Source organism: Canis lupus, chromosome 15, assembly GCF_011100685.1.
Source record: "Canis lupus familiaris isolate Mischka breed German Shepherd chromosome 15, alternate assembly UU_Cfam_GSD_1.0, whole genome shotgun sequence".
Taxonomy (NCBI): Eukaryota; Metazoa; Chordata; class Mammalia; order Carnivora; family Canidae; genus Canis; species Canis lupus.
The window spans coordinates 18,232,655-18,285,020 of NC_049236.1; the positions used below are offsets into that span (position 1 = coordinate 18,232,655).

The 52,366-nt window shown below is 54.2% G+C and overlaps 3 protein-coding genes across 11 annotated transcripts; 1 reads left to right on the forward strand and 2 right to left on the reverse strand.

The window, feature by feature from the left end:
* Positions 1–811: 811 nt before the first annotated feature.
* On the reverse strand, positions 812–8,508 carry NDRG2 (NDRG family member 2). The gene is given in 18 exon segments (XM_038558427.1): positions 812–941; positions 943–1,082; positions 1,249–1,300; positions 1,456–1,491; positions 1,928–1,975; positions 2,242–2,293; positions 2,592–2,636; positions 3,056–3,159; positions 3,321–3,377; positions 3,570–3,656; positions 3,866–3,926; positions 5,062–5,124; positions 5,302–5,422; positions 5,646–5,751; positions 6,147–6,188; positions 6,544–6,624; positions 7,324–7,385; positions 8,432–8,508. Coding segments are annotated over 16 exon segments (1,116 nt in total). The 5' UTR covers positions 6,619–6,624; positions 7,324–7,385; positions 8,432–8,508; the 3' UTR covers positions 812–914.
* Positions 8,509–11,844: 3,336 nt separating this feature from the next.
* TPPP2 (tubulin polymerization promoting protein family member 2) lies at positions 11,845–20,014 on the forward strand. Of its 8 annotated transcripts, none has more exons than XM_038558431.1 (6): positions 11,845–12,354; positions 13,310–13,488; positions 13,716–13,869; positions 14,613–14,750; positions 17,777–17,919; positions 19,631–20,014. In XM_038558431.1, the coding sequence occupies exons 2-6, from the start codon at positions 13,316–13,318 to the stop codon at positions 19,689–19,691; spliced, it is 669 nt and encodes a 222-aa protein (XP_038414359.1). In that variant the 5' UTR covers positions 11,845–12,354; positions 13,310–13,315; the 3' UTR covers positions 19,692–20,014. The 8 variants fall into 8 exon arrangements, 7 of the variants coding, with proteins under 7 accessions (XP_038414359.1, XP_038414358.1, XP_038414363.1 ...); XM_038558430.1 differs by lacking the exon at positions 11,845–12,354 and adding an exon at positions 12,930–13,036 and having other exon boundaries at positions 13,243–13,488; XR_005370349.1 differs by lacking the exons at positions 11,845–12,354; positions 17,777–17,919 and adding an exon at positions 15,013–15,120 and having other exon boundaries at positions 13,265–13,488.
* LOC119877025 (probable inactive ribonuclease-like protein 13) lies at positions 15,548–23,109 on the reverse strand. Of its 2 annotated transcripts, none has more exons than XM_038558437.1 (2): positions 18,881–19,486; positions 15,548–17,827 (listed from the first exon to the last, which is right to left on the reverse strand). In XM_038558437.1, the coding sequence occupies exon 2, from the start codon at positions 17,061–17,063 to the stop codon at positions 16,602–16,604; it is 462 nt and encodes a 153-aa protein (XP_038414365.1). In that variant the 5' UTR covers positions 17,064–17,827; positions 18,881–19,486; the 3' UTR covers positions 15,548–16,601. The 2 variants fall into 2 exon arrangements, 1 of the variants encoding a protein (XP_038414365.1); XR_005370350.1 differs by lacking the exon at positions 18,881–19,486 and adding an exon at positions 22,170–23,109 and having other exon boundaries at positions 17,079–17,827.
* Between the last annotated feature and the right edge of the window lie 29,257 nt (positions 23,110–52,366).

The window sequence follows — 52,366 nt, forward strand, 5'->3', positions numbered from 1 at the left end:
AGGAGTGGGGCGGGGGGCGGGTGGAGTTGGGGAAAGGGCGTGATGCAGGCATACTCAGGCAAGGAATGGTGGTCAGTTCCTCTACAGTTTATTGTTACAGCAGAAGTTGTGGGACACAGGAGGGCACCCTCCGCACACGACACAGTGTGGGCAGAGCCCCAAGGCAGCCCTTCCCACCCCTACGCCAAGCCCCAAGCAGCCCTGTCCCAGCTGAGCTCCCTCCCCCTCCCACTGTAGACACACACTGTCTACACAGCTACCAAAGTTAGTGCAGCCAATGGCCCCAGGCCCCTTCCTATTGCCCCAGCTCTGATCCTTCCCTCAGACTTGTTCACAGCCCACCATTCCGACTTCCGTTTCACACACTGGATGTCTCTACCCCACCCTGAGGACCACTAACCCACCAGCAAGCCTTCTCTGACACACATTCATTTAGGCCCATACTCTTCAGAGATCTGAAGGGTTAATGAGAAGCCATATCAGCTTTGGTGAATGGAGTCCCAGCCCCAAGTCCCCTCCCCTTGCAGTGGGGTAAGCAGGGAGAGTCTGGTGGGGGCACCATGGGACGACTACCACAACCTCTTATCCCTTATCTATGGACACCTAGATTAGGGAGAGGGGACACGTGCCCTCTCCACCTTAACACCAGAATGAAGGAGAGGGATAATTTAGGGGTCTGGGTCCCTAAGAGATATTAGGACATCTGTCCTAATATCTAGATATTAGGGCATCTCTCAGGAGCTGAGGGGAATCACAGGTTAGAGGTCAAGGTTAGGGTAGCAATCAAAGATCAAGGTCATCTCCCCACATGATCCACCCGTCCTCCCTTACTCTGGCCCAGCGCCCTAGGACCTCCCAGGTTAGTGCAGGCGGAGGTGAGGGCTGGGTCCGGTGAGCAGGGCAACCGAGGCCATTCAGCAGGAGACCTCCATGGTATGCCCCTGGCGGCCCTGAAGGGAGAGTCCCAGACTCGCTGCCCTGCGACAGGGTGCGGGAGCGGGACCGGTTGCCATCAATGGACGCCGCACTGGTCAGCGAGGCCGTGCGCGATCGCGACAGGCGAGTCATGCAGGACGAGGCCACTGTGGAGGCAGAAGCAGAGCAGACGGGAGGTGGGAAGGAGAGCCTGGCACTGGGATGGAACCGGGTCACGCATGGCGGGGCGATGGTTTCACAGCCAGGCTAAGTCCCAGAACTAGCCCTCGGTGCCCACCCCCTCCACGACAGCCCCGGGCCCCCAGTACTCACTGTAGCCCATGCCTTGCAGGAAGTACTTGAAGGCCTCGGTCAGCTTGCCTGGCTGCGAAGGGGGACGAGGGGGGGCGGCGGGGGGGTCAGAGCCCAGCCGGGGCAGGGCCGGGGCCGGGGCGGGCTGGGCAAGGGGCGCGCGGCAGCGGCGTGTGTACAGGGCTCGGGGCCAGCCGCAGCCGCTTCCCGGAGGGCAGGGGCGCTCACCTGCGTCAGCTGGGGCTGACCTCCAGAGTCGGCCATCTGTGCGGGGGCGGGAGGGGGGACCGCCGTTGAGAGGAAGAGCCACAGACCGAGACAAAAGGAGCCAGGCCAAGAGGTGGAAGGGTTCTCTCCCCAGCTTCCCAGCCTCCCTGCAGGCCCTGCGAGCTCGCTCGCTCTTTCTCTCTTTCTTTCTTTCAAGATTTTATTTATTTGTTCATGAGAGACACAGAGAGAGAGGCAGAGACACAGGCCGAGGGAGAAGCGGGCTCCTCACGGGGAGCCCCCAGGACCCCGGGACCACGACCTGAGCCGCAGGCAGATGCTCAACCCCTGAAACCACTGACCACCCAGGCATCTTGAGAGCTTATTTTCTTTATCTACCCCACTTGAGGGCCTAGAGGCTGAATGTGGAGAGGACCCATGGCTCCGGACAGGGGGTCAGGAGTCAGGCAGGGCCTGGGGCAGGGTTACTGACCTTGAGAAAAGAGGTCTGGGTGGGGTCCAGCTTTGAGTTACACTCCACCTGGAGCAAGCAGGAGGCTGAATGAATGAGGTCATATGCCCCGTGGCCTCTCCCATCCAAAGGACGTGGGGACCCAGGGACCCAGATACTGGTTCCCTTCCTAGCAGCCCCGTACCCATTTCATTCTTACCAAGAATCAACCTCGTAGGTCCCACAGCTGTTCTCCCAATTCCACACCAAATCCTCCCAAGAGGCAAGCTACCCCACTGACCCCACCCAAGGACTCCAGCCCTCCCTCACCTCCCCCCTCAAAGTTCTCTACTGACCACTGCATCTTCATGGGGTGCTTGGTCTCCCACCACCAGCATCACAGGGCACCTAGAATCATAGTGTCAGGGATAAGGGGGTGAGCCCCTGCCGTTCCCTCACCCACCTCCCAGGAGAGCAGCTGGAAAACGTCTGGCCCCAAAGAGGGAAGAGTCTTCTGCACCCCATGACCCTTCCCAGACGACCCAAAGGGGGAGGACAGACCTAGAGGGCGTGGGATATGCTCCACAGGGTGGGGTGGGAGATGACAAGACAATCCCCTGTTAAGAGATTCCCCGTCTTCTAAGGAACGTGAGCACCTGGGGAAGATCTGGGGAAAGGGGCAAAGCTCTCCCTCCTCACGTCTTACCTGAGGGTGACGGCACCGCCACGCTCCAGGTTCAGGTCTCGGCGACTAGGGAGGGGTTCAAAGGAGAGCAGGAACATTAGGCAGGCAGCGCTATCCATGTGGATGGAAGCCAACCCCTCCCTGAGGAAGCCGTCTTCCTCCCCAAATCACAGTTGAATACTAACAGTTGAAAGTGGGAGCCACAGGGGAAGATGGCTGGCAGGCCGAAAAGCCCTGCAGTCGCTTGTGCCCCAGGTGCCTGGCCAGAGGGCAGTGAAGGGGGCAAGGAGGGCAGCAGGACCAGAGGTGACCTCACTTCTGGGAATCCAAAAGTCCAAGGGAAGTAAACAGCAGGAAGGGAGGACCTGGCCTGCAGCTGCCCTAGGGGACCCGAAATCCTGCCCTGGGGGCACCACGGGGCCCGGCCTCCCTCTCGGGCCCTGGGCCTGCATCGCCTCTGTCCCACACGAGCGCCCCCCACTCACTTGTTGTAGCTGTTCCAGTACAGTTCAATGTTCTCCAGGTTGGGCGCATGTGTGATGATGTTTCTGTACTTCTGTATCAGCTCCGAGTTTCCAGACAGCTCCTCCTGAAGGAAAGAAAAGGAAGAAGCAGACAAATCAAGTTACCAGAGAAAAACGGTGAGCCTTCTTCCTGCCCCGGACCCCGTCCCCTCTAAGGAAGTCACCCCAGGCCTTCAAGCCCCTGCCGGTTCCCCTCTTACCGGCTCCCTCTTCCACAAGCACCCACCTGGCTGAAAAGATGTCCGAGGATCATCTCCGGAATGGAAGAGGTGAGACCTGTTAGCTATGAGGAAGGGCAGGTGGACAAGCTCAGGGCACGAGGAAGAGGAGGGAGCCAGACTCAACAGGGACACATCTTTCCTGCTCCACTCCCGCTCCCTCAAGTTCACAGGCCAACCAGCATGCTGGTGGAGCCTAACTGGACCCACACAACGGGGCCCCCACCCTCGACCTCAATACGCAGGTCCCTCCAAACCTTGTGGGCCGCCCAGTCCATCCAACCCTTGGCATTGGGATCAATGTTGATGAGGACAAGCCCCTCGACTGTATCCGGGTGGGTCAGCTGAGGAGGAGCAGAAAGTAGGACGATCAGAGGCAGGGCGGGGCCATACCCCCTTCCAGCTGAGCTCCGGCCGCTTACGCTCCCGTGGGGCCCACACCCTTGTACCCAAGTCCTCCCCGTACACACATGGGCACACAGGAGTCTCCTAATCAGTCGGCCGTGGGCCTTAAACCTGCCTTCCCCCGTCTGGGTTTTTTAAAATTTCTTACAGCATATCGTGACAGGATGTAGGCTCCAGCTCCAACACCAACTCCAATTATTGTGGAGAAACTGGGAAAGAGAAATGTATAGCCAACAGGCCCTGGTGTCCAAAACCTTTGGCCCTGCAAATCCCTCACCCTCCCTCCCAAGGTCACATGCACAAAGCATGGACCGCACCCTCCCCTTGAGGGCTGCTAAAAAAGAGGGGCACCAAGGAGCTAACAGCTGATACTGGCAGCCAGTGCAGGACCCTGAACCCGACTTCAGCCCTTTCTTGGGGAGCTAGTATCTTTTTTTTTTTTTAAGATTGTATTTATTTATTTGAAAGAGAGAAAGACAGAGACAGAGCATGGGGGCGGGGGGGGCGGGTGCAGAGAGAGGGAGGGAAAAGCAGGCTCCTGCTCTGCCCGAGACTGGGCACTCTGATCCCAGGACCCCGGGACCCCGACCTGAGCTGAAGGCAGCAGACGCTTAGCCTCCTGAGCCACCCATGCGCCCCGGGGAGCTGGTATCTTAAAAAGAAACACCCATCCGGCAACCAGACAGTGTTTTCCTACAGAGCTCTGTGTCCATTTTCAATTCTCCGGAGCTAGTTCAACTTGTTCTGTTTTAGTTCCTGGTTCCTTGTGAGGAACCGGGAAGAAAGGAGCTTGAAGCAGGATGGGGGAAAAAAAAAAGACACCACGTCGGCAAACAATAGGAAGAATGGGGAAATGGCCAACAACGTGGGGCTGCGCAGGGCCCGGGTGCCCAGGAAAAGCTGAGCCAGGGCCAGGCCCCAGGTGTCAGCACTGAGTGCACGGCCCCCAGGCTCCCCTGCTGCCCCTCCCGCCCCGGGCGGCCCCAGGTGTGCCCCAGGTGTGCGTCTGCAGGAGGGCGCTGGAGGGCAGAGGCGAGTCTATCTGGCTCCCTGGGACTGCGCCTCCTCTTCCTCTACCTTCCAGATCAGGACGCCCGTCCTCCTGTCTCTATCTGTTCTCCTGTCTCTATCCGTCTTCCTGTCTCTATCTGTCAGGACCACTCTGGGGATTCAAGTCCACTTCCAACCCCCCACTTCTTCTTAACAGTCAGGTGGAGACACAGAAAGGGGATCTAGCTGGGCCAGAGACCACAGCTTGCCCAGAAACCCCAGGCCACACAGCAGTCCCGAGGGCCGCCTGTGCCAGCCAGAGAGCTCCGCGTTGGGGGTTCCCCAGCCTCTCACTTCAGGTACTGCAGAATGCAAGGGATCATGTCCGCGAGCTGGTCCAGAGACGGGTACTGATACCTGCGGAAGAGAAGAACGTGAAGGGAAACGCCAGGCCGTCCCCCGCCACCCCAGCCTTCAGGGGTCGCCCTCTCCCAGAGTCTCCGCCGTCCTCCCTTCCCTCCTCCCCTGGTCCTCTTTCCCCGCCCCTGTCCTGTGCCCTGAAGCCCGGTGAGGAGAGAAGGAGCTGATTCTCACCCCAAAGGGAACACGGGAGCCCCCTCTTCCATTCCAGGGGCATCCACATGAACCCGCACGAAGTTCTGAATGATTTCCTGCATGTCCCCGAACTGAAAGAGCGGCTGGAAGCAAGACTTATCTAAAGAGAATCCCCGCCGCCCCAACAGTAGAATCAGCCAGGGGACAGCATCCCCGCGTCAGAGCCCGCCCTCTTGGCCATAGTCCGACCAGGACTGAATGCCTGCTGGACGCGCCACATGGCTCCCTTCCTGCCCGTACTGACCGAGCCCTTGCCTTGGGTCTTGACCCTTCCCACCAGCCTCTTCCAGAGGAGGAGCGGGAGGAGAAGCGCAGGTACTTACAGTTGAGTCCTACATCATGGTAGGTGAGTATCGCTGGGCGTTTGGGCTTGGGGGTCCCATAGACAGTAAAAGTGACAGAGCCATACGGTGTCTCCACAGAGTGAGTCTGCAGAAAAACAGGTTGTCATCAGGAGGCAGTTAGGCTGAGAAGAAAAAGAGGCAGGAGTAGGACACCCACAAAAGGCCCACAGAGTCGGGGAGTTGAGGTGGGGGGGGGCAAAGAGAGGAGTCCAGAGCAAAGAATTAGAAATAGGACTGACAGGAATTTGGTTTGGGTAAATAAAATAACAGAAGATGATTCTGAGGGTGGAAAAGAATCATGAAGGAGGAGAGAGCACCAAGGAACCCTGAGGAGGAGAAAGGAAGCAAAGGGAGAAATGGAGACGGGAAGAGACTGGAATGCAAGGGAAGAAAGCAGAGAGTAGGGGCCCTCTCCTTACTGGGGGAGAAGAGAACCCCTCCTCCCGCCCTGGGACAGCAGGGACCCCCCCAAGCTGTTACCTGTCCCCGGTCCAGGAGGATTCGGGCAGCTAACTCAGCCTCCTGGAGAGACACACACACACACACACACACACACACAAGAACAGATATGCACAGAGACACACAGCCGTGTAGTCACAGATGGAGAGACAGACACAGACAATGACAGGTGGGCAAAAAGACCAAGACAAGAGACAGAAAGAGATGACAAAGAGACATGAAGAGGATGAAGGTTAGTGCAGTGACGGGGCACAGGCCTGGACTCCCGTGGCGGCGGCGGGGAGAGAGACGTGGGTCCAGGTGGAGAAAACATGGGTGCGGATTAGAATGAGATTATGGATTTGGGGCGGCAGGAGGCGAGGGGATGCCTGCAGGTCTGGAACTCGGGCCTGGGAGTCGGTCAAGGGGGTCTCATAACCTTGGCCGTCTCGGGCGTCTGCCCTGGCAACAGCGGCTTCTCCTCTGTGATCTGCACCTCCTGCAGCTCCGCCATGGTGGCCTGGCAGGATGACGAAACACCAGGGTCGGGGAGGTGGCCTACGCCTGCTTCCTCTCTCAGCCCAGGCCGGTGCAGGGGCCAGGGGGCCCCAGAGCCGAAGACTGGACCGCGACCTGCCAGGGCCTCCCCGGCGCCCAGCCCCACATCCAGGCCCAGGCTGCTGGGATGGAGCGCTGGTGGCCGAGGACTCAGGACACCGTGTCTTTTCAGAAAGGCCATCCGCATCGCTGCCCCTCAACACCCACACCTCTGGACCCACCTCTGCCCTGGAAGGAAACCCTGGGGTAGGGCAGGAGCAGCTGGTTTCCCAGGCTATATTTAGGGGCCACCCCTGCCCCCCCGCCCCCAGCGAGGTAAGGATGCAACTAACCGCTAGTGACCGGGTACTCCAACGACACTGAGGGATGGACTAGTGAGAGTTCATAACTAACTGTGACCTTCAACTAAGCCTCAAGGTCAGCAGCTCCAAGGGAAAGGGGCTAAAAAGGATCCGAGAACCCTGACAAAGGGGGGGGGGGAGACAAGAAAAGGGCAAGGGGCACCCGTGCCCAAGTGACCCGGGCCTTCCCTTCCTCCCCACTGTCCCTCCCGACCCGACCCTGTGGATAAACTAGAGCAGGCTCAACCTCAGTGGGGCCTCCGAGGAGGAGCCGAGGAGCCGGGACACCTGTGCAGTGGCCTGGGGGTGGGGTCACTTACTGGGCTCCTATTGGCTGCGCGGCAGGGTCAGGGGTCAGTGTGCTCTCTGCGCGCTCTGGGGTCTGAGAAAACAAGGCAACGAGGTGAATGACACGGCCACGGACGCCGGGTCCTGTCGGGACAGAGAGCCTCGGCCAAGATCTGGACTATCTGGACTAACCACCTGTGACACCAGCGCCCCAGGTCACTAACCCTCCCTGGTCTCTACGCCCCGGTCCAATGAGCGCGTCTTCTCCGGGCTTCACCCCAATCGCTGCGGGTGGGGGCCTGGGGCGCCGCGGAGAGCGGGTATGGGGGGGCTGGGGGGCGGGGGCGCAGATGTGGCTCCTGGAACCGCGGATGCAGTCCCGGCTCTGCCGCTAAGGCCGTGACCTTGGCCAACTCGCTACTTCCTCGGCCTCAGTTTCCTATCTGCAAACTGGAAGTGGGGGCCGGGTGTGGGGGGTGGGGGGTGCTCAGGGTTGTGACGGCGCTCCGGTGGGCCCGGGCAGCTGAGCAGCTGAGCGCGGCTGTTTCCCATGTAAACGTTTAGAAACAGAAGGCAGCGAGCCTCGCGCCTCCGCGTGTGTCCGCCACGCGGGCTTGGGCTTGGTGGGTCCCGCGGCTGGAGAAGCGGAGCAGGGCGGCCTCCCCGACGGCCCGCAAGGACCGAGCGCCCAGGCAGGGCTGCGCAGCACGGAGCGGACCGCAGGGCCCAGCCCCCCGCACCCGCCCCGCCCCGTCCACGCCGTCCGCGCGCGTGGGGACCGACCCCCGGGCAGCCGGCGCGCAGCCCGCACCCGGCCCAAGCCCCGCGCACGCCCCCTGAGCCTCCGCCTTTGTGCGCGCAGCCCGCGCCCCTCCGTGCGCCCCCCGCGCTCAGCCCCGAGGGACCCCGACACCCCCCCCATCCCCGGGCCCGCGCCCCTCCGTGCGCCCCCCGGCCCCGGCCCGCGCCCCTCCGTGCGCCCCCTGCGCTCAGCCCCGAGGGACCCCGACCCCCTCCCCGGGCCTGGGCCCGCGCCCCTCCGTGCGCCCCCCGCGCCCAACCCCGAGGGACCCCGACCCCCCTCCCCCCGCCCGGCGGCCGCCCCCCGGGCTCGCGCCCCTCGCCCGCCCCTCCCCCGACCTGCTGCCGCCGCGGCCGCTTCCACCTTCACTTGCCTTTGACTGTGCGGGCCCGCCCGGCGAGGGCTCCCCGCGGACCCGCCCCGCCCCCCCCCCCCCCCCCGGCTCCCCGCAGCCCCGCCCGCCCGGGCGAGCACGCCCCCCTCGCCCCGCCCCGGCCATCGCCACTCCGGGCGGGGCTGCTCCAGCGAGGCCGACCGCGGGGAGCCTCCACGCCCCGCGCCCCCCGCCCCCCTGCACCGGGCGGCCGTGGGCTGCGGGGACCCTCCGTCCCGCGGGGAGCCCCGCGCCCGCCCTCGGCCCCGCCCCCCGTGACCGGGAACTGCCTATCGCACCGCGGTTCCTCCCTTCGCCCCCAGACTCCGGAGCGGGCCGGGCGGGGGGGTGGCCCCGGGGCGCTGACACCCCATCTCCACTCGCAGGGCAGGCGGGCGCCGCGGGGTGAGGCCGCGGGAGGGGCGGGGACCGCCGCCGCGGAGGCGGGGGTCTCGGCGGGAGGGGCAGGTGCGCCGGGGGCGGGGCGGGGGTCGCGGGGAGCGGGGTTCCCTCCCCGGGGTGCCCGGGGGCCGGTACCTCCTCGCCGCTGCGTCCCGACGCCTGCTCTCGGCGGCTCCCGGAGAAGTTGGAAAACAAGGCGGGGAGGGGGGGCGGGGAATGCGGGGGGCCGCTATAAATAGAGGAGCTCGCAGGAGGGGGGAGGATGGCCAACGGGGACTCCCGGGTCAAGGCCCCAGGGGGGGCGGGGAGGGGCCAGGGACCCCCAGGGGCTCCGACTCGAGGGTAAACAGGCGCGGGGGCGGAGTCAAGCCTGCGGGGGCGGCGCGGGGCTCGGGCAGGACGCGGTGTCCCGGGCTGGAACCCAGGAGACCCTGTGGCCTGGGCGCTCACCCCTCCTGGTCCCCGGAGCAGGAGGGGGAGACTGGCGCGGCCGGCGGTTCTCCCTGGGACTGCTGAGTCCTCTGAGGCTTGCGGTGGGTTTGCGGGCCTGTCCGCCCCCCCCCCCCCCCCCCCCCGCCGAGCTGCACCCTTCCTGTGCCCGAGAGGAAGGCCACCGGGAACGGGGTGCTTAGGCGGCCCAGGGGTGCCCAAGCCTCTCAGGCACAAGGAAGGCAGATGGAGTTTCTCCCCACCTGCACCCTCCCAGCGCCCCCTCCCCACCAGGGTCCCCACTCCGGGTTCCTTCAGCCTGGTTCCTGAGTTACCATTTCGGGGGCTGGGCGGCAGGCCAGTTGGGAACAATGGCCAATGGAACTGGAGCTGCCAACCGCAACACCAGCACAGACTGCCCCCCCAAGACCCCCAAACTGCCCTCCCGCCTCCTGCCTGGGAACCACCCCACCACCACCACCCTCACCACCCACAACCCCCTCCCATCCAAGGAACATCAATGCCCCTTTCATCCCCACTTGGCAGGGTCTGTTGGAAAGAAGGAGGGACCAAGAGGGAGGAGGTGACCCAGAGCAGGAGAACTGGTCAGGATCAAGCCCAGCTTTCGTCACATCTAAAGGACCCCCAAACCTTCTCGCAATTCCGAGCACCAGAGTTTTCCTCTGTTCCCTTCCCCCACTCCCTTCATAACAGTTTCCCTCAGAAACCGGCCCAGAAGCTGGGCACCCTGGCAGCTGGCCTAGTCCCCTCTTCCCTCTGGATGCCAGTTTAACACTCTCCTGGACGGGGAAAGGCTGTTGGCATTAGGACCACAGATAAAGCTGGGCAGGACGGGCAGAGCTGTCCCCAGCCCTCCCGGAGCTGGGGAAGAAAGCCAGCCCCAAGCAAGAGCTTCCTCCTGCCTGCCTGCCTGCCCCCATCTCTGATGTGTCTAAAGTAGTCTTACTCGGAGTGGGGGAGGGCAGGACCTGGAGGTTCCAGCATCTAAATTCGTCTCTGGGTCAGGATGACTCAGGGGGAACCTGATAAGGGGCCTACGCAGGGGCGTGTGGCAGAGGGAGGTGGGGAATTTCCACTGGGATCTATTTGCTTCAGGGACGGGGGTCTCAGCGATCCACAGGCCGAAAGGAGGCAGAGGCTCTAAGGTAGGGTTCTTCTCCGGCGGGCCAGGGGCCAGCGCAGCCCAGCTGTAAGTGACCCAACCAGGGCCATCCCTCTCTAACTTCCTTCCCTTGGGTCAGAAGCAGCTTCAAACTATGAATTCGATGAAGCAACAGTTTTAAGCACTTACTGTGTGCAAGCTGCTGTGTACATGCAATCCAAAGAAGTGTGAGGGATGGTCATGCTCTCTCTAGAAGCTTATGATGGAGTGGGTGGGAGAAGTGATAAATATAGAAAAAGTTAAGAAAAATAATGCTCGAATCAGATTAATTGTTTAGGGAGCAAATCCTACGGCAATCATTTCCCACTCTTCTCAAGTAGGAGATCAGAGATCTCCACTCCCACTTGATGGTTTTAGAATCCTCTGATGGAGACCAACCATGAGTTCAGCAATACTTTGAAATAAGTTTATAAAGAATTCTTCTTTTTTAAGATTTTAAGTATGATCTCTACACCCAGTGTGGGGCTCGATCTTACACCCCAAGATCAAGAGCCACGTACTCTCCTGACCGAGCCCACTAGGCATGACCGTTTGTATAGAATTCTGATAATCATGGTACCTATGTATATAATAATAATCTGCGTTGGCAAGGCATATTATTTATTCAGTTGATGATCAATGATCTGCCTACATGGAGATTCCAGGGGCCCGTGCAGTAATTCAGAAATCCTCTCCCCAGCAGACCACAGCCCACAAAGTAGGAACCATTGTCTTGGTATAATTCAGAAGAGGAAAGGGGTTTTGTTCCCATGATGTACCAGCCTGTGAGGAGTACAACTACAGAGTATTTGAGTGGGAGAGAGGGGCATTCTATCCACGGAGAATGAGAGCATGAGGGAAAGTTTGAGGGCAGAAATATGTTATTTTGGAAAATTGAATATTAGTTACTATGTGCAAGGTACTTCCTGTATATTTTCCTGCAATACTATTGTTGTCCTCCCAGTACAGGTGAGGAACTCAATGAAGCTCAGCGATTTCTGAAACAGAAGCTTTAGTGATCTGCCCAAGGTCAACCAACTAGTGCTGTAAAAGACAAATCTAGGACGCAAATCCCCACCCAGATTCATTCCACTCCAAGGCTATGCTCTTTCCCCTATGAGGTAACCTATCAAGCCATTATGGCCCCAGATGAAAAATAATACTGATGACAGGTGGGTGTTGTTTGGTCAGTGGGGACCTCATGTGAAAGTCCTTGAATGACAGGCAAAAGGCCTTGGCACTGAAGATCCTTGCAGTGTTCCTGAACGGGATTAATGGATAAAAAATAGTTTTGTGAAAATTAATGATGGGTGGGTGATAAAGATGGATTAATGCGGGGGGGGGGAAGCATTCCATTTAGAAAAGAGATTCTTCCTTTCTTTCAGGGTTGGGAAGAGGCACAGAGAGAGAGAATCTTGAGCTACGGCAGCCTCCATCCCACAACCCTGAGACCAGGACCTGAGCTGAAATCAAGAGTTGGACACTTAACCTACTGAGCCCCCTGGTCACCCCTAGAAGAGAGATCCTTTAGAAGCCAGAGAAACCCACTAGCTGCGAGATGACGAGGGCTTGATTAAGCATGAGAGCAATCGGAATGGAAAGAAAGGATTTGTTGCACAAGGAAGTGACAGGAAGGGAAGGGAAGGGAAGTCATCAATCTGGTTGCTTAGAGTCCCTGAAGTTCATCCATCTATATGGCTTCTGGCCAGAAAAAGCCTAAGAGAAATGCTGAGGAACATCCCTGATCTGCACAGAAACTTATCTGGAAGATCTTCAGAGTCTGAGACTCACCCACCCTGGCTTTGTTCACCTCGACCCATCCAGATCGGTTATACTCCAAGGCCTATGCTCTTGCCGTGTTGAGCCCAACATTGGAAGCCATTTAAAGATCTGAGGTTGGTGGCCAAAGCCACTGGGATTCTCCATCTCTTTTTTTTTTTTTAAGTTTTTTTTTTTTAATTTATTTATGATAGTCACAGAGAGAGAGCGAGAGAGGCAGAGACACAGGCAGAGGGAGAAGCAGGCTCCATGTACCGGGAGCCTGACGTGGGATTCGATCCCGGGTCTCCAGGATCGCGCCCTGGGCCAAAGGCAGGCGCTAAACTGCTGTGCCACCCAGGGATCCCTGGATTCTCCATCTTGATCACTGCCTTGAGCTTGAGACTAAAAAGGAGGACACTGTGGGGCTGATGCCAACCTGTTTTCATTAACCTCTTCCCTGGGCTCCTCTCAGCTTTGTGGGCAGAGCATAAGCCAATGTGACCAGGACCCGGGAGACCAGGTCAGGCTGGGCTGGAATGACGAGGGAGTTTGATCAGCTGGAGGGATCAGAAGGTTGGCAACTTGCTCAGCGTAGCATGCAAAGTGGGGAAATGAAAGGACCCCTCTCCCAAGACTAGGGCCATATCCGGGCCTGGAGGTGATGTCAAGTAAGCACTGCTGAGGTCATAGAAGCTTCCGTCTCCTCCCCTGTTTCCCCATTGTCACACGTGTCCCTAGTCAGCCAGCTCCCACATACCTGCACGCACTTAATAAAGGGAGACTGGGAAGGGTCAGACACCATCCGGGTACTCTCAGGTGCACAAGAGTGGTGGGGGGCGGTGGGGAGTGGGTGGCAGTGGTGATTACTCAGCAGGTAGGATCTACACCAGGACACCTGGTGCCAGGAGCAGTAGGTGGGATGGGAGTGAGGGGGAGAAGGAAAGAGAGGAACAGGGAGGAGGGGCTTTGTTCCTATTGTTGACCCTGATTTTATCTTGATCCTCATCGTGGTTGCTCTGCAGTCCTCCCCTCCCCTCCTCCCTCACCCCCGAGTCTCCCCCCCCCCATGCTGTCCTCCCCCACCTCCAGTTGATCATGGCATCAGAAGCAGGGAAAACGTTCCAGCGGTTTGCTGTCTTCGGAGAATCCTCGAGCAGCGGCACTGAAATGAACAACAAAAACTTCTCCAAGCTCTGCAGGGACTGTGGCATCATGGACGGCAAGACGGTCACCTCCACTGATGTGGACATCGTATTCAGCAAAGTCAAGTAAGGGACCAGAGAGGAGGTAGGGGTGGTGAGTAGACCGAGCAAGGCAGCGGGCTATGGAAGGGTTCGTGTGGCGAGCATGCATAATGGGTCCACTGGGCACCTGCTGGGCCCATGGCCCTGTGCTAGTCCCTGTCCCCAGGACACTCAGTGTCAAGAGGGGTGGACCTTGGAAGGGGAAGAGTTCATGTTCCAGAGCTCCTGGGTTTCTCTGTCCGACTGACCAGGGCCAAGAATGCCCGAACCATCACATTTCAGCAGTTCCAGGAGGCCATGAAAGAACTGGGCCAGAAGCGATTCAAGGACAAGAAGCCAGATGAAGCTCTGGAGAACATTTATAAGCTCATGGAGGGCAAGGATCCAGCTACCACTGGTGTTACCGTGAGTGGCAGTCTTCATCCCTCACCCTTGACCCTACTTCCCCAAAGTCCCTGCTGCTCCTGTCTCCCCTCCCACCATCCTTGTCCCTACCCTCTGCCCCTAGTAATTAATGCCCGAGGGAGACGAGGCCGAAAGCCTCCGGTGCCCCGTTGGTATTGGAGCAGACTTGGGAGATCATCTGGTAATTTCAGGGATGAGGAGCTTGTTGCCCAGAGAGGAGTCCACATCTACCTTAATGGTAAAACTGAGACTAGTTCCCAAGTGTCCGGACGGCAGTGGGGAAACCCTGAGCTCAGAGGGTTCCCTGCTCCTCATTCCTCTTCCTGCTCTCCTATAAGGTGCAACCTCTGACCACCTGCCTCTCACCCACCATCTCTTCCCTATTTGTTCCCTCTCTATTTTAAGTTCCTTCTAGTCTAGGTTTCAAATCAGCCTCTCCCAGGAGGAGGGACCTTGCATACTGGGGTTGAAGTCCTCTCTGGCTGCAGCCTGGTCAAAATAACTCCCTTGGAAGCAGAAAAATCCACACACACCCCATTCATTCCCACACACCAGACTCGTGCACTCCCATGAGTTCCCACCCGTGAGTACACGCTACACCTGGCCCCTAACAAAAGCAGCCCCATGCCCACGCCCATCGAGTACTAGCAGAGTCAAAGACCAGCTTTGGAGAAGGGCTGTGACAGTGAAGGGGAAGAGAGAGGGATCAGACTCCCCCCCCCCCCCCATCCTCTGGCTTGCAGAAAGCAACAACAGTGGGGGGGGTGAGCCGGCTGACAGACACCAGCAAGTACACGGGCAGCCACAAGGAGCGTTTCGACGAGAGTGGCAAGGGCAAAGGCATCGCAGGCCGGGAAGAGGCGACCGACAACTCAGGCTATGTGAGTGGCTACAAGGGTGCTGGCACCTATGATAAGAAGAACAGCAAATAAGGAGTAACCCCAACAGCTAGGGTCAATTAGCCATCAACCTGGCCTCTTAAATTCCAGGGAACCTAGGGAACAATAAACATCGGTGTGTGCAGCAGCCAACGAGCTGTGTCTTCCATCAGGATGAGGGATAGACGGGCCCACTGGTGCAGAGAGAGGCAAGAGAAGGCCCCAGGAGTCAGGCTTTCCAGCTCTGCACCCTTTCTCTACTTAGCCTCAGGCCTCCCAGCCAGAAGTTAGCGTTCCCTTCAATAACTGCTTCTGAGAACGGAGCTGAGGAATACATTTGGGGGTGAGAGAGAAACCAGATGTGGAGGCAAAGGTACTTGCTCCTCGCATTCATAGGTTACTGGTATCCACCGTCCTTATCTCCCGAAGAGGAATAGTAATTCCTGACCTGACGTCATCTAACCCGGACACCACCAGCTAGGCCCTTCCTTGCCCCTCTGCCTTCCTCATCTGTTGTAGTCCGGGCTTTGTTGGAGAACTGGAAGCCAGCTAGAATGGGCCAAGGACTTAGCTTGACTCCTGTTATGAGTTTGTGCTCGAGCTGGGGGGAAGAGAGAATCCGTTTTTAACACCTAGTCTGGAACTGAGTTTTACACCCCCACCACCTCCATGGTGGTACACGTGGAACAGGAGACCCCACTGACAGCTAAGCGTAGCCCAGGAAGACAGCCGGAGGTGCGTGGTCGCCAGGACTAGGAGTCCTGGCGGGCGCGCTGAGGGAAAAGGAGTGAAATCAGAGCTGATTCAGGATGTGTTTTTATATTTTTGTTTTGAAATGACTATAGAGTCACAGGAAGATGCAAAAAGTAGTACAGAGACGTCCCACCTACCCTTCATCCCCAGTTTCATCCAGTGGTTATAATCTTAACATAATTCAGATGTGGTTTTAAAACCTTCCATGACTACAACCCAGGTCACCTCACCCCGTCCTGTCAGCAGCAGATCCTGGAGTTTGGGTCGGGGGAAGAGGGGGTGTAACGAGGAGCTTGGGGAAGGAAAGGGATACCGTAGTAATCTTGGGGGCAACAGGTCGGAGAAGGTAAGTTGAGAGTCCAGTGAGCCACAGTAAGAAGGATGGAAGGAAAAAAGATCAGAGAAAGGAAGCCAGGGCGACAACAGAAGTTCCACCCTGGGCTCTGCGGTGGGAGGAGGGGAAAAAAAAGAACAGGTGATACGGAGAGAAGATCGGTGATTTCATAGAGAGGAACAGACTGGGAACTTGGTGGTTCTGGAGCAGTGAGGCTAGATTGAGTCTAAGGGTCTCAGGGAGGTCCCTCTAGCTCCCGGGGCTTGAATGGGTGAGTGGAGAGTCCTAAGGGAGCTGGGGAAGGCTGAGAGGAGGAGGGCAGTGGGATGGGGAGTTAAGACATGGAGCTGGGTGCCTGTTGCCATGGTGTGAGCCGAGGCTCCGGGCCTCCATCCAGGATTCAGGCTCTGGCCCAGCGGATGGACAGTCACTGCCAACTGGACACAGTCAGCTTCTTGGGTGGGTAAGATTGTCTGTGGGAGAGGGGGATATTGGGGGAAGAAAGGAGGTAAACAAGTTGGAAAGAGCCTGCGAGGCAGGATGACTTTGCATGGTGACTGAAGCTCTGGCCGTTTGTCCTGTCCTCCTGGTCTCTCTCTCTCTCTCTCTCTCTCTCTCTCTCTCTCTCTCTCTCTCTCGGATCCTGGCTGCTTTGAAGTCAGAGAGGATACCTTGTAGGGGGAGGTTTGGGCGTGTGTGGGGCAGGGATAGGCGGTGTGTGAGGGCGGTAGGGGTAGGAGGCGGTTCAGAATGAAAGCCTCCCTGTCCTAGTAGAGGCCAATGATACCTATCGGTTCAGCATCACGCTTTCCAGAACAGAGCAGATAGAGCCTTTGGTTGGTTAGGGTGTCGTTGTAGTTGCAGCTCGTGGGCGGCTGTTGAGAGGCCAGAGAGCAGATGGTGACAGGGAAGGAGTCCTCTGTGAGCGTACAGTATTCATTGTAATTCTCGCAGAAGCTGTCGCTGTACCTGCAGAACTTCTGGATCTCTCTCCAGGGGGCATGCACCATATAATGGGTTTGGGGGCAAAACCAGCTCTGCTTTTTGCCCCGCACGTAGCCCATGAGACCGTTACAATAGCCCTGGAAGCCCTCTGGGTAGTTAACCCTGGGATACTCGATGTGTAACATGCGGAATTTCTTGGTGGCAATCTGCACCCTGATGTCCACAACCAGAGTTGGCCCTAGAAGGAGCTGGAGAAACAGGAGCCGGGCCACAGCGTGTGCCATTCCTCCTGCTGGTAGGGTTGGGATGGTTCAGGCAGAGGCGCGCCCCGAGTGGCTCCCTGCCCCTGCCCAGGCCCTGCAGTGTTCCCCCAGCCTTGCCAGGTGCCCCCGTACCCTAAGAGCTGGGCGTACTTCAGAGCTCATCTGAGCCAAGTCCTCACGTCCCAGAGAGAGGAGACACTTGCCCAGGTTCACCCAGCTGGCCGGCCACCTCAACCACCCCCTGACTCCTTCGGTCCACCTCAGGGTCCCAGTGTCACGCGCTGTGAGCTGTAGCACTTATGGCACAGAAGGTCCAGCTGGCCCCTGGGTGAGCGACTCTTCCTGATGATCTCTGCCTTCGGTCAACCTCTCGGGGGGAGAATGCAAAGGGGACGGAAGGAACTGGCTGCGCTCCGATTCTCCGACGGCTCCGGAGAAGGACCAGGAGCTGGAGGACCAGCGGGGCGGGAGCAGAAATCCTTCTTGCCTCAGTTCTTCAGGCTGAAGCCAGCCCCAAGGGGAGAGGGGCCGGAGGGCTCTCCGGACACAGGCCAGTCTGGGAGGAGGGAGCGTCCCCGAGTCTGAGGAGCCCCTGTACTCGGGGGTGGACGTGGGAGGACAGACACGCTGCTGTCTGGCCTCCTCCTTTCGGCTGTCCCAGAACACTTGGTTCCGGCTCCTTGCCAGAGGCCCTAAGCTCCCGGACTCTCTTTGATGTTCCCTCTGCTCCGTAGGCAACGCTCCCCCTCCCCCGGATGGCGAGCAGGAAAAGCATTGTCATGTTTCTGAGGAACGAAGTGCTGCTTAGTCCTGACCCTCGGAGAACAGAGGGCCTGCCACCCGGCCCCTCAGCCCCAGCGGGAATCCGAGAGCTCAGGTGGCCCCAGGCCCCATCATCACCTCCACCCCGGCCCCAGGGCCCCGGTACACCATGAGCCAACTCCCTCCCCGCAGCCTGGGGGCTCCTGAGGCTGAGGCCCCAGCCCACTGGGGTGGGGGGAACCCTAAGTGTGGGCCCTGAGCCCAGAGGAGCGGAGTCCGACTGTGGTTTGTCATGTTGGGCAAAGGCCGGACTTTAACTCTCTTGGTCAACCCCTGCCACTCGGTTAGAGCAGAAGAGCCAGCTCCCGGCCCTGCCACGGCCTCCTCCCACGGCCTCCTCCCATGGTCTCCTCCCACGGGCCTCCCCACCGGACCTCCCCACTGGGCCTCCCCGCAGCTGTGGCGCCCTGGAAGGGACCCCCATCCTTGCCCTGGAGAGCGGGCCGGGGGTCAGGACACAGGCCCTCGGGTGTTCCCAGGCCCCGCGCAGCCGCAGCCGGGGTGATGAGAGTCCTGGAGGCATCCCGCCGAGCTGCTCACGCTGAGACCCTAGGCGCGCTCTTCCTGCGGGCCTGCAGTCCAGAACCGGCTCCCCCTGCCTGCTCCTCCGCCTGCGTGGTCTCCCGTTTCCTCAGTTACCTGGGCAAGGCATCCGTCCCCCGAGCCCTGCCTGGGGGGCAGAGGCTGCTGGGGCTTAGAGCAGGCCCTCCGAGTAAACCAGACGGGCCCCCCAGGGCCCCTGCCCCGCGGTCTGGAGGCCGTGCCACCACCCGGCTCAGTCCACCAGGACCCCACGAGCGCCAGTCCCCTCGTCTGTGGATGCGGGACCCCGGCCGCCCCGGGGCAGTACCGGCCTCCCGCCCAGTGCCTGGCACACGCGAGCCCTCGGGACGGCAGCCCTGTCGCTCCCCCGGCTCGGCTCTCTGCCCCCCAGGACAACTCTGGGCCTCGCAGGACAGAAGGCCCTCGCCCTGACCCCGGCCCGTCCCCCGTGCCGCCCCTGGCCCCGCTCTCACCCGTCACCCCCACACAGCTAGCTCACGCGAACACTCAGCCCACGGAGGCTGCTTGCACGACACTCCGGGGAGTGTGCAGCGCCAGGCAAGGTGAAGCCACACGCCGGTGGCTCGTCCGCATCCTGCAGGCCGTGTCTATGCCGAGTGGGGCCAGGCGGGGTGGGCCCGAGCTCCGCTGACCCAAGTCTTGGTTTTGAGGAAATCTGCTCCTGTCCCCCCGGCAGGGCGCCTTGGCCTCCCTGCTTGCACAAAGCTGCAGCTTCCCTGAGAAGAGGAGGCACTTTCGGAACTCCTGAGCTTCCTGTCCCTTCACTCGCTGCCTTTGGCCACCAGCCACCTCCGCACAGTTAGGGAGCGGACAGTGGTCGTAGAGGAAGCGTTCAGGGCCTGGTATCAGGTGACCTCCCGAATTTCCGCTTCCTCAATCTATAAAACGGGATTAATGCCTTCCTCGCCTCATGAGGCTGCAAGAAGAAGGCGAGATGATCAGCGTGGACGTGGCTTTCCACCGTCACACGGCGCATAACCAGCACGAAGCTGGATACGATCTCCCAGGTTCTGCACCAACTCGCTCTTTTCCCCAACCCAACATCGGCAAAGCTGCTCTTATTCCCCAGATGATCCAAGGGACCCCCCCAGCCCCGCTCTGCCCGCATGGAGCCCCCCTGACACCTAAAGTTCATCTTCATGAAGCTCTCTATGACTGGCCATGCCCTGTGTCTCATAACCTTTTTTTTTTTTTTTTTAAAGCTGTCCAGTACCATCTGGAAAGCACTCTGACGAATGGTGGGGGCGATGTAAAGGTAAATAAAAGAGCTCGAGCCTAGACTACAGGTGTGATTTGCCAGGAAAGACACACACAGAAGCACGTTACCAAAACCTGAGCAGAGGACCAGGAAGGCTGCTGAGTGTGCCACCGGCCTGGGGTTCTGCACTGCAATTCTAGTGGCTCGGTCTTTAAAATCCTATCTCCGAGGTACTGATCCGTAGCATTGCTTCTTCTGTGCTGACCCCCTTGTCATGGTTTTGTCTGCTCTCGAAACCTGAGATTTTTTGGAATTTGTTGCCTCATTACACTGGGCTTTACACACATGAGAATTACCCTAGAGATGAATAAACTAAGTTGGAGAGAGAGAGAGGAGTTTGGTCAAGGTCATATGTCTAATTTAGAAGTTCTCAGTGGGAGAGGGATGAGGGGCGCAGTGGGAGGCCATTTGGTCATGTCTGGGGACGGTTTTTGGTTGTTGCGAGTGGGAGGTGCCACTGGCATCTGGTGGGTAGAGGCCAGGGATGCCGTTAAACATCAGACATTGCACAAGACAGCTCCCACAACAGAAAATTATCTAGAGCAAATGTAAATAGTGCTGAGGTTGAGAAACCCTGGTCTGGGGCACCTGGCTGGCTCAGTCAGAGGAGCATGCGACTCTTGATCTCAGGGTCTTGAGTTCAAGACCCACATTGGGTGCAGAGATTACTGAAAAATAAATACACTTTAAAAAAAAAATAAACAAACCCTGCTCTCAGGAGTGAATCAAACTTCCTAACAAGGGCAGAACTACTTATGCCTTATATATTAAAAAGGGTTGGCGGGCAGCCCCGGTGGTGCAGCGGTTTAGCGCCGCCTGCAGCCCAGGGCGTGATCTGGAGACCCTGGATCAGGTCCCACGTCAGGCTCTCTGCATGGAGCCTGTTTCTCCCTCTGCCTGTGTCTCTGCCTCTCTCTCTCTCTCTCTCTCTCTGCATCTCTATGAATAAATAAATAAATAAATAAATAAGGGTTGGCAAATCTCCAGAACTTAGAAGTATTTTTGTCAAATTTTGCTTTTAGTAATGCTGGTTTTTCTACCAGCAAAAGGAGCACTGATAGTTTACCACTGAAACAACTTTGAGTTGTTTTTCCTCCAAAGGTGACCCTCTGCCCGTAGTCCTCCACACATGCTCTCCCCCCGCCCCGCCCCAGGGGTAAGCATTTCTAGAACAACTGGCTAGAGTGGCAGGTGCAGGGGTGATTCCCTATAAGGGGAACCCCCAGATTTTGCCCAGAGAGAGCTTACCACAGCCTCAGTGGTGTCACTTTTTGCCCTGTCCAACCCAAATCGATCCAATAAGCACATCATGCCACGGACAGTTCCTGAGTTGTCCTTGAACCCAAAGGATTGCTTCACGCCTCTCAACCCTCTTGTCATGACTTCACCTCAACCCCAGGGTTGAAGTCTAGGAGCTGCATTGTCGGTTCCCTCACTTGGGAACCGCTGCTGCAGGTTGCCAATGGCCCCACCTGGGACTGGGATCTTCGGGGGCAGACTAAAGGCCTCCTGACCCAGAAGTTAAACCAGTTAAGAGTCATTTATATGCAAGGCACTAAGCTATCCCCTTAGGAAGTGCGAAAGAAGTCTATTAGATGGTCCCGGTCTTCTGAGGATGGATAGTCTGAATTGGAGGAAAATGATAAATACAAATGAGGAAATAACCAACATTTCAAGGCAGAAAATTCTATGTCTTGAAGACACTGACTGTAGGAATTTAGAGGTGGAAAAGATCCCTCTGAATTGGGAGGACCAGAGCAAATTTTGTTTGTTTTTTGTTTTGTTTTGTTTTGTTGCAAATTTTCTTTGTGAGGGGCGGGTCGTTCTGGGACGTTGGGGTGGATCTCAAGGAATAGTTGAATAGAGATAAAGAGGATTATGACAGGTATGTTTAGGAAAATAGAGAAAACCAGCTTGGCTGGAATTGAGGCACTCGGTGCAAGAAGAGTCAGAGACAAAGTTCGAGAGACAGGTTTGCCAAATTGGGCAGGCTCTGGATATCAAGCTAAGGAATCTGAATTTTATTTTTTACTTTTTAAAAGATTGTATTTCTTCATGAGAGACACAGAGAGAGGCAGAGGCACAGGCAGAGGGAGAAGCAGGCTCCATGCAGGGAGCCCGATGTGGGACTCGATCCCAGGACCCCGGGGTCACGCCCTGGGCCCGAGGCAGATGCTCAACCGCTGAGCCCCCAGGGGCCCAGGAATCTGAATTTTCTTCTGTAGATAAAGGAGGAACGGACAGTGGCCTACAGTGAGCCGCGAGGCCCCTCGACCCCAGAGCGGTCCCTGTTCCTACAGCCCAGCCTGTCTCCAGGCACTGGTTTGGGAGCCAAGGGTTCCAACCTCTGTCCGTGCTGCCTCCTCCAGACCACAGCTGCTCCAGGAAAGGTCGTGAGAATTCAAAGACCCAAAGCGAGTCCCACATGTGACCCCGCCTGCTCTTGGTTTCACTTTCCCTGCCTACAAGAATGAGCCCATTACCTTTACTTGTCCTAGGAGCAGCGGCCGCCTCTGGCCCGGGCCTGGGGAGGGAAGCTCTCCTGGGCTTTCCGCAGTGCCCGGGGCTGCGTGGAGCTCCGGAGGGGGAGGCCGGCCCCGGGAGGTGGGCGCCCGTCCAGGCCGGAGGCAGCCAGCTCCCCACACCCCTCCGCGCAGGCCAGGCCGCAGGAAGCCGCAGCTGTCGGCCTGTGGGAAGACAGGCACGGGTCCACCTGGCGCTGCTCGGGGTCACGACGCCCACCCCAGTGACTTCAAACACGCGCACGCACACGTGTCCACGCATGTGCACGGCAGGGGCCTCGGAGGGGGTGACCATGGCCATAGGCCGAGGCGGGTGGAGGCGCCGGCTCCCCTCCCGTCTCCGGCCTCTGTCTTGCCCTCTTGCTCACGCCTTGCTCATCTCTCTCTCCTCCTGCCTGGCTCCCTGACCAGTGGCCTGAGGCCTGACCCCTTCTGCTCTCTCTGATTTTGTCCCCGCCTTCCTCTGTCTTTTCCTCTGGTCCCTTCCACGTGGTGAAGGAAAACCGGCAAAAGTATCCTACCAAGGGCAAAGCGAGGCAGATCCGGGAAGCCGGGGAGCTTGGGCAAATACATAAACGAGCAAACAAAATCCCCTGCTTCATCCAAATACAGAGACCACGCAAGGATGCCAGCCTAAGCGGCCAAGGGGGCAGCGCAGCTCTCCAACTTTGGTATGCAAACCGAAACCTTGCCTTCCTCAACCCCTCCTTCGGCCTGAGACTGCAGGGTGACTGCAGGTTCACTCTCCCGCAACACCCAGGCCGGCTCTGGAGAACTCGGGGTAATAGACTCGAGGAGCAAACTAGGATAATTGCAAGGACAGAAGAACACAAGAGCACAGGGCAGTGCAAGTCGTGGTTTGGAAACATCTCACTCTGGAATGATGAGAAGTGAGGAGTCCTGGCTGGGAATTCAAATGAGCTCTTGCCCCCCTCATCCCCCCACCCCCTAGCCGGGCCTCTGGCCTCTGGTCCTGGTCCGGGGCTGGACAGGCCTGTGCTGATCCGCATTCTGTCCACAGTCTGCTTTTAAACCATGGATTTTAGTTCCAAAGATTTGCATTTCTACAGCAGGAGAGGCATAATTCTCTATCCAGAAGTTCAAACTGCGAAGATTCAGGCCCCTAACAAAGCAGCGAATGCTGTTCCCACAGCCAAGGCCTCACTGTGGGCGACGCCAGGGAGCCAGAGGCCTGCGTGAACTTGCGCCTGGTTCTCTGTCCCCATCTAGCGGTGCTTCCCATCTCCAACACCACCTTTTCTTCCAAAAATCATCCTGGGCAGCCCCTCTACTCAACTGGTGACCCCCGGCCTCAAAGCAAACACCTTCTGTTCCCGAGTCAAGCTCCTGACATCTGGACAAGGACACACACCTTACAATCAAGACCATTGATGTGGCCTTGCTGTAACTACAAGCCACACGACGGCCTTTCACTCCTCTGCTTACGACCACCCCCCACACACAGCCTCCCTGCGGGGTGCAGAGTAAAAGCCGCAGCACTTACTGATCTCAGAGGCTTTCCATGATCTGACCTCTGCTTCCTTTCTGACCCCGTCATCCATCACCTGCTCCAGCCACCCTGGACTCCTTGCTCCTCCAACACCCAGGCCATCTGTTTCTTTAGGGCTTTCGCAGCGCTCTTCTCCGTGGACCTTTCTCCCCTCACAAGCACAAGTTCACTTTCTCATCTTCGGGTCTTTGTCCCAGAGTCGCCTACTTTAATGTCTCTCTAAATCACTGCTTCCAGGCCGCCAGGGTGGCTTGATCCGTTAAGCACCTGCCTTCGGCTCAGGTCACGATCCTGGGGTCCTGGGATCGAGCCCCAAGGTGGGCTCCCTACTTAGCAGAGAATCTGCTTCTTGCTCTCCTTCTGCCCCTTCCCTGCCACTCATGCTTTCTTTCCCTCAAGTGGATAAATAAAATCCAAAATAAAATAAAATAAAATAAAATAAAATAAAATAAAGGAAAACCACTGGCTGCTGACCTCCCTCTTGTTCCACCTTTTACCTTAGCAGTTATCACTTCAAGCAAAGGGCATCTTTATTTTTTTTTTTAAGATTTTATTTATTTATTCATGAAAGACACAGAGAAAGAGAGACAGAGATGCAGGCAGAGGGAGAAGCAGGCTCCATGCAGGGAGCCCGACGTGGGACTCGATCCTGGGACTCCAGGACCAGGCCCTGGGCCGAAGGCAGGCGCTGAACCGCTGAGCCACCCAAGGATCCCCAACACCTTTATTTTTTACCATCTTTCTCCCAATGGAATGTAAGCTCCACAAAGGTAGGGCTTTTTGTTTCCTTCGCTCACTGATCTGTCCCAAGAACCTCAGCTCATCGTAGGTGTCGAGAAGTGTCTGTTTACTGCCTACATGGACCTAAACGTCGTGTCCCAAGATCACCTACTACTTACAGGTGAATCCTCAAAATGACTGCTCGCCTCAGTTTCCCAGGCCTTCCCACCCCAGACAGTGACGCTTCTATCCCTGTGTGCTGTTCTCCTGAGGGCCGGGCGCCAGGCTCCCTAGAGCCGCCAGTGCTGTCCCTCCCGGGCTCTCCTCACACCCGGAGCCACCACGAGGAGCAGCGCATGCAAGAGAAAGGCCGAAGGCAGGTGAAGCAACCACCCCACCGACAGCATGTTCAAATTTGGACAATGTTTAAATTTTGCCAATCTCAATAAAGTAGGGAGGGAAAGAGTGAAGGATGAAAGGTGTTGGGTGCCTTCGCCAGGTACAGCTCGGTGGGTGGCCCTGGTCAGCACCCGCAGAGAGGGGCCCAGCGGAGCGAATCCCTGCAGAAAGCTGAGCCAGGATGGTGTTGGCCATCGTGACCAGGATGATTCATCTGCTTCCCTGTCCCTTCCATCTCCTCCAAAAGACGAGCAGAAGTCCTGATGACAAGAAATCATACAAAGCAATATTCTAGGCTTTTCTCTCTGTATCTCAGGTTAGAGAAAAAGCTGTTCATGGCACCACCATCGTGGGCTCATCCCAGAATCATGAACCAGAGATGTATGTACACAGGAGCTAAAGGGCAGCTCCCCCTGACATTCATCCGGGTATGACCCGGGTCAGGGCTTTATCGGAGTCGTGAAAACCACGTGGCCAGCAGTCCCATCTACTCTTGGAGTGTGAGGACCGAAGCTTCTTCGTTGCTGAACCTGTTTAGGCAGGTACACTAGCTCCATAGGTATCCACGTCTCTGGGACGTGTAGGTGGAAAGGCACGTACACTTGCTTCACTTCCCCAAGCCAGACGGCGCCCCAGCCCACCCTTAACACAGCAACGGAGCTCTCATGCCAGCAGAGCAGGAGACTCGGTGAGGGGTGCGGGGTCGGGCCATGGAGCCACCTGGTTGGGGAGAGAGGAGAGAAAGGCTCTGATGCAGGTGAGCGGCACCCAGACAGAGAAGGAGGGGATAAGGGAAGGCGGGATGCGAGGTGCTGGGGTCACAGTGGGCGAGGAGGGGCACGGAGTGGGGACCAGGGAGGACAGAGACAGTAGGGGAGGGTACCGGGCATGAGCTGGGAGCCCACACCCAAAGGCTAATTCCTCAGCTCCTGCTGCCCTCCACCGCGACTGCTCCCTGAGGCCAGAGGGCAGCAGCCAGGCGGGGACCCCCCCCCCCGCAACCCCACAGGCTCCCACCCCTAGGGCTGTGGACGGCTGGTCCCCTGCAGGACCCAGTCCTAGAACAGGACTTAGTGCGCAGCCCGGGCCCCAGGGGGGGCAACCCTGTGACAGGCAACCCCCCGATGGGCAACCCCATCATGGGCAACCCCCTGATGGGCAACCCCGCTACGAGCAACTCCCCATTGGGCAACCCCGTGATGGACAACCCTGTGATGGGCAACCCCACTATGGGCAACCCCGCCACAGGTAACCCCTCGATGGGCAACCCCACAACGGGCAACCCCGCTACGGGCAATCCCGTGATGAGTAACCCCACCATGGGCAACCCCACGATGCGCAACCCCCCGACGGGCAACCCCACCATGGGCAACCCCACCATGGGCAACCCTGCAATGGGCAACTCCGCTACGGGCAACCCCGTGATGGACAACCCTGCGACGGGCAACGCCCCAATGGGCAACCCCGTGATGGGCAACCCCGCCATGGGCAACCCCGTGATGGGCAACTCCACCATGGGCAACCCCGCCATGGGCAACCCCATGACGGGCAACCCCGTGATGGGCAAGGTCAGCACGTACAGAAAGCCCCGAAAACCCCTCAAGGCCTTCGCGCGGGGATCTCTCTGCAGCGTGGCCACCACCTGTCACCGCCACGGCGCCTGCAGGGATGGTCCTGAGAACTGCCACCCGAACCCAGCGCCTGGGAGACCACCTCAGGGAAGCACCCGCGCTGCAAGTACAAGAAGCCAAAGGTTGCTTCTTCCGGTGTGGCCTGTGGCCCCGAGAAAGGGGGCTCGGGAAGTTCAAGCTGCTCCCTGCACCCTTGGACACAGCCCTTCAGCCTTCGGGCCTCCCTCTGTCGCGGTGCGACTCCTCGATGCCACAGGTTACCCCCCTCTGCTGTCTCAGGGCCCTTCCTCGGGCAGGGAGGAGCGCTGAGCTCTGGGAGAGCCGGCCCTGCATCTTCCTGTGGCCATCCCCTCGGGACCTCGGAGTCCTGCCTCTTCCTGGGGCCGTCGTCCCCAACCTCGGGGTCCTGCATCTTCCTGGGGCTGTCCTCCCCAACCTCGGGGTCCTGCATCTTCCTGGGGCTGTCCTCCCCAACCTCGGGGTCCTGCATCTTCCTGGGGCTGTCCTCCCCGACCTCAGCCTGGGGGAGCTAGGAGTATGGGTTCCCCCCAGGGCCTCGTAACCTCCCCCCCCACCCCGCCGCCGCATCTTTTCACGGAGGAAAGAAAAGGACAAGGAGGGTAAAGGGTTCACGGGCAGAGCTGTTCCCGTGCGTGAGCCGGAGCCTCCGTGGCCCAAGGCGGAGCGGCGCCCGGGGGGAAGAAAGCAGAGGCCCTGAGGCTGGTGACGGTGCAGGTGCGGCCACGGGAGCCCGTGTGAGACAGACCCCGGGGCTTGGGCCTTCCCTGGGGAGGGCACTGAGCTTCCAGAAGGCCTTAAGTAATAAAAGAGCTGGTTAAGCAAGTTGGTAGCAGGGCTGGCCCTGCACCTGGGTCTCCCTCTTCTAAATACAGTACACTTTGTACTTGCCCCTTGGGCCAGAGAGGAGAGCCCCTGCCAGGGGGAGACGTGGCCAAGAGGTCAGCCATGAGGCCGGAGCCCGAGAGCCCTGAGGAGCCAGCTCTGCATCAAGGTCACGACTGGCCGCCAAGCTCCGGGACGCCGGGGACTTGCTTCCCTCTGGGGGGGCCCCCAGCCCATTGCTCCGCGACCTGGGCCGGGCTGCCTTGGGCTACATCCCGTTGGCCTGGAGGCGCGGGGTCAGGGCAGCGTCCCGCTCGGTCCCCTGCTCCGGATCACATTTCCCTTGACCTGCAGGGACTTCCGTGGCCCAGAGCCTGCTGGTCACAAACAGGCTGGTGGCAGCTGCCAGAGCTTCCTTCCTCTGATAACGATCTCTCCTGCCCTAGTGCTTCCCTGGCTCCCCAGGCTGGCAGTGCGCCCAGCTGCAGGGCTCCAGACGTGGAAGTGCCACCTCCCTGGCCCCGCGACAGCCGCAGACACCCTCTCTGGCTCTCTAGTGGGCAGGACTGAGAAGTGCGGCCTCACCCGGCTCTGCTCTGATGGCGCCCACCACCCCAGCACCCCCAGAACCCCAGCACCCCCAGCCCCCCAGGCCCGGGGCCTGCGGCCTGACCCGCACCAGCCCCATGCCTACCCTACTATACTGCCGGGTACCTTGTAGGCCACCCCTTCCCAGCTGGGGAGTGTTGTCTTCCTGTCCCCCCCAACCCTCCCCCGACACCGCCGAGGCTCTGCTCCTCACCAGAGTCCCCGTCAGTTCTAGAGCCAGACACAATTGGGTGCAAATCTTGGTGGGCTAGGTCCTCCCGGCTGTGACCCCGAGCAAACAAAGGCGCTTCTCAGCAGCTGGGTTTCCATACAGCGAAACGGAAGTGATCCCACCGACCCAACAGGACTACAGGAAGATTTAGAAATGATATTTATGGAGCTTTAATCAGCCCTCGGCACTGGAGGCATCAATAGCGATCACTAGTAGTAGCAAATAGTAGCCCAGTCACATTCACCTGGGCAAACACCCCCACTCCATCTTCCTTGAGGACCTTCTCCTGCTAGAGGACAAGTCTGCAAGCAGAGTCCTGCTGGGTGGGCTGGGTTGTTTGAGAGGAAGAGAGAAGGTAGGGAGGGGATGGTCAAAAGAAAGAGTGAAACATTGAACAACTCAAGCAGAGCGTGGGGCCAATATGTCGATGAGTCTTGGAAGTGGAGATGCACTAAATACACCTTGTGGCCAAACGCCAAATGACTGAGTATAAAATCTATCTACGCTGTGCTCATTACACTCTACATTTATCACTCTAAATAGATGGTTTCCACTGAGATGCATAGAAAAGCAAGATACTCAGAGGTATTGATTTTTTCCCTTATTCTTTTTTTTTTTTTTTTTTTTTCACAAATCTATATACTTGGGATCCCTGGGTGGTGCAGCGGTTTCGCGCCTGCCTTTAGCCCAGGGCGGGATCCTGGAGACCCGAGATCAAATCCCACGTCGGGCTCCCGCTGCATGGAGCCTGCTTCTCCCTCTGCCTATCTCTCTCTCTCTCTCTCTCTCTCTCTCTCTCTCTGTGTGACTATCATAAATAAAAAATTTTTAAAAATTAAAAAAAAACAAATCTCTATATACTCATATAAACATAAATTGTATAAATTGATATTTATCACATACAAATATAAATTACATATATTGGTTTTTTCTTATGGATATTATGGTTTTGAAGGCATCTTTCTCACAAAATTTTGAAATGGCTAAAATAATGTTTTTAATGCATCCTCTCAAAATGGGAAGAATTTCTAAATAAAACTTTTACTTGGGGGATGCCTGGGTGGCTCAGCGGTTGAACGTCTCTGCCTTTGGCTCAGGTGTGATCCTCGGGTCGGGGATCGAGTCCCACATCGGGCTCCCTGCAAGGAACCTGCATCTCCCTCTGCCTGTGTCTCTGCCTCTCTCTCTGTGTCTCTCATGAATAAGTAAGTAAAATCTTTAAAAAAAAAAAAAAACTTTTTCTTGAAAGATTCATGACCTAAATAGTTATTAATAAATAAAAATTCAGCATAATTCAAAAGCAATCTGTGGTGATGGAGTTCAGAATAGTGGTATCTTGGGGAGCTCTAACTGGGAAGGGGTAAGAGGTAAGCTGGAAATGTTCTTTCTTGGTCTGGATATGTTTACTTTGTGAAAACTCATTGAGCTGTACACTTAAGATTTGTGTACTTGACTATATGTAAGTCATACCTCAACAAAAAAGTCCTCCTGAATGTATAGTTCTTAAGAATTATTTTACTTAACATGATAAATGCTAATCTGTTTGCATCTATGTTTACATCATATGATTAAATATATAGATAGAATTAAATATAAATACATAAATAAATATATAAAATTAAAATATAATCTAATTTCTGTTGTTATGCCTTATACTATTTTTTTAATTTAATAGTACTTTATATTATTCATTAAATTGTTATAAGTACTTTTGGCTCAAAAAGTATATAAGGTTCTTCTTAAAGTTATCCAAGCTAGGGCAGTCCAGGTGGCTCAGCAATTTAGCACCGCCTCAGCCCGGGGCCTGATCCTGGGGACCCGGGATCGAGTCCCATGTCCGTCTCCCTGTGTGGAGCCTGCTTTTCCCTCTGCCTCTCTCTCTCTCTCTCTCTATCTCTCGTGAATAAATAAATAAAATCCTTTAAAAAAGGTTATCCAGGCTAATACACTATCACTTATTACATATTAACTATCAACTAATTTTCTTATTTTATGTGAAAATTCATCATCATTTTATGCATAATATAAGCCTTGACAACCACTAATTATTAGGGCATTTTCTTAAAATAATAAATGTGCATTTATACTTTTACTGACTGATTGAATTTCAACATTTAAAAAAGCTCATAAGGAAAATTTCACTCCCAAGTTACACCTAGAATGCTAATATTCGAAAGTGATTCAGATATTAAAAATGAATCAAAATAACTTGCATTGTTCTCATTACTGATGCTTTAGCTGATTAGGTTTGACAGTCAACCATTCTTTCACATGACCTTGCCACAGCTGAGTTGAGAGATGCCAAGAATAGTGGTGAAATAAGCATTTGGCTATTCAGCTTTCCAAAAGTCAAAGGTGAGATCTGAAGTGAATAACAGGTTTGGGCCAATTACCAAGGCTGGCAGAAGCTTGATGCATTCCTACCTGAAACTGGAAGGATGGAGAAAGGAAGCTGATTAGTTATTTAATATTTCTGTTTCTGGAGGTGGGAGCTTCAAGCGGGGAGGAAAGCATGCAGGGGAACATTACCCAGCCTTGTGGAGGTGGCTTTAAAGAAAATTGTTTCAACCTAGGCCTAAGGAGCAGAAATGGAGTCCAGTATGGGGCATCTGGGTGGCTCTGTCGGTTAAGCATCCAACTCGATTTCTGCTCAGGTCATGATCTCAGGGTCATAAGATGAAGTCTCACATCAGGCTCCTCACTGGGCATGGAGTCAGCTTAAGATTCTCTTTCTCCCTCTCCCTCTGCCCTCCCACCCGCTTGCATATGCACATTCTCTAAGAAAGAAAGAAAAAGAAGGAAAGAAACAAAGAAACAAAGAAAGAAGAAAGAGAAATGGAGTCCCATAAAGAACATAACCCAAGAACTGGTGCTAGAGCTCACTTGCTTTCCTACAGGCCTTTCACATGACCCTGGTTTCCCAAAGTCTCCATACTCTGAAGTAAATGACCCATAGACACTGTGAAGAGGGCCAACTGAGTAAATGTGAAGACAAGTGTCCTGATCGCAAGGGCAGAATGTGGGAAGAGGAGATGCCCTTGAGATGAGGACCCTTCTCTACACATTGATTCACAGTGTCGGTGGCCCTCTTCATAGTATCTACAGCCGTAGGGGATAACCCTAGTGCTAGGGCAGCAGAAAACATACCAACAGCAGTAATGTCCAGCCTTTCCTTTGGGAGAGCCTAGGCCCATTATTATGCTCCTGTGTGACTAAGCTTCCAAAAGGACTTTGAAGACTATAGAGTCTCACTCTTTCAAAGGTCTCCTCCTACCCTCATCCCACCATGGAAGGTAGAAAGAAGGTAAGGCTCTGGCCAGGTGTTTACCTGTGTAGGACTCCAAAGCCAGTCAGCCTGGGAGCATGCATGAAGCCAGAGGAGTATGAGGAAACATCACTAACTGGGCCTTGTAGGAAGCTCATAGGTCTCAAGAGGGGAGGTACAGAAAGATGTGTCCCCATAAAGGAAATAGATTTTATGATAGAAAATCCTCAAAAAAAAAAGAAAGAAAGAAAATCCTCTTGATGGGGAGATCAGAATTTCCTCATCTCTATAAAGGTAACCTACTTCATAGGAGTATTAGGTAGATTAAATGTGACAACATATTTAAAGCACTTAGTACAGTGGCTGGCATGTAGAAAAAGTTCAGGGGGTGTTATCATATTTATTACTGTGGTGTCAAATGTTGGGTCGCCAAACCTGTGATGGATGGAACAGGCCTGACTTCCGTGACAGAAAAACAAAGGGTTTAAACAGAGTCCAAAAAAAAAAAAAAAAAAAACCAAAACAGAGGCCAAACTCCTCCTTAGCCTCCCTTTGCCAAAAGTAGTTCCTAGCCAACAATGGATAAAATAAAGCTCAAGGTCAGACAAAGAGGACCATGTGCATTATCTGTCTAGGTAAAGCAATTTGGAGTGGGGTGGGGTAGGGGGCAATGCTTTTAACTGGAGCAAAAATGGGGTGGGGAGGCTGCTAAATGGAGTATTTTTGTTCAGACTATTTAAGGGTTGATGTTTTGTCTTGTTTTCCCAGCTCTACCCTCCATGAATCAAAAGATATAAAAAAGGCAGAGGATTTAGGGCCAGTAACTTTTGAGAGTGTCCTCCAGGCCAGCTCCTCTCCAAAGGGTTCAAGTATCGCAGCAGTTAATGGAGGGAAGTTTCTAGAGACATTTCTAGCCTCCCCTCCTGAGACATTTAAATCAGTCCTCGGGTGAGTTTATTATGCCCTTGCCTCCATCGTGGACCTCTTACATTATTCCCACTCTCGAATTCAGCTCCTTCTCCTACTTTGTCTTCCATTACTCAAAACTGCCACCAGTGCCCATAGCTCGTGGTCTTCTCCGGCTCTCCAGCGGACTGCTTGCAGGGGTAAAGCACCAGAGCTGTCACTTTCTACCGTCTCCACACAGAAACTTAGTTGAGCTTACACATTTAAAGCATAAACTGACCTGGTGTAAATTAGTACAGATTCCTGCTCAGGCCACGGTATTTAGCACAACAGAGATCTACACGTCTGCAAAGCTTTAGACTCTTTAGGCAGATATTCATAAAATTAAAATGTTACAAGAGACTGTATCCACTGACCTCAGAGGTCATCTAGTCCAGCCTTCCCCATTTTGCAAATGAGAAAAGTAAGACCCAGAGGACTTAAACACCTTGTCCAAGAACACATGGCTAGTTTAAGTAAGTATTCAGGTCTCTTGAACCAGTCCAGTGATATTTCCAAACTAACATCCTAACTAATTGTCCCAGATGGATCTCAGACATTTTCCAAGGTCAAATTCACTATCCACGGGTTGGCAAGTCAATCTACAAATGGGCAGATTCCCGGACTTGAGACAAAGCATGTTCATCCAAGAGTGTTTAGTGTCCCTAATCCTGACGTGGGATTACATTACATTTCTACCTCTCACTCATGGACCACATCCCCTTCACCTGAATGTTCGTATTGTGTCAGTGAGAGGGGAACAAAATAGTAACCAAAGACTTGGTTATAAACTAGTCAAGCAGGTCCTTGGGCCACGCCACTGGCTGTTGGAGACACGAATGGGGCACGCAACAACAACAAAGGTCTTCACTTTCTATCTGCTATTTGGGACCAGGGTGAAAACATTTGGTGGACCTCCAGGTGGGCCTGAGGCATCCCAAAACATTTTATCTTTGGTAAGGGTCGCCATTCTTTACCTTCAAAGTTGGTGCTTCCGGGGCTGGGTTTTCATGGTCAACTAGAGCCCACAGAGCAATGCGTCTCAGACTTTTCTCTAAAGTGCTACTAATGGCAGAAGAGAATTCATTAAAAGACCTAAAGTCATGCCCAGAAAGCATGAGCCCTGTCTGAAGCCTCCTTCTTTCACTTAACTATATTTTTAGAATAGCCATGTGCATAAATGTGTTATATGCTATCCTAAAATTTTGTTTTTGGGTAATAATAGATCAGTGCTGATTTCCTGGTTTGGATGACTGCGCTGGGCTGATGTAGGCAAGGGTACTTGTAATTAGATACTCACGTTAGTCTTTTTTTTTTTTAAGATTTTATTTATTTATTCATGAGAGACACAGAGAGAGGGAGAAGCAGAGACACAGGCAGAGGGAGAAGCAGGCTCGATGTAGGATTGAGGGGACTCAATCCCGGGACTCCAGGATCATACCTGGTCTGGAGGCAGGCACTAAACTGCTGAGCCACCCAGGGATCCCTAGATACTCACTTTAGTCTTAAGGAATAATGACACATCATGTCTGTAACCTACTCTCATATAGTTCAGATATGTTAGTCATTAGGGAATCTGGTTGAAGCATATAGGGGAGCTCTGGGTACTCTTTCTGAAACGTACATATAATTTGACATTACTTTAAAGCAAAACTTTTTTTTTAAGCAAAACATTTTAAATTGTGGGATTCATGGGTGGCTCAGTGGCTGAGGGTCTGCCTTGGGCTCAGGTGGTTATCCCGGGATCTTGAGATCGAGTCCTCCATCGGGCTCCCTGCGAGGAACCTGCTTCTCCCTGTGCCTATGTCTCTGCCTCTCTGTATGTGTCTCATGAATAAATAAACAAAATCTTATTTAAAAAAACAAAACAAAACATTTTAAATTGTAAAAAAAAAAACCAACCTGTAATTTATTTGAATTTTTCAATAAGTCCCATCATACAGTTTGTTTCTTTTTTAATTTTTTTAAATTTATTTATTCATGAGAGACACAGAGAGAGAGAGAGGCAGGGACATAGGCAGAGGGAGAAGCAGGCTCCATGCAGGGAGCCCAATGCGGGACTCGATCCCAGGACCCCAGGATCACGCCCTGGGCCAAAGGCAGGCACTAAACCGCTGAGCCACCCAGGCGTCCCCCTTTTTTTTTTCATATAGTTTTATTCTATGTAAAAGTAATGCTTTAAATTACTTCCTCTTCCCCCAAAATAATTTCAGGAAAATAGACGTCTATCTTGTGTTTTTGTACACCCGGCACACATCTGCATTCGGTCAAGGGTAGAAGTCCACGGGCCTTAACGGGATTTTCCTTAGCTTACTCTCCGTGGGTCTGAGTCTCTGCCCAGTATTTCTCTTCAAGAACTGGGTGAGGAAGATAATAAGATAGTTAGGGGGCAAGGGCAGTGCGAAGGTCCTTCACATGTGAAGAAGAAAGACTGAGAGAAACCAGACATAGGGCATTGGAACAGTAAGTGGGACACAGAAGCCCCTCAGCAAATACTAGCTCGGGTCATTTTTACCACTGTCGGTTTTGTCATCCGTGGGGGGTGTGGGTGCTGCGCAGGCCCTAGTAAGTCAAAGACCACAGGACACATAGGAGGGGAGCCCCCTGCCTCAGCTCTGGTTGGGCTGATGATTACCCACTGTGGTTCTTGGGGACAGATACCATCGTTAGGGGGCAGGGGGACAGTCTGTCTGCTGAGGCAAGAGCAGCGTGGGCCTGGGCCCCGGAGAAGGCCCCGAACCGCCAGCCAGGCAGGCGGAAGGGGACTGCACGGGCTCCGCAGCAGGGAGCCTCACAGGGCTTGGGGAGGAGTGTGGCCCTGCAGTTCCCAGGAGCCCAAGGCTCAGAGGTCAGAGCCTGGACCAAGGTCATGGCCATGCACCTCCGGAGCTGGGGCCCTCTTGGAGGAGACAGTCCCCGTGTGACAGTTCCCCTGCCGCAGCCACAGCTGCCTGCCAGTCGCCGGAGGAGGAGCGCGGAGGGGCCAGGCAGGGGGACCATCCCCCAGCCTGCAGTCTCCCCATCCTCGCCTTTGCCCCCGGCCCCTCCGGCCTCAGCCCCCTCCCGGCTTCCAGGCACTCACTGTGCACCCTTCTCTTCCTTTCCCTCTTCTTTCTCTCTAAATATTCCCAGTCTCCGGTTCATTTTCCACTTAGCCCTGCAGTGAGGTTCCACTGCCAGGCCGGCCAAAGCCGGGGCGGTGGGGACCACTGGAGCCGTAAGTGCTCCTCCCGGCCACCTGTCCTGGCTCCAGGTGGCCCAAGTTAGCTGATAACCACCCAAGGCCCGAGCCCAAGCTGGGCCCCCAGTGGCTGAGGTTAGGGTCCTCGGGCCCCCGGGGGTTCTAGTTCAGGCCTGCGTGCCAGCCTGTCCCCACCTTGGCGCCTAGGGCCACAGCGCTTCCTGTCGCACCCGCAGAGCCCGTGGCTTCCAGGTCGTGGTCACAGCCGCACCTCTGCACACCAGCTCTAAGAACGGATCCTACCATTGCCCTCCAACAGCTTCTGGAACAATCTCCCGCAGGATGAGAACTGTGCAGCCCAAGTTGCCCTCCCCGCTCCCGCTCACTCGTGCAGGCCCGCCCCCGCCAGCCCGGCCTCCAGAGCCCCATCCTCCGCAGCTGGAGGGCCAGGCCCGGGAGCCACAGGCCGCGCTCCAGGGCTGCCCTCTACCTCCGGCCCCCTCGGCCCTCAGCCACCCTCCCTAGGCTGGACGAACTGGCCTGTAGAGCCCCTCCCCGTTCTCTCGCTCTCCTCTTCCTTTTTTTTTTTTTTTTAAAGATTTTATCTATTTATTCACGAGAGACACACAGAGAGAGGCAGACACCCAGGCAGAGGGAGAAGCAGGCTCCATGCAGGGAGCCCCACGTGGGCCTCAATCCCGGGACCCCGGGGTCACATCCTGGGCCCAAGATAGAGGCCCAACTGCTGGGCTGCCCAGGGGCCCCTTGCCCTTTCCTCTTCTGAGCCACCTCAGGGCCTGTGGAGCCTCTGCTTCTGTTCTAGCCTGGCTGCGAGCACTTGGATGGTTCTTCTCATCTCACAGCGTTAGTTCGGGGGCGTCTTAGGGGCTCCACGGCTGTTCCCCCTGCAGCTGCAAACGAGGAGCATTCCGAGAGGCAGCACAGTCGCTCAGCAGGCCCCCTGAGCCTGCGAACCGCGGGAGCCCCCATTCCTGTCGCACGGGTTTCCCACACACGTAGGAATCCCACAACGAGTTAGCACAAGGTTCCCAACTGCGCGGTCCTTTGGGGGGAACGCCAAAGGAGGCCAGGCTCCGGAGGGCCCGGCCTGGGGTCCAGCTGAGCAAGGACGGCTCACGCCTGTGATCAAGCTCCGGAAAAGGAGTAAAATCTGAGGGACGGCTCGCAGGGAACAGAGGGGAAGCAACAGTAGAATTGAAAAGAGCGAAACATGTCCAGGAGACCAAAGGAAGACTAGCCTGTTGGAATAGAAGGTGGTCACCAGGTGGCTCTCAGCTCGTAAGATAACTTACATAAACAGGAAAGCAGTGTGGCAGAAACATGATGTAATTTTGGAGCCAGCCCCACCTCATTTTCAATCTCACTTACTAAATCTGGGGCTTTAACCTCTCCAAGCCTTAGTTTCCTTTTCTGTAAAATGAGGGTGGTAACAGGGACCACTGCTTTATCAGTAAATCACATATATAGCACGATGCCAGGGCGCCTGTGCGGCTTGGTCGGTTAAGCATCTGCCTTGGGCTTGGGTCATGATCCCCGGGTCCTGGGACCGAGCCTCCCATCAGGCTCCTTGCTCAGTGGGGGGCCGCTCCCCCTCCCCCCCTCCCCCTGCTCATGCTCACTTGCTTTCTCCTTATCTCTCCGTCAAATAAATAAAATCCTTTAAAAAAAAAAAGAGCCAGGCTTTATAAATAAATAAATAACACCATGCCCTAACACACAACAAACACTTTTTTTAAATTTTATTTATTTATTAGAGATTGAGAGAGCATTGTGCATGCACACACTCGTGAGTGGGGGGGGGCAGAGGGAGAGGGAGAGAGAATCTCAAGCTGACTCCCCATTGAGCTCAGAGACTCAGGAATCCTCCCAGGACCCTGAGATCATGACCTGAGCTGAAATCAAGAGTCAGATGCTTTAACTGAACTGCCCGGGCGCCCCATAAATACTTCCCTACGCGATAGCTATAATTCTTGACAAAGTTCGTATCACTGCGCCAAGCAGAGCTTCATGAAATGGTGGCCAGTGGTATCCTTTCCTTCTGCTGCTGTTGGCTAGCCCTACGCTGAGTGGCCCCGAACGTAGCACTGTGCTCAGCACCCCCGTACCATACTAGACACCTTAACACTTCACCACATTGAATATATTTAATATATATATTCCTCATCCGATATCATTCTTGCAGAAATGTATCTGCAATGGTATTTAAAGCCTCACTTTTGAAAATGACTCCAAACCATTTGTCACTGGTACTGCTCCTTCTGCAATTGTAGTACTTGACAATTCCTGTAAAATGAGAAAATCTAACCTAAGACTGTTTTGCAATGTAATAAACTTTTTATGAGTGCCAAATTGCAAAATAAATGAAGCCAACTTTGTTGGTGGGAACAGGTAAGGACATATTTTACTGCTGATGTTGAAGTTTACTGTTCCTGTGTTGGAGCCAATATAGTTTTCTTCTCCGTCTCCAACAGCGTAGGCCCTTTGAAAACCTCTCGGACCCAAGGCACTGAGCCTCCGATGCTTGATGGATGAAAGAGTCCTGGGATTGTGGCAGTTGGGAAGGGTTATGATGAATGCCCAGGATCAAACACAAAGGAACCCCTTTCTCAGGCCTGCCTGACTGGGACTGGCCAGCTGCAGGGTCACTTACCCAGCTGAGGGAAAGCATGTTTGCAACTTAATTGGATTCCGAGCTTGCAAAGTCTGGGGTCCATCAACCTGCTCAGGACACAGTGTTTATGCCAGCCCTGGGCTCCCGCTGTCTTCCCCACCTTCTCACTCCAAAGCCAGGAGGCTTGGCTCTGCAACCTTTAATGAATAATCACTTGGTGATCCTCCCGTCCCCATGGGAGAGGCTCAGCTGGGATCCTGCAAAAGAGAAATGACTTCCTGGACAAATATGTATATATATTTGCTCCCTGGGGCCCACATCAACTGTTGGCTGGAAAATCAATGTTTTGTTAGCTTTGTGGGGAGGAGCGTGTGAAGAGATCCCTGCTGTGGAAAAGGTAAGTGGTTTCCTTTCTGGCAATGCAGACCCTAGGAGCCTCCGAGATTTTTGCCACTTTGAGGAGCACTTTATCTCAAAGGCAGTGAAGTCACACAAATCGCAGAGGTTGAGATGCTGGATGGGATCCAAACCGGCAACACGGGCCTGAGGTGCTGGGGCCCAAGCAAGTGCCCCAACTGCAGTCCTTTGCTTCATCCCTTGACAATTGTTGCAATATCCCCTTACTGCTGGTAATAAAACTTACTAAATATACATGTAGGGGGGCCTGGGTGGTGCGGTGGGTTGGGCATCCCACTCTGATTTGTTTCAGCTCGGGTCGTGATCTCAGTGGGGGGAGATTGAGCCCCATGTGGGGCTCTGTGCTGGGCATGGAGTCAGCTTGGGACCTCTCCCCTTCTCCCTCTGCCTCCATCTCTAAAGTAAATAAATTAATCATATATATATATATATATATATATATGACTATATATACATATATACCTATATATACATATATATATATATACTCAAATAATTATTTGGGTTTTTTTTAATCTTTGAAGTTTTTGTTTATTTTTTTATTTTAAGTAATCTCTCCAACCAACGTAGAGCTTGATCTTGTGACCCCAAGATCAAGAGTCATGTGAGCCTCCAGGCACTCTTCAAATAATTCTTTGAAAATGAAACTATGAGGGACGCCTGGGTGGCTCAGCGGTTAATGCATCTGCCTTTGGCTCAGGGCGTGATCCTGCAGACACGGGATGGAGTCCCATGTCGGTCTCCCTGCGTGGAGCCTGCTTCTCCCTCTGCCTGTGTCTCTGCCTCTCTCTGTGTGTCTCTCATGAATAAATAAATAAAATCTTTAAAAAAGAAAGAAAATGAAACTGTGAAACACCTAATTTCAGGGAATACTAGTGTCATTTAATAAATAAAAGTAAAAATAAGTGTAATGGATGTCATCCAATTTTTATTTTTTAAGTTTTCTTAAAAAGCACCATTGATTTTTTTTACTTTTTTAAGGTTTATTGATTTATTTGAGAAAGATAGCATAAGCAGGACAGAGGACGAGGGAGAAGCAGGCTCCTCACTAAGCAGGGAGCATTGATAGAGATTCGATCCCAGGACCCGGGATCATGACCTGAGCCCAAGGCAGACACTTAACTGACTGAGCCACCCAGGCCCTTTTACTTTTTAATTATTATTATTTCTTAAGTAATCTCTACACTCAACGTGGGGCTTGAACTCACGACACTGAGATCAAGAGTCGCCTGGTTCCCCAACTGAGCAAGCTGGGTGCCCTGGTGTCATCCAATTTTTTAGAAATTCTATCCCGATATTGTTTTCAGCTGCAGATTCAGCCTGACATCGGTGATGTCTATTGGGAAGGGGCAGAGGGACGCCCGGGGGGCTCAGCGGTTGAGCGCCTGCCTTTGGCTCAGGGCGTGATCCTGGGATCCAGGGATCGCGTCCCACATCCGGCTCCCCATGAGGCACCTGCTTCTCCCTCTGCAGGGAGAGTCTCTGCCTCTGTGTGTGTGTGTCTCATGAATAAGTAAATAAAACCTTAAAAAAAAAAAAAAAAAAGAAAGGTGGAAAGGTAGAGAAGGATTTCCCTCCTTGGTGTAATAGGAGACTTCCTCGTCCGTGTTATCCCAAGGCTCAGGAGAGCATTCTGGAAGGCCTGCTCCTGCCCTGCCCAGGCGGCAGGCAGCGGACAAATCACTGAGCTCTGCCTCGGGGAGCCGCTTAGTCCCTGGCCCCGCCTGGCCCCGTACCAAGGGCAGCCTGAGAGTCGGAAAGCGCCTGACCCAGGTGGCTCCGGAGGGGCAGGTGCTCTTCCTCGAGCTCCTGCCCCCCCCCCCACCAGTTGCATGGGGAGTCCTGGGGTTCCCAAGGCCTCTCCGGGCCCACCCTGTGGCCTCCAGGACGGCCTCCCACAGGGCAAAAGGCCGGCGCACCTGCTGGTGGGGGGGGGGGAACGGTCCCCTTCCTGGAAGTGACACTTTTTCCAGCTTCAGTGAGAAATGAGGCCACAGAGCAGAGAGGAGCGGACCTCCCTCACGCATGGCTCCCACGCGGCCGCAGCCCGCCGCCTCCAAGACCAGCTGCCTGGGACCCGACTGGGCGTGTGGGAGGAATCGGGGCGCAGGAGGGTAGGGGCACTGACTGTCACTGGCTCCGGCCCTCCAGCTGGGCTCTGCGGGGCGAGTCCCGGAGTTTCCGTGTCTCAGTTTGCTCAGATATTGAAAAACGTATTCATACTTGCTTCATAAAACTCTTATGAGGGATAAACAATATAAGTATTTATGGGGGGCATAAAAAGGCACATTATCTGTTGGGACTGAACCATAAAATGCAGGTTCTTAAATACCTGAGGCCGTAGAAGCCTGGCAATAACTGCCTTAGGGTCTGAGATTCTTGGAGGGGCCAACAGGGCCCCAATCCCGTGGTGTCCTACTCTCCCTCTGTGCCACTGCTCCCGAGGCGAGAGGGCAGCAGCCAGGGTGGACCCTCCCCCGGCTGGGTCCCCGTCACGGGCCCTCCGCCCGGTGGTCTGAAGCTCAGCCGGTGCAGCCCAGGCTGCAGGGATGCAACCCCGCAATGGGCAACATGGGCAAGCATAAAACACTACACAAAACACTGCACAAAACACTGATCCTTCTCCAGCGTGGCCGCCACCTGTTGGGCCCCCACGTGGCCTGCAAGGAAGGCCCTGGAAACCGCCACCTGAGGGGCAGCCTGGGTGGCTCAGCAGTTTAGTGCCACCTTCAGCCCAGGGCATGATCCTGGAGACCCGGGATCGACTCCCACATCGGGCTCCCTGCATGGAGCCTGCTGCTCCCTCTGCCTGTGTCTCTGCCTCTCTCCGTCTCTGTGTCTCTCATGAGTAAATAAATAAAATCTTAAAAAAAAAAAAAAAAAAAAAACTACCACCGAGCCGAGGGCCTGTGTCCATAACTACATGCAAGCTCATCTCAGGAGGCACCCAGACTGCTGTGCGAAGAGAAGCAACTGGTGACTCTTTGTGTCATGGCCTGCGTCCCTCCACAACAGAAAGATGGCTTGGCCCCGGCTGGTGTCAGCGGAGCCCTGTGCACTTGGATAATACTGCCTAAAGTCAGGTGTCCCCGCATCCCCGCCACCCCTGCCCCTCCCCAAGCTCTGCAGACTCCAGACATCGCTGCTGAATTTCCACCCTTGAGTCCTTGACTAATGCTTACCCTCTTTGCAAATACCACTTCCCTCCCACACACGCAACTTCACATACTCTTAATTCCTTAGGGGTTTTATGGATGCTCTGAATGATGGGGAAGGCGGAGTCCTCTTTAGCCCTTGTCTGCTGCTTATGTTGCTTTCTGAGTATGATACCATGTGGCTCTTCCAGGGTCAAGCACTAAGGATCTCAGCAAGGATGGATCCAGATTCAGGGGCGGGGGTGGGGGTGGGGGGCTACGGCAGGTCTCCAATTTTGGAGACCCTCTTCAAGAAAAGGAATATAAAATTGCAAATGCCAACTGAGTCAGGGCCTTGGAGGGCTGTGTTTGGACAGTTCAGAAGGATCCAGGTGGAGGAGATCATCTCAGGGAAAAAAGCAGGATCTGCCTGGGTTCCCTGCACTGGACCAAGGTGTCTGGTTTTGCTGCAATAAAGGACCCTGCTCTTTCCCACTGAGTGCGTGTTAGCATCCGGGGGGAAGTAAGGAGGTTTGGAACCGGCTTCTTGCCTCTCAGGCAGGAGGGAGTGTGTAGCAGCTCGAGCTGCTAGGGCTTGGAGGCACGGCAAGGTCTGTCCCCACCCACCTGAGGACCACCTGGTGCTCCCACCGCACTTGGGGCAGAGGAAGGGGAGAGAGAGCAGTTGTGCCCCGAGTGCCAGTCAGATCTGAGGCCTGTCCTCCCTTGTCTGGCCTCGTGCCTCACTGATGCAACCCAGAGCAGGAGCCTCAGGTTTCTGAAGTGAGTCTCTGTCCCTTGGGAATTCAGACTCGGGACTTTCCCTGAATGCTGGCCTGGTCCTCATTAGTGCTTCTCCAATGGAAGGAGCAGTTTCGTCTGCAGTCAGCCACAGACCAATGCTTTCATAACATACAATAAAGTGAATTATTAGAAAAACAAAATAGAACATGTACATGTAGAAAACACAAAGCCAAATTTCTTATTATTGGATCCAGTTAACATAAAATCGCTCTATCAAATCGGCCTGAAAGTTTCTCGATGCTTCCTCTCAATTTCCCTCCTTTTCCTATTAGGCGCTCTGAGGCAAATGCACGTGGTGCACACACGTGTGCACATAAGTACTGACGTGAGGCCCACGTGCACGGGCTCACGCGCGCGCACATGCGAACACACGCACAGTCAGCAGCCAGGTAGGCCCTGTCCTTCCCTCCACCAGCCCTGTTTCCTTCCCATATTTACAAGGACGTTTGCCCCGGCGGATCAGAGCTCAGGATGAGCAAAGGGCATCTGGTGAACCTTGAGGAGGCAGAGGAGGCAGGGACTCCAAAAGTTCTGACTCCTAGTGCCTTCCCTGCCTTCTAGAAGAGAAAGGCTTGTGGCGGAGCTCCCTGCGACCTGCCCACCCCAAGTCCGGCAGTCCCAGCCCCCGCCCCGCGCGTCCTGCCGCGGGTCTTTGCCCATCGCTGTCGCCGCCGCCCCAGTGTTCAGGGCCAACCAAGGAGGACTCTGGACGACCCCCTCCCACCCCCTGGCTCCCGAGCCGTGGGCGCAGCTTCCTCTGTCTGCACCGGGGGCATTGCTCAGAGGCCTATTCTTAGCTCTCCGGAGTAACTTGATAGCATCCGGGCTTCAACTGCCATTCACCTGCCCCCGAAAGCACCCCCCACCTCGGGGTCCCAAGGGCCAGGCATCTACCTGCATTACCAGCCCCCCCCCGCCCGCGCCCCCGTCAGCGTCCCGCATCTTAAGAAAAGCCCTGAGGGCTGAGCTCCTGCCCCGCTGCGCGCACCCAGCCGGGGCTGCTGGGACCATCCCGCCCCACCAGTCGGTCCTTATCTAGGAGACACCTGTATGAACTCGCTCTTTTCCGTTCCTGTTTCTCCGGTAAGTCACCGTCTATCCCAGGTACCGCCTGAAGAGGGCACAGAAGTTCTTGGGTTTTCTTTTCTCCAACTATCCCGGGTTCCCCGCACGGGAGGGCACAGGACGGTTCTCCGGGGCCGTGAGTCGGGGCGACACACACTCCAAAGCCGCTGAGGTCAAGGCTTCCTTACCTAGCCTGGGAGGCCAACAGAACGGCTGCAAAGCACCGGCCAACGAGCGCAGAAAGTACAACGATGGAGAAAGTGGAGAAGGTCCAGGCAAACAGATTCGACGTTTGCTCCTGCCTCCCCCAGGGCTTCATCATCCCAACTAAGCCACCATCTTCCGTTAAACACAGATCCTCCTGTCACACACGTCCGCGTGCCACCAGGCCTGTCCCCAGAGTCGGGCAGCAGCAGGAGAAATTTGACCAGTCAACAGCTGGGAGACTGGTGGCCCCAGGAGCTGGAAAAAACGTGGAAAGAATTCAGATAAATCCTTCAATAGAGGAATTACATCCAAACAAGTTGTATAGCAACCTGGGTAGGAGTTTCTAACTTCCGTGTGTGTAGGTGGAGGATTCAGATGAAGTGTAACTTGAGCCTAGGAGGCCGTGGACTGTGCAACCGGCCCCTTGGGGCAGCAACGACACGGGCAGCCGTGGAAGAGGGCTCTGTGGGTTAGCTGGGGCCTGAGGGGAGCTGCCCAGGAGCCTTGGGACAAAATCTCTGCTGGACCACTGAGGACATGTTTCCAAAAAGTCACTTGGGGAGGGGCTCCCCAGCCACCTAGGATGACATGGTTCTCTTAGTGGGTAAGTTTGCTTTAACGTCCAGAAATTTTAAAATTAGGGATGGAAATATTTAAAACAAACACATTGCATTAATATATTTGTATTAAGAAATTTGTGCATACTTGGTGTTCTAGGTATTTGCGGTATTTTTAAAAAATTAGTCTGTTAACAGGAGTTAATTGGCCTTACCGTTTTATTTTATTTTTTTAAGATTTTATTTATTTATTCTTGAGAGACACAGAGAGAGAGAGAGACGCAGAGACACAGGCAGAGGGAGAAGCAGGCTCCACGCAGAGAGCCTGACATGGGACTCAATCCCGGGTCGCCAGGATCATGCCCTGGGCCGAAAGCAGGCACTAAACCGCTGAACACCACCCCCGCCCCGGGCTGCCCTGGCCTTACAATTTTAATTTAAAATACGTGATTGGGGAACGCCTGGTGATTATTAAAATGTACTTGTTTCTAAGTTAAGTATAAAAGCTTAAAGGGGTGCCTGGCTGGCTCAGTCAGTAGAGCATGCAACTCTCTCTTGATCTTGGGGCTGTGAGTTCAAGCTCCACATTAGGGGCAGAGACTACTTAATAAATAGATATACAAATAAATGTGGTTTTTTTTTAATAAAGACTTAAGGAAGAACTAGGCTTCTGATCTGCATCTTTATTTTTTTTTAAAGATTTTATTCATCCATTTGACAGAGAGGAGTGAGCACAAGCGGAGGGGAGCAGCAGGCAGAGGGAGAGGGAGAAGCAGATGCTACTGCTGAGCACCCTGGGATCATGACCTGAGCCTAAAGCAGATGCCTAACTGACTGAGCCACCCAGGCACCCCTGATTTGCATCTTTAATATAGGGAACATAAATTTAAAACTTGGGGGGGGGGGCCTGGGTGGCTCAGTCGGTTAGGTGTCTGCCTTCGGTCAGGTTGTGATCCCAGGGTGCTCAGTGGAAGCCTGCTTCTCCCTCTCTCTCTGCTGCTCCCCCTGCTTGTGCTCATTCCCTCTGCCAAATAAATCAAATCTTTAAAAAAACACTTTTTAAAAAAATTTATTTATTTATTCATGATAGAGAGAGAGAGAGAGAGGCAGAGACACAGGCAGAGGGAGAAGCAGGCTCCATGCAGGGAGCCCGACACAGGACTCGATCCTGGGACTCCAGGATCACGCCTTGGGCTGAAGGCAGGTGCTAAACCACTGAGCCACCCAGGGATCCCAAAAAAAACTTTTTTTAATTTAAAAAGCCAAGGTAGCCCTCTGAGTATTTTTTCTGGGAACTAAAAGGACATTGTAAAAACTCACATTAACAAGATCAGCCGGTTCCCTGAACCGTTTGCAACCACACAGTGAACGGTGAGCTTCTGGTCGGCCTGCCGCTGTGCCCTGCCCACCGCTCCTAAGCCCTGGGGGTGGCACTGACTCACGGAGCACCGATGGCCGGGCTCAGGGCCACACTGCTGCTGGCGGGCGCAGAACACGGCCGCCGTGCAGAATCGCCCGGTGCCCTCCCCTCTGCCGGGTGGCTCATCCTGTGACTTGCAAGCTGGAGAAAACACGGACGGACAGATGGACAGGGAGCAGGGCTTCCCTGAGGCCAGCACGGCAGCAAAATCCACTCCAAGGAAACTCCAACTCAGGGACCCTGGTTGAGGCTTCATCTCAACAGGGCGTTTCCTCTCTGGCCAAATTTAGAGTTTTAAGACTACATTTTACCAGGCAGGTGACTTTTGAAAAACCAAAACCCCAAACCAACAGATTGTTAGGCAACTGGTTCTTTCAATAAATCGGGCTGCTTGCCTGGGAGAGAGAGAGAGAGGGAGAGAGAGAAAAAACAACAACACCCATCAGGGCAGCCCAGGGGGCTCAGTGGTTTAGTGCCACTTTCGGCCCAGGGCGTGATCCTGGGATCCCGGGATTGAGTCCCACGTCGGGCTCCCCGCATGGAGCCTGCTTCTCCCTCTGCCTGGGTCTCTGCCTCTCGTTCTCTCTCTCTCTCTCTCTCTCTGTCTCTCATGAATAAATAAAAACTAAAATCTTAAAAAAAAAGAAAAAAAGAATGAGTGGAGTATGGGCAGAGGCCTGGAGTAGACAATGAGCCCAGCAGAGGAGATGTCAAGGAACTGGAGAGCAATGCGGGGGCACAGGCCGCACGGTGGGGGTGGGGTGGAGCATGACCTCACCTGCTGTAATTCCCGGGTGGCCGGCCCAGGAGGACTCTGCTGGGAGGCTCCAGGGAGGGCTCGGGCCACCTCCAGACATACCTGGCACATGTTAGGTCTTCATAAGTGTTTGTTTAACAAAGTTTGTTTTCAGAGCAAAGGAACGGAGCTAGGAAAATATACAGATTGCAAATCTGGAAAGCTTATAAGACAATTTTTTAAAGACTCTCTCATTATGCTTAACATTTTCCAGAGAGGAGAAATCTACTACCTGTGGAGCAGCCAGTGCCATTTTCTGGCAGCTCTAAATATTTTAAATTGCCCCATATAGAAACTAATCTATACATCCATCACTGCCACAATTCGCTGACGCCCAGTCACTGTGAGCATTCAGAATAAACCCAGTGTTTCCTCACACTCAATCTCTTAAGTATTTTAAGGGAGTTCCGTGACCCTTGCCCTTCAAATATTGCCTCACCAGATAATAACAAGAGCTATAAAATAGCTCCTACTCTTTGATCCAACAATTCCACTTGGTAAAATATGCTAAATGGAAATAACTCGAACTGGGGAGGAGTAAATTTATGCATATCGGTTCATACTCTGTGTAACAGAAAAAAAGTTAGAAATAATACAAATTCCTGAAAATTGGGAGTAACTAAACAAATGACGGGCAAGTGGTCCATGCTCTTACCGAAGCAGCAAGCCACCACCTTGCCTGAAGACAAATATACAAAAATTATATATTAATGATGCATGGGAATGTGTATGAGCAATGTTCTGTGAAGAAACCAGAATATAAAACTGTGTTTTTAAATGACCTACAACTGTGTAAAAGGGTCTCTGGCTTTGTCCACCAATAAAGTCCATAAGGAAGCTTGGAACCCTCCAGAACACCCTCTCCAATCCTCACCTCCTCCAGATTCATCTAGCCCAGGAGATCCAGAAGCCCATCTGATCCAGAAGACATTCCACATTCAGTTTCTTTTTTTTTTTTAATTGAAGCATTATTGACATACAACATTATGTTAGTTTCAGGCATACAACGTAATGATCCCATCCTTGTATTTATGACCACCACAAGTCCAGCGAACAACCATCACCATATAGTCACAACATTTTTTTCTTGCAGTGAGAACTTTTAAGATCTACTCTTAGCAACTTTCTTTTTTCTTTTTTTTTCTGCAACTTTCTTTTTTTTTTTAATTTTTATTTATTTATGATAGTCACACAGAGAGAGAGAGAGAGGCAGAGACACAGGCAGATGGAGAAGCAGGCTCCATGCACCTGGAGCCCGACGTGGGATTCGATCCCGGGTCTCCAGGATCGCGCCCTGGGCCAAAGGCAGGCGCCAAACCGCTGCGCCACCCAGGGATCCCTCTGCAACTTTCAAATACACAATATAGTCACCATGCTGCACGTTACATCCCCAGGGCATATTTATTTCATGATTGGAAGTTTGTACTTTCTGACCCCCTCACCCATTTTGCCCACCCTCCACCTCTGGCAACCCCCAGTCTGTTCTCTGTATCTGTGCGCTTGTGTCTGGGTTTGTGCATTTTACTTCTTTGTTGATTATTTTTTGAAGGTTTTTAAACTTTGTTTATTTGAGACGGAGAGAGAGAACATGAGCGGGGAGAGAGGGGTTGAGGGAGAGGAAGAGCGAGAAGCAGACCCCTACTGAGCAGGGAGCCCAACGGCCGGCTCACTCCCTGGGATCATGACCTGAGCTGAAAGCAGACACCTAACTGCCGGAGCGGAGCCACCTAGGTGCCCCGTGTATGTGTGTGCATTTTGGACTCCACATATAAGTGACATCATATGCTATTTGTCTTTCTCTGACTTATTTCACTCAGTATAAGGCCCCCAAGGTCCATTCATGTTGCAGCAAAAGGCATTATATACACACATGGCACATTTTCTTTATTTGTTCATCCATTGATGGACACTTGGGCTGTTTCCACACCCTGGCTATTGTAGAAGACCCTACAATGAACACAGGGGCACACTAAATCGAATTAGTGTTTTTGTCTTCTTCAGCTAAATACCCAGACGTGGAATTGCTGGATCATATGGTAATTGTATTTTTAATTTTGGGAGGAACCTCCATACTGTTTTCCACAGTGGCTGCGCCCCACATTTGGTTTTAAATCTGTCCTGTGTGGTTTCCACTTGCAAATATCAACCACAAACAAAGAACCTGTGAGGGCAAAGTCCAGGAAGAAAACAAAGCTGAGCAGCAGACCCCAGGCATTGGGCCTCACTCATCCCGTTTTTACTTCTCAACTGTTCCCACCACTGTTCCTGTTCTATGGGGGTTTCTGGTCCTCGTACAGTTTCCATCTGGAGTAGTCATACCTTTTGAGACCTCGTCAGACACTCTAGGGCACAGCAGTGACAACATAGACAAAAGTCCTCGTCTTCACAGAGCTTATTTTCAAATGACATATGGTGGCGTGAGTGGTCCTATTATTAGAGACAGGACATAACTAAACAAGTATAAAATCAAATAGAGATAAATACTGTGGAGAAAGCAAAACAAAATAACCTCATTGGGAGGGACGAGGGGATGAGAGATCACTTTAGATCAGGTGGTCATGGAAGACATTTGAAAATGCAACACTTTAGTAAAATCCAAGAGGAGCGGAGTCAGCCCTTAGAACTGTGACAAGAAGCCTCCAGGTGGAAGGAAAAGAGAAGAAGGGCCCAAATTAGGAATAAGCAAGGTAGTTCTTTAAAGAACTAGGGCATCTGGGTGGCTCAGTGGTTGAGCGTCTGCCTTCTGCTCAGGTGGTGATCCTCGGGTCCTGGGATTGAGGCCGCATCGGGCTCCCGGCTCAGTGGGGAGGCTGCTTCTCCCTCTGCCTCTGCCATCACCCAGGCTTGTGCAAGCGCGCGCTCTCTCTCTCAAATAAATAAATAAAATCTTAAAATAATAATAATAAAAAAAAAGAACTGAAAGAAGGCCATTATGGCTAGAGGGTCACCAGGGTTTCCCACATTAGGGGAGTGCTGAGAGACAGGGCTGGAGAGATTGGCAGGAAATGATCCATATGTACATGGGAAGCCTTAGAAGGGGTTGAGGGGACCTGGTTGGAATTATTGGGAAATGCTCTGGGGAGGGTGCAGAGAATGGCTTCTTAGGAGCCAAGAGTAGAGTACAGAAACCAGTATGGAAGCTAACGCACACCACAGGCAAGAGGTGGTGGTGGTGGTATGGACTCTGATGACACCCAGCTCAGAGAAAAAAATTGTACATTTTTTTTTAAGAAAAGAGAGTCTTTTTTAAAAAGATTTTATTTATTTAGGGATACCTGGGTGGCTCAGATTTTAAACTCTTAAAAATGAGATTTTATTTATTTATTTGAGAGAGAGAGAGTGCTTGCTCAAGCCTGGGTGAGGCAGAGGGAGAGGGAGAAGCAGACTCCCCACTGAGCCGGGAGCCCGAAGCGGGGCTCCATCCCAGGTCCCCGAGATCATGCCCTGAGCCGAAGGCAGTTGCTTAACCGACTGAGCCCCCCAGGCACCCAGATTTCTTATCTTAAAGTAACTAAGGCTTGGACTCAGTTTCCTGGAAGATACAAGTAACAAGAACATGTTCTCTCAAGCCTGTTCCTTCCTGTCACTAAAATTCGCCTTTGTGGCCTTTCATTAATCCCCCCTTGCCTTGAGGACCAGGACCAAAGCAGGGCACCGGTCACAGCTACGCTCCCAGTGGACAGAGAGTGAGCAGCCTACAGCCCCAGCCGCACGTGGAAGGGCAATCACATCTCTTGGGGCACACATGCCGGGCCACGAACGTCACAGATCCAAATATTTCTTCCGCCTTCCCTCAGGGTTGGATGACACTACTTCCCTGTGAAAACCATACTGGAAATTTCTTGGGGATTATTTTAACTGTTCCTTATTCTAGAACAAGTCTAGAAAAGAAAAGGATGTTTATTCTCTGACCCACAGGGACATATCTGTCACTTTGAGAAAGTCTTTCAAAAAAAAAAAAAAGAAAGCGGCAGCCGGGTGGCTGGCCCAGTGGTTTAGCACCGCCTTCGGCCCAGGGTGTGATCCTGGAGACCCGGGATCCAGTCTCACATCGCGCTCCCTGCAGGGAGCCTGCCTCTCCCTCTGCCTGGATCTCTGCCTCTCTCTGTCTCTCTGTGTCTCATGAATGAATAAATAAAAAATCTTAAAAAAAAAAAAAGAGAAACTCTTTCAGCCCTGGCTTATTACCAAAATAGACACTTTCTAACACGATGGTTAGGTGGGTGCTGTAGTGTTCAGAGTGCTTCTTTTGTGGACTCTGACAGCTCGGATGAAATCCTGTAACTTGGTGGTTGAGAGTGAAGGCTCTGGAGTCAGACTGCCTGGCCTTAAATCTTGGCTTTTCTACTTACTGTGTAGCTTCCAGCAAGTTATTTAACTTCAATAAGCCAGAATTTCATCTGTAAAATGGGAGTTTGGTAAGCCCGGAAGAATCTGAAATCGGCGAAATATGGTGAGAACGCTTTGTGAATGCAAGAGAAGGCTTCTAAGCCTGGGCTGTTCCCAACGTCCAACTCCTCCCCATAACCACCCCCGCTTCACATCCCCCCAAACACACCCATCAACATACACTCTACAGACACACACTCCCTTAGGTGAGAGCCTCCATTCTTGGAGAAAGGGTATTTATCCATCATAAACATATATGTCACTTTACTTCATAAAATAAACCTTCCTTATTTAGGATAGATTAAAAACAACTCCTGGAAAGGAGTAACTGGATCCCAGGCCTTGCAACTAACCTCCATTCCCCAACAGGTTCAAAAACTTTCAATGGCTCCCATTTTTCCATAAGGGGAAAAAATGATCCACTCCTTTATTTATTTATTTTTTTTACTAGAAGTTCATGAACTCCCAGAGCCAGCTTAATTTATATTCCACTTCCTAATTGCAGGAACCTTGGATCCTACCGACCGTTTCCTACACAATTTGCTTGAGCGTAAGGAATGGAAGACCTGCTAAGGGAAAGTTCAGACTCTTTCTCAACCCTGGGGACGGGTTAGCTGGATCTGAAGCAAGGGAATAAGATTGGTAATAATATCCGCTAAGAGCTTCCTAAGTGGCGGCCTCTGGAAGGAGCTACAGGGTGGCATTGATGGAGCGGACACCAGGGGGTAGCAAAATCTCACTCTCCCGGGTCCCCAGCAGCAACTACAAGGAGGCTCTAGTCTGGGGCTGTGGAGCCCACCGCCCAGCTCCCTGCCCTGCCTCCCCGGGGGGGGAGACGGTCACCGGGTCCGCCCTGGACTTTGCTTCTTCTGTGACACTATGGAGCAGGGGCACCTTCTGGTCTCCAAGAAGAATGAACAGTCTCTCTCTCTTCATTTCCAGAGCCCGTGGAGCGGAGAAGGGACGGCGTTTAGCGTCCCGAGGAGGCCACAGGAGAGCCCACCCCCAGGCCCCCCTCCCGCCGCCCCAGCGACTGCCCGGCCCCGGCGCCTCCGCGCAGGTGCTCATCCCCCCGCCCAGGGTTCTCCAACGCCAGCCCCCAGCCGCGGTGGCACAGCCGTCAGGCCCGTCTGCTGCCGAGTGTCCACCCCCGGGAAGCGCCCCCCGCCCCGCGCCCCTGCAGGGGCTGCACGGGGGAGGGGGGGCGGGGTGCTGGCATCTCCCGTCCTTCCGTGCCCAGGCCTCCTCGGGCGCTGGGAAAGCCTCGCCGGCTCGGGGCACACGCGACGCGGTGGAGGATGGGTGAGCCTAGAACTTTCTTAACCGGCCTGCCCCTTTGCTGCGTGGAGAGCCATCCTCACCGCCACAGCCCGCGCGGCCCGGGGACACCTGGGCCACCCCCAGGGCCACCCGTAGGAAGGAA

Coding starts and splice junctions, on each gene's coding strand:
- TPPP2 (XM_038558431.1), top strand. CDS start 13,316: ATGGCATCAGAAGCAGGGAAAACGTTCCAGCGGTTTGCTGTCTTCGGA. Junction 13,489..13,715: donor ATCGTATTCAGCAAAGTCAA/GTAAGGGACCAG, acceptor CCGACTGACCAG/GGCCAAGAATGCCCGAACCA. Junction 14,751..17,776: donor CGACCGACAACTCAGGCTAT/GTGAGTGGCTAC, acceptor TCTGCTCCGTAG/GCAACGCTCCCCCTCCCCCG.
- LOC119877025 (XM_038558437.1), bottom strand. CDS start 17,063: ATGGCACACGCTGTGGCCCGGCTCCTGTTTCTCCAGCTCCTTCTAGGG.